Genomic DNA, 72089 nt, shown 5'->3' with positions numbered 1-72089 from the left:
TATCATATATACACACAGACACATATATATACATAGATATAAATATATAAAACATATATATATTTGTTTTTGCAACATATGATATATGATCCTGGATTTTCTTTTGCTATAATGTATATTATTGGGACAATTGGCAAAATCTGACTTAGGTCTATAGATTTCAGAAATGTACCCATGTTAATTTAATGCCCTAATTCTGACCTTAGTTATATAAAAGAATGGCCTTGGGTTTAAGAAATATATATTCAGTATTTGGGGCAATGGGGCATCACATCTGCAGCTTACTCTCAAATGGTTCAAAAAAAAAAAGACATATATTTGGAGATAAAAGGATAAAGAAATATGGTAAGTTTAAGAGTTAGGGAATCTGGGTGAAGAATACATGGGATTGGGGCGCCTGGGTGGCTCAGTGGGTTGAACCGCTGCCTTCAGCTCAGGTCATGATCTCAGGGTCCTTGAATGGAGTCCCGCATCGGGCTCTCTGCTCAGCGGGGAGCCTGCTTCCCTCTCTCTCTCTGCCTGCCTCTCCATCTACTTGTGATTTCTCTCTGTCAAATAAATAAATAAAATATTTTAAAAAAATGATACATGGGATTTCTTTCATTTTATATAAAGTCTAATTTTTTTCTGGAAACATGATCTCATCTGATGGCCATATTCCTTAGTCATTTCCTATTTGCATATTCTAATAAATCTAATGCATATTCTAATAAAATCAACTGCTTTCTATTCCCCACTTCTCAAAATATCCATCCCTGCTCTGACCACTCCATGAACTTGTATTCAAGTTCATTGAACGTCTCTCAGTTCCATTCCGGGGTACAGCGTTCTCTGGTTCCTTGTGTGGATGAGGCTCAGGGTTTCTATGGGCAGAGTGGTCCTGAAGGGGAGCCCCTGGGCGCCCCGAGTCAGACCAGTGGGTGGAGTTTCAAGGAACAGGTCACCCGTGGAGCTGCCTTAGGATAGCTACTGAAGCCCCAGGGGGAACCCCTAAGGCTACGACACTGCACAGGGTCAATCTGTCATGTTCCTGATGTATGATCCATATTTCTGTCCAACTCCTAAGGGAGCCACATGAGTTTTGGGGGGTTTTTTGTTTTTTTGTTTTTTTGTTTGTTTTTTGAGGCACTGCTGTGAGTGAGGCCACATGGGAGAACAGAAGCTATAGGAGATGGGAGACAAGGAAAGTAACTGTGAGGCATTGTTGTACCAGTGGAAAGGAAATACAGAGAGAAGATTAGTATGATCAGTGCTCTGGTCAGTGCGGACCTTATCAGGGCCACAGTATAAAGCATGGCTTCTAAAGAAAGCAATGTACCGAAGTTACAGGGTCCCTAGCACAGAAATGAGGCATCCAGCTTTCCGGATGTTGTCACAGGCAGGATGATTCTGATCCAGCCAGGATGATATATTTAGGTAGGATGTCTGGCAAAGAGACAGGCTCGGTTGACTTACTGCCTCTATGATTCATTTCCTGGACGGGGCAAGTGAAAAGCAGCAGAATATGACTCCACCAGCTGAGGATATAAAACATGATCTGTATGGCTCATTAAACCTCTGAGGGGTTTTTGTTCTTTTTTCTTGTTCTGGTTATTGTTGGGCATCGCTTCTTTTTTTTTTTTTTTTTCTTTTTTGAGAGGGGGATGATCCCTTCTGTTCTTTGAAAAAAGCTAAAGATCTCAATTGTGGTTAAAAACTTTTTTTTTGGTCTTTCCTAGAAGTTTATATTATTTCAGAAGGTTAGAGCTGAGGTTGGAGACATTTTTGTGTGGCTTGCTGAATGAAAAGCCTGTTTTTGAGTCAGAACACTGTAGGCTGAACACTCACATTGTGTGGAAGGGGTGTAGGAGGCAACACAACAGACCCTGGGTGTGAGGAACAAGCAAAGATTGTGTGGCTTCCCAGCTGGGTTCGCCCCGGTGGAGAAGAGCAGATGCAGCCCACAGAGTGAGCCCCATGGGTCCCACTCCCTCAGCACAATGCCACTCTGCCTCTCATTTGGCTTGAAATCCTTGCCTGATAAGCTTGCCTTGGGCATGGAGGAGTCCCTGCCCTACAAAGCCTCCCTTAGGAGGAGAGGAGACAATGTCGCTCTCTTCCTCTTCCATGTTGGCTTTCCTGCCAGATGTCAGGCCCTGAGGGAAGAGAAGAAGACAGCTAATGTCCACAGAGAGGAGGCCCTGTGTGCTGTCTGTGTAGACCTCGCTTGGGTGGTGGGCAGGGAGCTGGAGGAAAAGGAAGGTATCAGGGGCACAAGACAGTACTGAAAAGATGGAAGGGGGGTGGTGGGACAAGGGTGTGTGTGCTCTCTGTCTGAAGCACCCATGTCCCAGCCCACTATCATGGCGGCCATGTCTTTCAAACAAACGGACTGACAAAGACCTCCCTAGGCCTCTAGCAGGGGAAAGAGCAGCCCCTCAGGCCTCTTCCCCCTGACTCTATCCCCTAAAAACAGACAGGAAGCAGCGTGCTCCAAGGCATGAACCCTAGCTGACTGGTCATCAGGCCAATGGCACTACTGCCAGGAGGTGGCTCCCACAGGCACAAAGTACCACTTGACTCCAGGTTATTTTAAGTAGACTGACATGCTGACAGCAGGCCTCCAGCTAATGAGAAAGTAGCAGGATTTCTCCAGGTCTTCATCCCACAGTTAGAAATTAGTCCTGAAAATAAAGGTAATTTTGGAAATAAGGGGCCTGTTTTCCATAAGGTGATACTTTAGAAGCAGGTAGAACAAATCATTCAGGTAATATTTGTTTCCGTAGGAAAGTGGTTGGGGGTGGCTCCCAGAGCTAAGACATTTATTCTCAGCCAGAGTGGGAGGGCAGCTGGGATGGGGGCCACGCTGGGGACTGGCCCTCCCTCACTGTCAGCCTGGGGGTGCCCCTCCCCCACAGAGGGGGAAGCTTCCCACTGCCCAGGGCAGCCCCAGGCCAACTGGGAGGCTTAGGAAGACTCCTCAGAGAAGGGACACATATACTGTGGGTGACGCTGGCTTCCCTGCCCTGGCCCCCTCCTGTAGCAATGTCACCTGTTCAGGTAGCCCGGAACCTCATGCTTCCTCTGCCCCCAAAACTCTTCATCTTCCAAGGGCCTTATTGACTATTCATCTCTCAAAACAAAATTAAAGCAATGTGCCCTCTCTTCCAGGAAAAATTTCTGTTTAGGTTTTCTGTCTAGACTTTATATCCAATGCTTCATTGAAATGTTAGGAGAAACTACACGGACATGCACAAACACACACATACGCACACACACACGTGATTACCATAAGCTCAAGACTCTTTCTAGGACTTAGAACTTACCCTGGCTAATCTGAGCTGTGCCTCTCTTCCACTGGGCTGCTTAGAGGACCCCACTCTGGATCTTCTCCAGCTGTGCATGAGAAATTAGAATGTGGGGCCAAGGGACGGACCCAGTGAGCGCCCCCCTCCTTCACAACCAGTCCATGAGCTGGGAACCCACGGTCCCCATATTTTCCCCCTACTTCCAGGGTCTGCATCATCTTCCTCTGAGAGGTAGATCATGTCACTTCGTGCACCCTTGCCCAAGGGGTAGCCAAAGGACAGCTATTGGCACAAAGTGAGCTTGAGAATATGGACTAGGGTATCTCATGGCATGCACCTAGTGTCCCCTGCCACCATGTTACTGTGCAGCACTCCTGAGAATCCAAGATGGCTATATGTAAACTTGACCTTTGGGTGGTTGCACATTAGTTGTTAAAGTAAAGGGATAAATGATATTTTATTTAATGGTTTGTTAGCTTGGTTTGGAACATTTAAATATGTACACATACCGTATGAGCTCCTGTATGTGTTCTTGTTCCAGGCTGGATGTGGTAGAGGAGGGTCGGATGTTGGGTGTGTTCTCTACATTCCAAAATCACAACAGAAGGAAACTTCAGGGTACGAAGGGAAGTAGAAGGGAGACAGAGTAAAGGCAGTTTATTTCTGCTTTGAATATATACATTTAAAATGTAGCATTGCATCAGGTTGGTTTTAAGGAAAAGATGGAAAGAAATATTCATGAAAAGAAATCATTTTTCTTTTCAAAATTGGAGTGTGTAGAATGCTGTTGTGCCCGAAAGTAAGAAAGTGCTAAAGAGAGAGAGAGATGCAGAAATGTCAAAAAGACATAAGAGCTTCTTGAAGGGGCTCTCACTGGCCAAATCTTGGTCAATCTGAACATCAAAATAAATAATAAGAGTAATAGATTATAATTCATTGAGTAAAATAGGAATCCCCGAGCCCATACTGACATAAATAAGTAACTGAATAAATATGGGGGGGGGGGGTTTCCAAATAGTAGAAAGCAAACTAAATGTGGAAGGAGTTGGAAATTTATCACTTGGCAGGGCATCTGAGGTGGCTCAGTCCGTTAGGCCTCTGACTCTTGGTTTCATTCAGCTCAGGTCATGATCCCATGGGTCGTGAGATCAAGCCCTGCATCCAGGGAGCCTGCTTAAGATTCTTTCCCCTTCCAAACCCTCCTACACTGTTGGTGGAAATGCAAGCTGGTGCGACCACTCTGAAAGACAGCTTGGAGGTTCCTCAAAATGTTGAAAATAGAACTACCCTATGACCAAGCAATTGCACTACTGGGTATTTACCCTAAAGATACTAACGTAGTCATCCAGAGGGGCATGTGCACCCGAATATTTATAGCAGCAATGTCTACAATAGCCAAACTACGGAAAGAACCTAGATGTCCATCAACAGATGAGTGGATAAAGAAGATGTGGTATATATAAACAATGGAATACTATGCAGCCATCAAAAGAAATGAAATCTTGCCATTTGCTACGACGTGGATGGAACTAGAGGGTATCATGCTTAGTGAAATAAGTCAATCAGAGAAAGACAACTATCATATGTTCTCCCTGATATGAGGAAGTGGAGATGCAACATGGGGCGTAGGAGAAGAATGAATGAAACAAGATGGGATCAGGAGGGAGACAAACCATAAGTGACTCTTAATCTCACAAAACAAACTGAGGGTTGCTGGGGGGAGGGGGTTTGGGAGAGGGTGGGTGGGGTTATGGATATTGGGGAGGGTATGTGTTATGGCGAATGCTGTGAAGTGTGTAAACCTGGCGATTCACAGACCTGTACCCCTGGGGCTATTATATATATATATTATATATATATAGTATATACTATATATATATATTTATATAATATATATATTTAAATATATTATATATATAAAATAAATTATATGTTTATAAAAATTTTAAAAATAAAATTAAAAAAAGATTTTTTCCCCTTCCCTCTCCACATCCCCCTGCTTTCCCCTCTAGTTCTTCCTGCCTTGAATAAATAAATGAAATCTTTTAAGAAATGAAATGATCACTTGGCAAACATTATAGTAGTGATCAAGTCAAGAATCATGAATGAGAGTTAAAGCTAATATGCAAAAGTCTGATGAGGAGAAGGGTACTTACAACCTCAGGTGTACCTTGACAAAGCACTTAGTAATCACAAAGGGAAAATGTAGTGACTTCACACTGGAGATAACTGGCAGGCCAGGTGATCAGAGTTAACATCCCCAGAAGGGAACAGACCGACACCATTTGCTTCCTAATATGACCTGCTAAGGAGTCAACATTCCTTCTGTGGGGCTCCACCAAAAACATATAATCGCAATTTGATCATGAAGAAATCTCTGACAAACCCCAAGTGAGAGACCATCTACAATGCAGCTGGTCTGGTTTGTACTCTTCGAAGTTATAAAGGTCATAAATGTCACAAGGGACAGAGATAGACTACAGACTCAAGAGACATGACAAGTAAATGTAAGTGTGGCCATGGATTGGATTGGAGACCAGGTGTCTCTACATAAATGACCTTACTGGTTCCTTCTGGGGGTGACGTATGAATGAGGTCCATTCATTACAGTATCAATATAAATATCTAGATTTTTATCATAGTACTGTTTATGTAAGAATATCCTTGTTCCTGCACGGCAATATTTAGAAATCATGGGGTATCACTTGTGCAATGCACTCTTAAATGGTTCTGGGAAAAATATGTGTGTGTGTGTGTGTGTGTGTGTGTGTGTGTGTGTGTGTCTGTATTATATATCTGTGTATAGATATGCATGAGAGAGTGAAAATGACAAAGAAACTGTTAAGAGTCTGGGCAAAGGGTTGTATGAGTTCATCCACTTCCCTTATCTCTGTCCATTACCATCCCTGACCCCCCGCCATTTCCACACAGAGAAGCCAGCCCTTGCCAGTCTCTGTGATGGGGAACCAACACTCTGCGGGACTCTCCCTTCCCTGCTTCTGCCTGATCTGCTGAAGACCACAGAGATCCAGTAAGGTTTGCTATTGACCTTCCTGAACATGGAGAAAAGAAGTCCAGGACCAGGGAGCCAAACAACAGACATGGGTGTAATCATGAAAATTCAGCTCCAAATTATAAAACTCTCTAATGACACCTCACTTCTTAGACTCAACATTTTATGTAGATTCTTCCATTTTTTTTTATCATAATCAAACAAAATTATGTACCATAATGACAGTAAACCTCTGCCCTTTGTGGCATGCCTAATAATTTCCCCTTTATCTGAATGTAATTAAGATAAAGTGATGATACCTCCAAATCAAATCACTGGCATTAACACTTCCAATTTTTTGTTTCCAGTCATTTTTGTACTATAAGGACAAAAATGAAATCTGTACAACAATGCCGTGGAGGGAAAGATGGTGATGTTGCTGAAACTTGACTGTTGACTGATGGGCAACTTGATCATGTGATGGCCCAAAATGTTCATTTATTGGCTGATGGCATGCAAACATGGTTTAAGGCCCAGTGAACAAGGCATGAAAAGGTGGGTTTAACAAAAACTGGAACTTACAAAGGAAAATGTCCCATATAAATTGCTAATAGGTAAAAATGAGAAGAGCACTTATTAAGCTACAGAAATGTATTGTGATGCTGACATGAGGCTAACAGACAGGTTCCCTCCTCTGTGCTCCCAACCCACCCTCAAAATCTGTACATCTTATACCATGTGAGTTACCGTGATTATTAATTAACATGCATAAACATGCACGGGCACACACATACACATGCATGCATACCATCACCCCTGTCAGACTCTCAATTCCTTAAGAAAAGTGATCATATTTTATCCTTTTTTTGGGGGGGGGACCAGCTTCTAACACAGTGCCAAGTTCAGGCATAGATGTTGAACACAGAATTGTGGGATTCATGAATGTGGAAATCAGTCATCCTATAGATCATACCTGGGACCAGATCATCGTTGCCACTGCTTATCTTGAGTCATTTTTCCAACGTTTACAAATAATTCACCTTGTCCCTATTTATCTACCATATATACAGATTTGGGGACTGAAAGGGCCAATGTGTCACAACCCTAGATATACTTATAATTTCCAGACTAAACTAAAGGGAGATTTATTGATGCGTCGCAAATAAAGAAACTCTTGATGTATTTCATAACTAAGTGGGATCAAGAAGTCCCAAAAACCAAGCCAAAATGCAAGTTCAAGGTATTTTGGGCTGAACTTGGTAAGGAAGCATTTACCTAATCTAGATAAGATAAGACCCCTTAGGTATAGATGTCTTAATTATGACAAAGAGAAAAAGAGAGTGATTTTTTTCAACACTAATGAGAACAAAAATTTCAAAAACAATTTATAATAAGCTTAAGATTCTCCATCTAAAGAACTAGAGCAAATCATCTAATTCTATAGCCGGAAGCTACTCTCCAAATGTCTCCATTTTACAAATGAGGAAATCTCAGATACTGTGTCAGTGAGTGGGTTTTACTTACTGGTGGGTGGGGGACCAATAAATCATACAGCCTGAAGAAGAATCAGGCACCACGAGGTAGAAGAAGATGAATGTGTTACTAGCAGCGTAGTGTCCCTTACTGCTCACAACACACACACCGTCTTCAGATTGTTTGACCTAGCCCTGGCCATTGTGAGCAGCGAACAGGACACATGGCAGAAGACCTCTGGGGGCCCAACAGGGAATTTTTCCTATCTATTGTATGAGAAGCTATGAAATTATTTATGGCTAGGACAGATAAAGGAAGCAGCAAGGAGCCATTTCAACTGACCTCTTCTCCAACCACGGGAGGTAAGTAGGGCTTTCACATTTCAGAGTCGTGAAAGCGTGACCAAACACATGCTGGGGGAATTTCTTCAGTTCAGCCTTGGTCATCTTTCGAAACCCCAGAACCACATCAGCCCAGAATGGCACTTCCTCCGTAGGAACGCTCCGAAATATTTGCCAACTGAAACACATAAGTGGAAAAATTTCCTGAAATTTTGTGAAATATGTTTCCTGTGAACCTCCACATGACATTATTTAAAGCATTTTAAAAAACACACTTCCTGGGGCACCTGGGTGGTTCAGTAGGCTCTGGTCATGATCCCAGGGTCCTGGGATCAAGCCTTGCTTCGGGCTCCCTGCTCAGCAGGGAGTCTGTTTCTCCTTCTACCCCTCTCCCCTGCTTGTGCTCTCTCTCAAATAAATAAATAAAATATTTAAAAATAAATACATAAATATAAAAACACACTTCCTATCCCCCTAAAAAGAAAAATATCTACTCTTCCATTCTCTTGGGTTCGGATAATTTAGCAGCTATGTTTGAAATGTTCATGACTGGGCGGGGGGGATAAGATGTTTAAAAAAGCTGTGTTTTAAAAATTGGACTTAACTCTTTTTTTCTAAAACCTCCTCTCAGACTTTCTTTATTGACTTGTGACTATGCACTTTTGAGGAAAGGTTTTGGTATCTTGTAGTACATTTTATGTAAGTTGCAAGCATCCATCAGAAGCTTAAAGGTTGCCCTCCATTCTGAACAAAATATCTAAATTGGAGCGAGCCATCATGGGTGAACAGGAGGCTGAGTGTGAATTATGGGGTAAGTTGTGGGTCATCCCCTCATGCTGAGTCATCAGGAGGAGCCCAGTTACCATCGGGCCACCAGCACAGCCAGGGTGGATGAGGCCAGAATGATACTGGTTGTTAACAAGCTGGCAAGAATGCTACTAAGAGATGCTAGGCACGTGTTTGGATTTGCAAGTCTTGGTTTGTTTTCATCAATAGATATAAGGGTTGTAAATCATGGCTATTCTAAAATAGCAAGGAAAATCGCTTGAGTGCTATACATAGTAGCTCATGATGTGATCATTCACACACCAGAATCCATACGTCTCTAAGTAGTTCATTTAAAGAGGCGCCCAGGGAAGGTGTGAACGCTGTTTGCTGCAGGGCTCCATGCTGGGCCTTCTTGCTGTCTCATTCTGCACACTCTCCCTCGGCTAGATGGCCCCTTCCATATCTTCACCATCATCTACATGCCAGACGCTCAGGGGGCTACAGCTCCAGCCCTCTCTTCTCTCCTGAGCTCCACAACCAGACCGAGACCCATGTTGACTTTCTCTCTCCCCCCATGCACATGCCATCAACTGCCAAGTCTCAAGTCCCATCAACTCTCTTTCTCAGCATTTCTCAAATCCATCTACTCTCTGTCCCCACGGTCAACACCTAAAGGGTTGTACCACCGTCTCTCTTTCCACACTACAGGAGGGATAGTTTTCACACATAAACATGATAAAAATTTCAATGTGTAAAATCTCAATGGCTTCCCATTACCCTGGTGGTTTTTCAGTTCCTTCAACACACCACAGTTGTCCTAGACTCAGGTCTATGTGAATGCTCTTCCTTCTACCTGCAATGACGCCCCTTGTGATCCTGACCCTGTCTCTGCCCCCTCCTTTCACTTCTGCAGTGTCACCAGACTAACCTACACTCATCCAGATGGTCTCTGTTGAAACCTCACTGTGTTCCAGGTGGCTTCTCAAACTTCCTGGAGCAAGTTTATTCTCCAGTGATACACTTCCATAGGACCCTATATTCTTCCCTTGGTAACTCGGGTCTTATTTGCAATTAGTTAGACTTAGGACAGACCATAAGCTATAGGAGGGCAGGACTGTGTCTTTTTTTTTCTCAACATTCATTCAACATACATTTATTGAGCATTTACTATATGCCAAGCAGTGTGTATTAAATGGCTCCTTATTCTATCACTAATACTGAAGAGAGTGCTATACTGGTGAATGCTGAATAGAGTGTTTTGAAGAAATACATAGATGAATAATGAATGAGGCTACACACTTATGCTAAAGATGCTCTGGACATCATTTGTGCCCTTATCTCTTCACTTGACTCATTCAAATCTGTGTTGTTGTTGTTGGTTTGTGGTTTTTTTTTTGTTTTTTTTTTTTTTGGTAAGCAAGTGTAACAAGATCACTCATGTGAGAGAAATAAATAACTCTCTTTTAGACCAGGTAGAGGTACATTCTTCTTAATACCATCGACGGTGACAAAATCTCAGTCTTGAAAGGACATTTGCATTTTAGACGCTACTGTTTTCAAAAATTACTTAGAGACAAAGTTTGTGAGTTAAATATGTCACATGGGTTTTGGACAAAAACAAATTGTGGCCATAAATCAAGGAGAACAATTTTTCTATGTGATTCATCAGCTGGATTTGGAGTTACAGTATCAATTCATCTTCAGGAGGTCGAAAGGAAGTAAAAGTTGCTGCTTGTTTCGACTGTGGGAAATCAGGGGCATCGACGCCAGTCATGATGGTGAGGGGGGGCAAGAAGAGGAAAAGGGCAGAAATCGGCCTGAAGCGGGGGTGTTCACCAGCAGAGAATGTCAGCGACAGCCTGATCCCCAAGGAGGAGAGAGGGCAGGCTTTTCTAAACTTCACAAAAGATGCAGCAGTTTTGAGAACTTAGTAAAAAGCAAGCATCCCTCTGCTCTTCAGGAAGCTATGGGGTATTACTGTGTTATCACATAGGACATCACAGAGGACATATGTGTTATGTCATAAATTAAAGACATAGAAGTGAAAGAATGGTTAGTGATCTCTTTTTAAGAAGCTATAGCAAGATGTTATCATACTCTAGGTGCTAATCCACACTAGAAATGCCAAATGGAATTTTTTTAAGTTGCTCATGTAATTATGCATGTCTCCTGAATTATGCATATCCTGAAGATATTGAGAATCAAATAGAGGGGCACCTGGGTGGCTCAGTCGGTTAAGTGTACGACTCTTGGTTTCAGCTCAGGTCATGATCTCAGGGTCATGAGATCAAGTCCTGCATCTGGCTCCATGCTGGGTGTGGAGGCGGCTTAAGATTCTCTCTCTCACACTCTCTCTCTGCCCCTCCCCAACCCACCCAACACTGTTCAGGTACTCTCTCTCTCTAAAAAAAAAAAGAAAGAAAGAAAGAAAGAATCAAATAAAAATGTCCTAACCATTTCAAAAATATGCCTCCTAAATGCCACTTTATTTTTTTTTTTTTTAGATTTTATTTATTTATTTGACAGAGATCACAAGTAGGCAGAGAGGCAGGCAGAGAGAGAGAGAGAGGAGGAAGCAGGCTCCCTGCTGAGCAGAGAGCCCAATGCGGGACTCGATCCCAGGACCCTGAGATCATGACCTGAGCCGAAGGCAGCGGCTTAACCCACTGAGCCACCCAGGCGCCCCTAAATGCCACTTTAAAAGATAACTTTAGTTACCAACAATATTTCCTTTTTTGGGACATCTCATTCTCCAATATCACACCTGTTGGCTTTCCATCAGCCACATGATCCCCACATAGCCCAAGTTCGGTATTTACTTGCTATAAGTTTTGTTTTTGTTTTTAAGATTTTATTTATTTATTTGACAGAGAGAAACACAGCGAGAGAGAGAACACAGCAAAGGGAGTGGGAGAGTGAGAGGCAGGTTCCCCGTGGAGCAGGGAGCCCAATGTGGGACTCGATCCCAGGACTCTGGGATCATGACCCGAGCCAAAGGAAGACGCCCAATGACTGAGCCACCCAGGCACCCCAAGTTTTTTAAGCCATATTTGAAAATCACTGCATAATCCCTGAGGAAACCCAAAGTAGTATTTGTGACAAGAAACTGTAACGGTTGTTTAAAAGTATAATACTATAGTAATACTCAGTTGGTTAGGCGACCAGCTCTTGACTTCAGCTCAGGGGCATGGGATCGGGTCTGGCATTCAGCTCTGTGCTCAGTGCAGAGTCTACTTGGGATCCCATCTCTTCTTCTGCCTCTGTCCCTCCTCCTGCTCAGTCATTCACCCTCTCTCACTCTAAAAATAAATTTTAAAAATCTACTTTTTAGAAGTCTAATACTATATATACTAATATATGATATATGATTAATGTACTAATAACTTGTCTTTCTTGAGTTCTTGGGAGTAAAGCCTAGAATGTTCTTCAAAATCCTCCCACATCCAGTTCAGTCCTCCTCTCAGCAGATGCTCAACAATATTTCAAGATGAATTCTCAAGTCCACTAAGATCATTCTAAATTTTAAAATAACTTCAAATTTCCTCTCTTACCCAGATACCAGGTGAACACCAGCATCTTCAGCTTCTGCAGAATTGGCAATTGCAAAGAGGTGGTCAAAGGTCTCTCTAAACCACTGCTTCTGCTTGGCAATGGGTGCGTCTGTAACCACGGGGGAAAGCAAAGCAGAACAGAAAGGAAGTGGTGATGATGACCATGCTCCCAACTAGCCCCTTCCTAGACACTGGGAGAAAATACAGAGGCAGGGAGGAACATTTAGATAAGGCACCACATTGGGGTCGAGAATCCATTAGCAACCAGAGTATTGAATGTTGACACCAGCTGTTGACTCCTGTTCATGTAAAGATTAATCATCAGAGGGTGAATTGGCTGATCAGAACAAAATCTGACATAGGAGCCATCTGGAAGGTGGTCTTTGGCCCTAGATATATTCCAGACCTTGACAGGTCCATAGCCAATCTGAGCAGAAGTTAGTTCAGGCTGAGGGAGGTATACCCAGATGGCCACACAGTTGAGACAATAGAAGAAAGAACCTAGAACCTCTTTCCTGGGGTCTAAAAACATGGTGGGTAATAAGGGAAAAATCTGTGGGGCCCAAGGCAACCAGAACAGAGAACAGACTACACATCAATAGGAAGCCCAGGGTCCTTACCCTCTGATGCAAGGAGACAAGGTCAGCATTATGGAGCTGAGCTCCTCAGGAAGGACTTGCTGCAGTTCCATCCTAGGCTGCCATTCCTCCATCCCCCTCCACTCCCTGGAACCACATGATAGTTTAGGGTAGCATTCCCCAGGTCAGTAGGGCATGCAGGGAGCACACGAGGCACCACCTCCCTGGCAGAGTCCTATGGATCAGTGCTCCCTGTCAGCCAGGCATCGTCCCTGCCAGAACACAAGAGACTGGACCCAGATACTAACAGAGAAGAAATAAGGGTTATGGTTCAAGCCCCCAAATAATAGGGTCCAGTGTAGGCATAGAGAGCGAGCACAGTCTGGGGGTGCTGACAAATCCAAACGGGGTGAAGAATTGGGACATCTGATCCCTAGGGAAGGTTATGAGGGAGAATCCAAGGTCAGGCTAGGGTCTGAGGAACAATAATCCTGAGGGGCCGCGACGGTAGGAGCCACAGGGGAGGCCAGGGAACTGAGGCAGAGAGGACGCTGGGTAGGCTCTGCTTGGAGAGATGTCCCTAGAGTTCACGGTAGAGATGAAAAGGCCTGCAGAGCCATCTTGCTCCCCCAAAGTCTCCAGGTCAATGCGGCCATCTCAGGTAGCAGAGTTTTATAACAATTCTCTTGTCAGAGTGCCAATAAATATGTCTTTAATAGTAGATCGGTGCTGTCGTCTTTAAACACAGCCCATGTGAACTCAACACGGTCTTCCAAAGCGGCAGCCTGGGCCACTGGCTTGGAAATAAGAGAGGAATCATAAGCTGTAAAAAGAGCTAAACTAGGCCTCGCACAAATTATACCCCAACAGTCCAAGCCGGTGTCTGGGGCTGTATTGAAACGCATCCCCTTGATCCCATTTCAATCCTTAACAACAAAACAGTGGCTGCACCTCACATGCTACAGGAGTCATCCCCAGAGAATGGACGATTGCAATTCAGCGGCGGACAATGCAGGCCAGCCTGGCGGTCTAAGTCACGTTCAAGGGCTGGTAAAAGAAAACTGCAGCTGGAGCAGTGGTAGTAATGGCGATCATTGCTACAGCACTTCCAGGCGCTGTTCTAACCAATTTCCATGTAGGAACTCATTAATCCCCCAGCAGCCGATGGTTCCTAGATGGAACTGACATTTATGAGCACAGAAGTATTGCTGGGGCTGGTCTGAAAGAAGCCCAAAGAGAAGACTGAGGTCCTTATCCGAAGCACCAGGGAGAAGCGCCCTCTGATCCAGGGGCCCCCAACCACCCAGCCAAGGGGTGAGCTCAGTCCTCCACGGCCCGCGTGGACTCTTAGATGAGCCTCCTCTACCGATGATTCCATGACTCCCATTCAACCTTCTGACAGCTCGCCCAGGCCTGGTGCAAGCCAAGGGGCTCCTGGACAATGGACACAAGAACTCTGGTGACAGGAAAGGTGCTCAGAAAGTGTGAACTCGCATTCTGCAAAGCACTCCAGGTTCCTGAGCGTATTCCCACACACGTGTAACTCTGATTTTACAAAAAATAAATAAATAAACGCTAAAATTAAAGGAGGGTAGAAATGAGGAAGTGGAGATGGTGAGTATAAGCGTCATTGGCTGCAAAATGATTTTGGTTTCTATTTAATGCTGTTTCCCTTCTTCTATTTCATGTGCAGAACACAGAATGGAACGGATATGTGAATGTGTTTAAAAAAAAATCAAGGCATCTGTAGGCCTGAATACATACAACGGACTGTTTGTATACTGGCTAAGAAGCGAGGTAGTTTTAGGGGCAGTTGGGTGGCTCAGCCCTTGAGTGTCTGCCTTTGGCACAGGTCATGATCCCAGGGTCCTGGGATTGAGCCCTGCCTCCGGCTTTCTGCTCAGTGGGAGGACTTCTTCTTCCTCTCCTACTCCCCTTGCTTGTGTTTCCTCTCTCGCTGTCTCTCTGTCAAATAAATAAATTGAAGAAGAGGAAGAGAAACAAGAACTGGGGATAGTTTTAGTCCCATTACAAATAAGCCTCGGAGTTACCAGCTGTGGTAGTCATGAGTGCTCTTCTCCAAATACTTCTGGCTGGCTCCTTTCTGGGAGCCTTAGAGAATTGGACTTTCTGGCCACCTTCAGAGAGGTGGGGGCAGGTGACTAGTGCTGGCCAATGACCTGTCATCAGAAGGGATGAAAGTTGCTTCCTGTCCAGAGCCTTTCGTTGCTAGGGTGAGACCCTGCCCACCCCGCAAAACTGTCTCCCCCCCCAGACACAGGTCCTGATGACATCCAAGACAGCAGCTACCCAGCCCCTTAGGTCCCAAGGTGATGAGCAGAGCCCTTGTTGATGCTCAGTAGACACAGTCTGAGCCAGAGACGAAGCTTTGTTTTTTAAGCTGCTAAGACTTGGAGGCTATGTTTGTCTTGCAGTGTAACTCAAGCATTCCTAACAGAGGAACCAATAAGATGTTAAAATTGAGCATTATAGGGACATGCACATCCAGTGGTCCTAGTCCACAGAATTCCACTCAGAGCCTCCTAACGTCTATCATATCTGACAGAGGAGCTAAAATCCCTCTCTTACCTGCATCGACATGAGGGATAAGCATGCCGGCTGCCACATCGCTCGTGGTATCAGGAGAGAACTTGTCTGACAGGACTGTAAGGGAGCATCCCGGGACCAGCTTGGAAACGCACAGGGCGGTAGAGAGCCCCACCACGCCTGCCCCCACAACTGCGATCCGTACTGGGTCCATGGGCCTGGGAGGAGAGAGTGTGAGCTAGAAAGCTCGGTTAAGTGTTCTTCCGTCCAGTTCAAAGCCTGGCCCTGATGACTCCTTCCTTAGGTCCACAGTTTCTCCAAATAAGGTCTTTCCCATCAGCAGTTCTCATGGGTTAAAGAGAGCCCCTCCATAAGCTCTTTCTGGTAGATGTTGGGGTATTGGGCAACAAGGTCTCGATGGAGTTTTAGACATCAGCCTGAAGTGGCCTTTAGAGCACACGACAGGTAAATGGGTTTGCATCTGGGGGCAGATTTCTACTCACTCGGCTCCTTTCCTAAGCCGCTTCTCCTGTGGGCACAGCCTAGGGAAGGCTGGTCAGGTTTGCAAGGTAGCCAAGAAGAGTGGAGATACCCTCTCTACTCCCAGAAACCTCCTGAGGAGTGGCCACTGAGAGGACAGGACCCACCCATGGGGCAACTTTAGAACTCAGCTCTTTACAAACTGGTTTTTAGTTACAACGACAAGACAAAAGTCTGAACAACTGAAACTCACTCTTTCCCCCACCTGCCCCTCTAACTGGAAACCAATGCTCGTCTCCCTTCCCTGCCTCTGCCACTGCTTTCCCACCGGCCGCCCGTGTCACCCCGCCCCCCAACCCCTGTGCCTGAAACCCCACCCTCTGAGAGCAGACTTTCTCGAAAAGGAGCCTGGATTTGTTGGGGGGGGGGGCGTGGGCAACCCATGTCTTCCTACCTCCTAGCCTCAACTCCCTCATCAGCAAACCAGGTCATGTGAATTCTTTATTAGCTCCTTTGGGTTGGAAAAAAGAAAGACCCACAGAGGTTATCGCACAAAGGCAGCTCTGGCATGGAAATGCAGGAGGCGGACCTCCAGGAGCCTGAGGCAGGTACCCAGCGTGGGAACAAAAGGGTGGTTGAGGGCCCGACACCCACCCCCTCCTCACCGTTGAGCAGCAGGAGCCCACTGAGCCTCTCCCGGCTGTCAGCCTCCCCAACCACTGCTGCTCTCCTGCTTGTCTTTCTACTCTCGTTCCCCACCCCCTCTCTCTGTAGGTCTTGGGCTGAAACTCCAGAGAGAGAAAATGTGGTGATTCCAGGTGCTCACTGTCATCGTTATCCACGTTCTAGCACCAGGGGAGCTCACTGGGCTAAGCCGGCCTAGAAACGTGCCTCTTGGCACATCTGCCCTTTCCTGTCCAGTCAGCAGTAGGCAGGGCATCAGTTCCCGTGGTTCAAATCATGGCCACCTGCCCATAAAATTCACCTTTCCCCGGGAGGGCGTTGGGCAGTTCTCCCGTGAGTGGGGCCAACATGGCGGGGCTCAGCTGTCGGTGGTTTCCTCCAGTTCTGACGGGCTCTGGCTCCAGGATCATATAAGGTCCTCCAGTGAGGTTTAAGGTGTGCTTTTTCTATTTCTCAAGCAGTACATGCATTTCCTCAACCATTAGTTAATCTGCTTCCTCCCCAACAGGCGGGCTAGCTGAGAAGGAACAGGATTGCCAGGACAGAGGGAAGGGTCTGGGACAAGGGAGAGACCAGTGGAGGCGGGGCAAGCTGGAAGAGGATAGCCCCACTCATGTCCCCGGGGGGGTAGAAGGCACCCGCATATGCCCTTGCTGACTTTCCTTTTTTGCATGCTCCCCTGCCCAGCAAGTTTCTCAAAATAGCTCTAATAAATTAAGTTGAGAGGGAAAGTAACGTGGCTGAGAACAGCCAGCTGCCAGAGAGGAGAAATTGAGCCAGCCAGGTGGGTACATCCTGGCCCAATGACTTGAGAATCACAGTCACCTGATCCGATTAAGACAGTCCCAAACCCCCAGAGCGCGTAACAGAATGACCCTCGAGCTGCAAACGGAAGGATTCGAGTACCTGTCTGTGAGAAAGCGGTCTGGGAGTCTGCAGAAGGCCCTGGCACCAACACTTGTTTTCCCAGTGAGTGGTTGGTCTAGTGCCCTGAGAGACAGAGGGAAAGTAAAACTGCTTCCCATTGGGGAGTTTATTAAGGACATTCCCTCTAATCTTCCTCTCCATTGGCCCATAACCCCCCCCCCCACCCCCGTGTCTCTGTAACTTATTTCCCTGGAGAAAGGAGGGATTAACTTCATTCTGTAAGCTCCCCGGAACTGAGGCTCTGCCGAACCCCTGGGGGCTGGTCCACCCTCAGCAGCTCTCCTCTTTCTAGTTTACAAACCCCTCTGTCTTGCCACCAGTCTGGGACTTCTCCAGCTGATTTGTAGGCATGGTAAATAACAGGTGAACCTGTCCAACTTCCAGCAAGTTCTGGCCAGAAGCCACACTGGTTGCCTCATTTGTTTCTTCTGGGTCAGCGGGTTGGGGCAGGAGTGGGGGTAGGGTGAGGGTAGAATAATGTTGTGGATCATCTAAGAAGATGACCCGATTGCAGTTGGAAAAATTACTCAGGAGATAATCGAGGATAAAAACCAAATGATTCTTTAGCCCACAGATTCAAGTATTTGTTGAGTGTCCACCATGTGGTAGGCACTTGACAGTCAAGAAGTTGTTGACCGGGAAGCAGTCAGACGAACCAAAGTACTAATAATATCATAACTAATATGTATTTAGCATTAATCATGGGTTACGTGCACGTACGACACCATATAGCACAACTACCCACCGAGGTAGTGAGATACTATGATTATCCCCATTCTATACATGGGTAAGTTGAGGCTCTAAGAGCATAAGGAAGAGCCCAATTTCTCCTACATAGCAAAGCCCAGTCTGAGTGTCAGACTCCAAGGCTCAAGGTCTTAATCAAAGTGCACACTTGGGCATCGAGACCTGTCTGCTTTACCTGAACAAGTCACCTAATTTCTAAGTTTCAATGTCCCCCTTTGAAAATTGGGAGTGAGCTAATTCTTCTTACAAGTTATTGTAAGCATCTGCTGAGTTAAAATCTGTAACATTCTTTGTGAGTGTGGCATATGTATTTTATTGAGCACTTGCTATAAAATTAATGAACATGCATGGAGCACTCACTCTGTCCGAAGCACGCTGCAGGGACTACAAGAGATTTAAGGATTTCTAAACTGATGTTTTCTCCCTCAAGAAAGGAAACGAGGGAGAGTAAGACAGTCCTCTGATATGTAGCGGTTACTGTAGGTGCTGTGGGGGCTCAGAGAGAAGGAAGCGTGGTGGACCCACATGGCCAGTCCAGGAGGGACGATGGGAAATGAGGAAGGTTTCAAAGAATCAGAGGGATGTGGATGGACAAAGAAGAGGAGGGAGAGAATTATCTAGAGGGAGGAAAGGGCGAGCAAAGTCACAGAGGCAGGACGTTTGAAGAGAGCTGAGGAAACAACGTGTGTGTCCATGGGGAGGTGTGCGAGAGCAGAGTGTGACGTCTGGTCAAGATGGAGGCCACCATTTTCAAAGCAATGGCAGCCATGGAAGATACCTGAGAAGGCTTCTTAATCCCCGCCCAGGGCAGGACTCCATTTTCCTCTGAAGGCAAGAAGAGGAAACATTTAGAAATGAAACCAGGAACACAAGCTGTTGTGTGTAAAGGGCTAATCCGTCTTCTATTCTTTTGCTCCACAGAACTCTAGCCATGTTGCTTGAAAGAGGGGTCATTTAGAAAACTGAAAGGAGGGGCGCCTGGGTGGCTCAGTGGGTTAAAGCCTCTGCCTTCGACTCAGGTCATGATTCCAGAGTCCTGGGATTGAGCCCCACATCAGGCTCTCCTCTCAGCAAGGAGCCTGCTTCCCCGCCCCGCCCCCTCTCTGTGCCTGCCTCTCTGCCTACTTGTGATCTCTCTCTGTCAAATAAATAAATAAAATCTTTAAAAAAAAAAAAAAGAAATAAAGAAGGAAAACTGATTTAGGTGTCATTGAGGTGGGAGTTAAAAGTGGCATCAGGGGTCCTCTAGTTGGGCATCTTGTGTTATCATTTTATGGGCAAGTGGCTGAGGTCGAAAAAGCTGAAGGGACCCCCTGAGATTGCAGGTGAGCTCAGTGTCACCCTCCTCCCCAATGATTTTTCAGAGACTTTTCACTGCAGGCTCTGGAAGTCCCTAGAGCCTCCCCTGTGCTCCGTATTGGAGGCTTCCCGAGTCCCCCAGCGCCGCCTGCTCTGCTCTCCGTGGGCATCAGTGCCTTGGGATGTGTCAACCTTGTGAGTGTGTTTGTCCGCCAGTAAATAAAGAGCCTCAAACCAACAGAACTTGAATGTTTCAGGATGCTGTTAAGGAAGCAAGGCTCTGGGAGACGGGGATTCAGCCACAGAGGCTACAAACCGGGGTAAGGAAACAGGAGAGGAGGGAGCGTGGAGTGACTTGAGTGTCTGATATATTGGCCAGCCCTGACTCGAGACACGGGAGCAGGGCAGAATCTACCATTGAACCCTTTCTTCTTTGTAAAATAATTTGGCTTTCAAGATTCACTTACTGGAACATCCGTGAAAATCTCCTCATGGAGTAGGCGAGCGTAGGGAGAAGCAAGGAATGGACAAGGAGGATGAATTTACTTGGGGAACTAGCAGTTGTCAGTAAATACTGGTGCAACGTGGACTTTAGAGATAAAACAAGCAGCTGTTACTGGCTTCTGGCAAATTCAGATAATTCATCTCTGTTGGGGGAAGTTACCATGGACTCTGGCTTCCATAGTCAGCTGAAACAATCTCGAATAAGAAACTGTTCCTCTTCACCATCTATAGGAATTTATGAAGTGCCCCCTCTGGATATGTCATTTTAGAGAATGAACCCTTTGTGTTTGGCTTGCTTTCGAGAAGTATTTGATCGACGTTAAGAGAAAGGCCACAGAATACATCCAGAGTAGATTTTCAATATGAGCTTCCCTAACAGCCCAGCGACGGGAGGCAGGACAGGCTCAGCTTTTGTGGGGGCTGAAGTTTTTACAGTTTTGTTTGTTTGTTTGTTTTGAAGCTTATACAGTTTTTAGAGTCCTCTATAAGATAAAAATCTATAAAATCGTGAGAGAAGAAGTGCCTCTGGTCATTTTGATATCATCTGACAGAGAGGAAATATAACAGAAGGAAAGAGACAGTGGTCTTAACTGATGGCAGTGAACTTATCTTACTTTTGCAAAATTTACAGAATTTTACAAAAACGTCTGGCCGAATGAACCCATCATTGAGGTCTCTCACAGGAACCTGTGTGAGGGAGGGAAGCCAATCTGAAGTTCATGCTCTGGTGGCTTCGCAAGAGGCACTCCCTACAGCGGTCATGGGCCAAAACCAGTCGCAGGGGCAGGACACCTGCCACGCTTCCTGACAGAGCAATGGAATCATCTATGGAGTGGAGAGAGACAGCGCTTCCAGCATCAGAAGTGAATCACAGTAGATATGTGATGTAGATGTAGTAGCTGATCTTCCCGGTCCCATGAGGGACATCTTATTACCATTCTAAATTTTTCCATGAGAAGGCTGAGATGAAGAGAGGTTGATTTGCCCAAGTGATAGGACCTTTGTCCCGCCACTAGCCTCCACCACTTCTCACAATAACTGCCTGTCGAAGTCAGCTGGACGCACAGACCTCCGTTGAACAGATCTGGTGACAAGGTCACCTGCCTCAAGGTCACCTACTTGTGTGTGGCTGGTTCTCTGAGCTTTCCCGTGCTGTGGTAAGGTACTCCTTGAAATACTTACAACTAGAGACAGACCTGACATGCCAGGACTCCGTTCCAACTATTAAAGATATCTAACATCACTGTTTTTCAGGTATAAAATCAGAAGGCTGTGCATATGGAGAAATGCTGGAGGAACAAAGTATGTTTGGCTTCCTGTATGACTCATATTTGTAATCGTTATGATGAAAAGCCCAAATTTTCTCCCCAAACAGCTTTTTATCCCCCTACTGATTTAAAAACACTTTTTATCAAGGTTATGGAATATAACAACATACCAAAACCAATTACCTTCCTTGATGCCAGTAATAAGCAGTAGAAAATATATGAGAAACTCAGCACTGCTAGTAATAAATATATTTACCGAAGAATAAGTAGGACAAGAAATGTGCATGATTTGTGGAGACAATCACACTTCATTGAAAGACATTAGAGATAACCCAAGTTGGGGCACTTGGATGGGTCAGTCATTAAGCGTCTGCTTCCACTCAGGTCATGATCCCAGGGTCCTGAGATAGAGCCCCACATCAGGCTCCCTGCTCAGCAGGGAAGCCTGCTTCTCTCTCTCCCACTCCCCTTGCTTGTGTTCCCTCTCTCTCTGTGTCTCTCTGTCAAATAAATAAATAAATAAATCCCAAGTAGAGGTAGACATAACTCATGATATTGGATGGAAGAGTCAATACTAGGAATAAGGTATATTTTCCCTAAATTAATCTAAAAATTCAATTCAATTCAAGTTGAAACCATGCCAGGCAGTTTCCATAGTGTCAGTAGGAGTGTGGGCTCCTGGGTCCCTGGTCAGTGGCAGAAATGTGATATCTGCATGAGCAGTGGAAGCCGAGGGTATAGGTGTGGGGGCTCCAGCCCAGTGAGGACAGTGTCTTCTGGCCTCTAGCTAACTTCTTCTCCATTTTGTTCCACCAGCCCTCCCCACGCTTTTGTAACTAATTCCCTGTATTAAATTTTTCTTTGCCTGAAATAGCTCAGAGGGTTCCTGTTTTGCTGACTGGGCTCTTGCTAATACAGAAATACCTACATGAGTGATAGACTGAACGTGTTTAGGGTCTGACAAGACAGAAAGAACAGGGCTCTCCAGATGGGATTAGTGCCCTTCCGAGACACCAGAGCATTCTCGTTCTCCCGGCAGAGATACACGGAGGAGGTCATGTGAACACACAGCAAGACCCTGGCTGCCCACAAGCCAAAAGAAGAGGTCTCAGGATAAAGTCTACCTTGCAGGCATCCTGATCCTGGACTTCAAGCTTCCAGAACGTGAGAACTAAGTGTAATGTGGTGGAAGCTGCCCAGACTATGGTATCTTGTAATGGCCGCCTGAGCAAACCAAGAGTAAAAAGAAAAGTCAAGACAGTATCAAAGATTAACCAAGAGGAAAAACCTATATACCCATAGAAAAACAGGCTGAGGATAAAGGAAAAAAAGAAAAAGCAACACAGTAAGAGGTGAGAAGAAGGATAAAGAAATAGCTCCCTCTCATATCCTCATTGTTTTGTTTTCTTTCACAAAGGGAGAGAGGTTTAGGAGGTTACGTTTTATTTGCCAAGTGAAGAACTGAGGACTTACCCAGGGAATGGAATTAATATAAAAAGCCAAAATAATTCAAATCAAATCCCTTTTTCCCTCTTACTAATTTTTTTTTTGTTTTTTATTTTTAAAAAGATTTTATTTATTTGAGAGAGTGACAAAGAGCGGAAAGGGAGCACAAAGGGTGGGGAGAGGCAGAGATAGAGGGAGAGGGAGAACCAGGACCCAAGCTCCCCACTGAGCAGGGAGCCCGATGGTGGGAGGGGGCTCAATCCCAGGACCCCCATGATCATGACCTGAGTCAAACACCTAACCGACTGAGCCACCCAGGCGCCCAGTAATGCTTTCTAAACAATAGCATCTATGTAGTTGTTTTAATCCTTTTATTTATTTTTTTAAGGAAATATCAAGTTTAATTTAAGGGGGAAAAAAACCCCAGAAATTGTCTGAGGAAACAACAAAACAAATTAATTCCCTGAAAAAAAAAGTTCTACATCTTGGTGATCATATTTATTGAAAGGGTTGCAAAAAAAAATTAAAGCACCCGTTAGCTTAAGAATTTTTGAGCTATCTGCAAATCAACTCATTTCAGGAAGAATCCTTGGTTATTTCTTACTATCAACATTTATGCAGGTTTCTCTTTTGAATGTCTTCTACATTTAAAGAGGCAGTCATACAAAAACTCCTATATTCCAAACACGATAAATTCTTTGTTTTAGCTGTGAATGGAGGGGCAACTAGTACAACACCATCTCCCTGGACAAAAAGCATCAGAATATTCCATTTTGCTGATTTATAGATCTCTTTGTATGTTTCCTCCTCAATTTCTATGGTAGTCACAGTTTCTTCCACATCTCCCAATATCATATTTAAATGCTGATCATAAGCATGTAATCTGCCTCAAAGCTCTCTGTCATTTCTCATTTTCACATAAATTCGCTCATCTAGGCTGATGAGATCCAAGGGCTCTTCTACGGTGTTGGTTGGTTGTTGCTGGTCCACGTCGTCTGCCATGCTTCAAACCCTGCACCCTTTCCCCTTAATCCTCCTTCTACTTGCTTCTGCTGCTAACGTCACCAATTCTAATATATTAGACATAGGCATAGCCAACGGCTAATTTTCAAGAGCATAGAAAAAATTAATGATGAAGCAATAGGAAAGAGAAATCCCAAACCTATGGCAGACTTGTCTGAAATGTGTTCCTCTAACAGGTATTATTTTTTTCTGTTGAAATATTAAGGATATTAAACTGAACATACATGCAAAATATGGTGTTAGGTGAAGCTAGGGAAACAAAATTTAGTACTTAAAAAACAGAAGAGTGAAATCTTCCTGCAAAAAAGATTTTTCAAGGCAAAAATACTTTTTTTTTTTTTTTACATTGATAACATCCAAATGGTACTTAAAGTCAATTTCCTGGATGATCAGTAAACAAAAATTTTGCAATGCACTATAATGCCACAGATTCTCTGTACTGTGCAGGAGACTTAGAGAATTTGGCAAATTTAGGAAAGATAAGAATGTCAAACTAGAAAACTTGCACCTGGCCCCAAGCAGACAGCTGTCCTTTAACTAGACCTGTCACAAAACACATCTGTCTGCTCATTCAAGCCCTCTTGCCTCAGGGTGCTGAGAAGCCAGACACCTTTTTCTGTAGCTATTGTTTTTATGCTTAAGTTAGGAAGACAACATTTTTTGACAGGGCATTTTTTTAAAAGATTTATTTGAGAGAGAGAGAATCTCAAGCAGACTCCCCATTGAGTGTGGAACCCAAAGTGGGGCTCAATCCCACGACCCTGAGGTCATGACCTGAGCTGCAACAAAGAGTCAGAAGCTTAACGGACTGCACCACTCAGGTGCGCCCAGGGCATTTCTGAATAAAATCTGAATTTAGAGCTATGCTTCTCCTAAGAGGAGAAGGAATATCAGAAATAGAATCTTCTAGGGGCTTTGTCGAAACCTCCCATGCCCTCTCTTCCCAGTCCCCAGGGGGCAGGGGGAACCTGGTCCTGTGGGAGGGTGTGACATTCCCTCAGGCCCACATGGCTGGAGGCAGGGGGACGGTTGAGAATCAGTAACTTATAAGAACAGGGAGAAGTATTTTATTGCAGTGATAAAGCAGTGTAAAAAAAAAATGAGAATTCTCATCTTGGTTTTATTTCTTTTACTTTTACAAAACAATTGTTTTAAGATTTTCTTACAAAAAAATTTTTAAAAGACATACAAATGACATTGGGGAGATGAGAATAATACTCCTCCTAATACAAAGTCATTAAAGTAAACAAGAGTTCAGGTACCAGACAGCACAAGGCACATTTATTCACCAAGACCAGAAGCTCCTGAGTCAATGACTTCTACTTTTTCCAACACAGTATTACTGGCTGCGGGAAATAATTTGCCTGAACTCTCTTTTTCTCTCTCCTGTTCGGCAGCCTCCTCCCAAGTCGTCGCCAGAGGCCTCCCCATGGTTTCTGGAAGCATTAGCGACAGCATGCCACTGACGAACGCCAAAATCCCAACAACCAGCTAGAAGGAATTAAAAGAACAATAGTAAGTGACATATCAAGAAAGAAATGTACCCTTCAGAGAGAACAGTAGTTTCTGAACCTTTTACAGAGGGCAATAGCATTAAACTGGAGGCAGCAGTTGTCATTTTTACTCCCCGGGGAAACTTTGGTTACTTATGCCCTCCGCAGAGTTGGTCCAGTCACTGGTTCGTTCATTCGACCACCATGGAGACCTACTCAGCAAATCCCAGTTAATGTCTACATTAGTGCCCTTGCAGGCACTGTGTCCTAGGAGCTGCACGGAGAAAAAAGTCCCTGTCCCATCTTCTCTGATCCTAGAGAAACCCAGCAATTGAACCTTGGGTTGGGACTTCATGGCCAGAGACTGTCTTAGTCAAAGTTGTCCCTGCCCCCCAAAACGGTACATGATCAATATTCAATAGATGACGCAGAATGAATGAATGAATGAATGAATGAATCCACAAATGAATGTTTCAATGAACCCAAACCTACAGAATTTAGAGAGAACCAAACAAAGGCAAATGGAAACTAACTGCTACTTTGGGGGGTAGGGGTCCATGTGATTTCCTAAAAAAATTCAGTATTTCTTTACTTTCCAAATTTTCACACCCAAAAGGCAAGCTTTTAGATTAGTACCAAGGTGGTTTGCCTTTAAAAAAGCAAATCCCGGAAAACAACGTGGAGGTTCCTCAAAATGTTGAAAATAGAACTACCCTATGACCCAGCAATTGCACTACTGGGTATTTACCCTAAAGATACAAACGTAGTGATCCGAAGGGGCACATGCACCCGAATGTTTATAGCAGCAATGTCTACAATAGCCAAACTATGGAAAGAACCTAGATGTCCATCAACAGATGAATGGATAAAGAAGATGTGGTATATATACACAATGGAATACTATGCAGCCATCAAAAGATGTGAAATCTTGCCATTTGCGACAACGTGGATGGAACTAGAGCGTATCATGCTTAGCGAAATAAGTCAAGCGGAGAAAGACAACTATCATATGATCTCCCTGATATGAGGAAGTGGAGATGCAACATGGGGGCTTAAGGGGGTAGGAGAAGAATAAATGAAACAAGATGGGATTGGGAGGAAGACAAACCATAAGTGACTTCGTCTCACAAAACAAACTGAGGGTTGCTGGGGGGAAGGGGGTTGGGAGAAGGGGGTGGGATTATGGACATTGGGGAGGGTATGTGCTTTGGTGAGTGCTGTGAAGTGTGTAAACCTGGCGATTCACAGACCTGTACCCCTGGGGATAAAAATATATGTTTTTAAAAAATAAATTAAAAAAAAATGCAAATCCCATTATACCCACTTTACCTCAATTTAAGAAAGAGTAAATCGCATTAAGATTTTAAAAGACTGCCTATCTATTCTCAGTTGATCCTTATGGAGATCCTGGGTGGATTCTAGAACTAAATCTCTACACAGTCTGTAAAAATGGGTCTCATCCTTACATAATTTAAATGCCTCCAGCCAAAATTACTGCCTGGGACAATCCCATAAAAATAAAAGTAGGCACGGATTTCCTGACAGGTCTGCGTCCTTAGAGGAGACACCCACAGCGCACAGAGCCTCGGTGGCGTGAGGCAAGGCCCCATCAATAACACGCAGGACCCGGGAAGGAGGATTTTTATTTTGTTTTGCAGAACGCTGATAACCTAATTCTTCGAAGTCCTTGAGCAAGCCTAGAAGCAATCACAGAATTTAACGTGACTTTCCGAAGGACGCTTTAAGGTATTTTCTGGTGCCTCCAGACATAGCAGGGAAACCCACTGGGTAAGTCTAAAAAGAGTCACTGGAAGATCCAAGCCAGGACTGGATTTTTCTTTTGTGGCTTGGCCGTGAGAAGGATCGCCAGGCAGGACCCAAACCCCATAACCTGTCACCCCCTCCTCTTTCTCACGTAAGACCTGGTCTCCTGCCCCCCCCCCCCCCACCGCCAGCTCCCTCCGCCCCCTCAGGCATCCTCATCACAAGCCCCCATCACTTGTTCCTCATCTCTCCCTCCCGCTTCACCCTCTCCAGACCCCACTGCCCCCTACCTCGGATGGATGGGGGAGGGGGGACTGGTGGGGGTGGGGGAGGGTTCCTCCATCAACAGCCTCCCTCTTCTTTGCATGTTTTCAACCCTTTCCTTTCTCCCAGTTACTTTCCTTCAGTAAAAATAACCGTTCTCAAGCCTCTTATAATCTCTGTGCCCGCCCCGCCTGGGAACTTGCTCCTGCTACCCGTGTGGTCTTGGTTACTTAAATTTCCTGCTCCTCAGTTTCCTCATCTGTAAAATGGAAATAAGAGTAGTACCTGCCTCAAAGAAGGGTTGAATGAATTAAATTAAAGGACCCATCTAAGGCGCATTAAAACAGTGCCTGCCCCCAGTCAGCAGTCCATAAATGGGATCATGTCATTCAAAGAAGCCAGAGAGGCCCCCAGCCTTGGCCCCCACCACCCGAGCCCCTCGGTCTGCTCACCTCCCCTCACCTCTTCATAAACTGACTCCCACACCCGCTCCTCTGGCTGACCTGTGGGGGCTTCCAACCCATCACACACAATTCCAGTGCACTGTCCTTCCCCATGTCAACCTGGCCCTCCTACTCGGTTCCCTCCCGCCACCAAGAATGGCTCTGGCATCCCTCCACCCCCTACCTCCAGCACACCCAACTGCTCACCATGTCCTGTGGATGTGACTTTTTCATCCCACTGTCTCTAAGTCACCCTTAGCACAAACGCAGTTCCCTTCCGACCTCCTTTGAGATCCCTGCCTGTATTTCTAGAGGCTCTCCTGACTTCCATAACCCACCCTGGTGTTAGCAATAAGCATGACCCCAAACCCAAACTCGTCATGTTCTATTTCCTCTGTAAGCCTTTGCCTTCCTGTTCCCCCCACCTAGAATTCCCTTCTCTCTTTCTCCTCTGGCTGACTTCTACTGGCCCTTCCGGACATAGATTGGAGGACCCCTCCTCCAGGAAGCCTCCCCTCGGGCCCTCGCCTGGGTTGGTAGCCCTCTCCTATAACCCATGACCCTGGCATTCCCCATGTTCAGCCCTCATCTCTGGGGCTCGGGAGGGTTTGTTCTTCTGCCTTCCCCAGGCACTGGACAGACAGACATCTCTCAGGACCGAGGCTGTTTCTTTCATCTCTGCTCCGTAGCACCTGACAAGGAGGCTAGTTCAAATACAACATTCAACAAATCTTTGCCAAACTAACTGAAGAATACAAAACTGATAGAAATTAGTGTCCCCTTATTTCTTAGACTATTAGAAAACAACGGTCTATAATAAAAGCATCAGAACAGGTGATTTTCACGTGCTTCTTTTTGGAAGAGAAAACACAAACTCATCTTCTAGATCAGCATTTCCATTCCTCCAAAGCAAAATATTGGCTCCCTAGGCACTTTGATACCCATAAAGAAGCTTAATGACATATTTTATAATTTATTTTCTAACTCATTAAAAACAACCAGCAAGGGCATCTGGGTGGCTCAGTGGGTTAAAGTCTCTGCCTTCAGCTCAGGTCATGATCCCAGGATCCTGGGATTGAGCCTGACATGGGGCTCTCTGCTCAGCAGGGAGCCTGCTTCCCCCTCTCTCTCTGCCTGCCTCTCTGCCTACTTGTGATCTAATAAATAAATAAAATCTTAAAAAAAAAAAAAAAAACCAGCAACAGCTGTTGCATCCAAAAGAAGCATATTCAGACTATCTCTGCAAGGAACACAAGACCCTCCTGACAGAGGTTGTCTTGGGGAAAGAGGACTGGGCACTGAGGGTCAGGGAGGGACTTGATTTCTTTGCATTCCCTTCTGCACTGCTTGTTTAACCTGTGTGAAAAGCAGGGTATTTGGGTTTGAATCCAAGCTCTGTCACCCCAATGACCTTGAGCTACCAATTACTTTCCAAACATCAGTCTCCTCATTTTTAAAATGCGGATAGCAACAAACAGTATCTGTAATCTATGAAGACCCAAAGGGGTCTTCTTGTTTTTGTTTTTGTTTTTGTTTTGCATAACAAGTGCTATTTAAGTACCTGGTAAACAAAATTTAAAGTCCCTTTTGACTCCATAGCCCCTGACTGACTATTACGGATGTTCTTTCTTTCTTTCTTTCTTTCTTTCTTTCGAATCTTTATCTGGTCTTAGTATTTTTAGAGCAGTTTGCTTTCATACATGTATGTATCTTCTGTGTGTTTCAGCTTATTGGTTTCAAAAATGCCTTTTCTGCTTTTACCTCCTATTTATTTAATGAGGAGCACAGAGTGCTAGCACAAAGAAGATGCTTCTAGAAAAGTCCATGCCCGGGACGCCTGGGTGGCTCAGTTGGTTAAGCAGCTGCCTTCAGCTCAGGTCATGATCCCAGGGTCCTGGGATCGAGTCCCACATCAGGCTCCTTGCTCAGCAGGGAGCCTGCTTCTCCCTCTGCCTCTGCCTGCCATTCTGTCTGCCTGTGCTCGCTCTCTCTCTCTCTCTGATAAATAAATAAAATCTTTAAAAAAAAAAAAAAAAAAAAAAGAAAAGTCCATGCCCTAAAAAGGATGGTGGGCTCTCCAAAACACTTCTCTATGCAGGACAGATAGCAAGTATCATTTCTCAACCTCAGAGTCAGCCCCTGAGAGATGCTGGCATCCCAACACCACAATTAAGCAAACTTGACGAGTGCCCGTAACTGGGACATGAGAGATATCCAGGCTAAGCCAGTGATTCCCAAAGTGTAGGTGCACACCACCTCTGTGAGCAAGGTGATTTTGGGTGCACCACATACTTTGTTCAATGGTTCAATGGTAATGGTCCCGTTACTTTGTTTTGGAAAAACATACGACTAGCCTAACACCCAGGCTTTTGCTAGTGATATTGCTGAAGACAAAGCTAATTTTAAAAAGCCAGTCTATTTGATTTAAAATACCAGTTAAGGGATAACATGAGTGGCACACAGAGAGAGGGAAATGCTTTGCTGGATACAGTCCCGGGGATCCATGCTTTGCTGGATACAGTCCCAGGGATCCAAAGTGCCCTGTCCAGCCAGAGTCCAGCGGTCTAACCAGGGGGACAAAAACACACGCACAGACCATAAAGCTGGACTTTGGCTCCCTGTGGGCGCGGAAAGCAGCGCACGTGTAATGCTACGCAGACCAGAGGAAGGGAGACGGGGGGTCGTGGGATCCAGGTGTCTTCCTCAGAGAAGGGGGGTTTGCTCTGCTTCTTCAAGGATACGGGCAAGTTTAGCAAGGGGAGATGGGAGGGGGTCCCATCTGCAGGGGGTCCATCTGGAAAGGAATCAATACCCAGCAGAGCTCAGATTTTTCTCCACCCCTGAAGGTGATGTGGCAGTCAGGAGTTGCTGTGGTGTGGCAGACTCTTCTGACGGGGCGGGGGAAGCACAGGGGGAGGATCTGGGAGGCAGACGGCGGAGGCCATTGAACTGGAAGCAGGCAAGCTGGGGTGGTTTCGAGAAGGAGGGTGAAGGTTTGGTGTCATGGATGGGGACACGAGGGGGATAGAAGAACAGGACCATTGAAATGCTGACGCTCAAGCGTCCTGCTGGAGGCTGCTGCCTTCTCCCCCAAAGTGGGGGTCAGAGGAGAAGGGCATGAAGGCACGGACCTGTCCTGTCCGGGAAAACCTGACTCTGTTGTGAGACACCCTGGAGACCAGGCAAAGGATGGGTTTGCAGCGCAGAAGGGAAGTCTGAATGGCAAAGAGGTTTTCCACACTGGGGAGGATAGCCCGGATGGCTCTCAGAGAATGAGTCCATTTAAGGCGAAACCAGAAAATGAATGAGGAGCACTGAAGATGAGAGGGGCCAGCCTAGAGGGAGCTGTGGCAAGTAAGTTCAAGAGAGGAAGGGGGAGAGCCAGAGACCCAGGGCCCTCCCCTAAGTTTCACAGCGCCCCAGGCCACCTCCAACCCCCACTCCCAAGCCCTCCCTGCCCCCCTAAGCCCTCACCCCACTTGTCTCCCATCTTCCTCCTGAGCAGAAGCCTCCCCCGTGAAGAACTTGTCCAGTTTCAGGTAAGCTGAAAACCAGACCCCTAAAGCTCTCCATCAGGCACCACAGGACCCTCCAAGCAGCAGGCAGCCTCCAGAATTCACCTTGACCTTGGCCAGGCAGGCACCTGGTGGGAACCCAGAGGCAAGGGCCGGGTGGGCCCCAGGCCCCGGGAGGACAGAGAACAGAGCTCTCCCTACACAGCTTCAGGAGATGGCTGGGGAGAGGTCCATCCACCGCAAACACAAATGCAATTATGGGCTCATCGGAGGCAATCATGGAATATAAAACAGCAACCACCACTCTCCTTCCCGACTCGTGAGCTATTAACAAGGTTTCTATAAATCTCCAGAACTGCATTATAAACTGGCTTCCAAGAAGTAAAAATACAGAAGGCAATTAGCTCCCCTACCCCTCCCTCTGCTGGCCCAGCGAGGTTCTCTAAACTGATGCACACCTGCGGGAGGAAGGTCCAAGCGTTGGAGAGATAAGCCCAGAACGGGGCCACGATGCTTCCCAAACGGCTCACCATGCTGCCGCTTCCCACCGCCAGAGACCTGCAAACAGAAGGAGCATTAGGACAGCAGCAGGAAGTGCAGATGGGTGCTCGGAGGGCGTACCTCCTGCAGCATGCCCCCCCCCACGCCCCGCCACCACCACCTGCCCTGCCCTGCCACACTTCTAGCAGAGAACAAATATAATAAAACTTCAGCTCGGCCTAATATACTGGAAAATAATTTTACACTAAAGTTTCGAGAATCACTTGGGATTTAGATCCACATTCTGTGAAACAGTGGTATATACAGGCATTCAGCAGATAATTCAAGACCCTTCAAGACCCCAAAAAATATAATAATAAAAATAACCCATTCTTCCTTTGCTATGCAGATGAGGCCCTTATGTGTATTCATTCAGTCTAACATTGAGAATAACATTGGTCTTCTAGAGCAGGAATTTGGTTGGGGCAGGGAACGGACAGGAATGAGGAAGAACAGATTTATATCTGTGGAATATTCTATTTTAATTGTTTAAAGTCAAGCAGTATCTTAATGTGCTCCTCTCTAAAAGCTATTTCAGGTAGCCTTATAGAATGGGTAGTAAGAAGGAAAGAATGTGTTTTTAATATGAGTAAGTATCTCTAATAAAGCCAAGAAGAAACGCCCCACACAGGAGAAAGCAAATCGGCCAAACAGCTTGATCCTGGACCTCGAGCCTCCAGATATGTGAGAAAATAGATTTCTGCTGTTTCAGGCACCCAACCTCTGGGGTTTTGTTAGGGAAGCCCTGAAAGTTAAGACAACGGACATCAGAACATCAAGAGACACACCCTGAGAAAATTAGCCTTGAATCATACAGAGAGTCGGTGTAAGTCAATTGTATTTGAGATTTAAAATGATTTTAGAATAATAGAGTGTGATTTCACAACAATTTCTTTAGTATCCTTGTTAATGAGGTATAGACAAAGCCTCAGATTTAAAATTTGCATCCTCGTCTGACTTTCCCATGTCTCAGAGCTCCAGTAACCGCTAAAGAAAGAAAGCATTTCTACTCAACGGTCAAATATAATGAAATGACATGTAAGCAAAGGACAACAAAAAAACAAAAGAAAAATAATTCTTACCTTACCACGGTCGGGTACAGCTCTGCTGTATAAAGATAAATAAGACCAAACGAGGCCCCTATGGCAAATTTTCCAGCCATAGTCACCACCACAGTATAAACAAAGTAACCCTGAAAAAACATGTATTAGCAAAATAGACCATCAGAGGTAACATTTTTAAAAGAAAAATGTGAAATCTTAAAAATTATTATTATTTATTATTACTATTATTTCTAATTACCCAATACTGTTCAGAACTATGTAAAGTTTCATTTCTCTGTTTGAATTTTTGTAATCTCTACTCATGGGCTCTGAAGGCTTTTCATCTTTCCAAAATTTAGAGAAAAGTTTAATTGCGCCTTCCCTCGGCCTTGGAGATGTCAAATGAACAAATGAGAAAAGCCGTTTGCAAAGACTGCTTGAGAGCAAGACACACCCAGATGGTACCTGTTCCGTAGTAATTGACCCACTCCTGGAGTTGAGCAGAGCAGAATGAATCAAAGAGCCATAAAAACAAACTGTGCCCTTTGCAACAGTAATTTTCTAGCTTATAAATTATCTTCAGAAAATAATCTGAGATGGATAACTGAATTATTAAAACAGATTCTTCTTTTTTTCTTTTCGTCGATGCGTTTCTCAACAGCGACCCTTCTCAACAGTGCCTCCAGCTCAGTTTCTGCGGTCCCTCTACTTCCAGCTGTGTTTTGCAAAGCCCTCCCCCGTTCCATCTTTGCTCTCCTCTCCTGTCTGCCAGCTGGATGTGGAGAACCAGGGGACCCCGGAGTTCATGTGTTGAGGATGGCGGTGCCTCGGCAACCTCAATCCATGAATGACCTGGTGAAGCCAAACACTCCCTCCCCTCCCAGCACCATGACCCACATCGGACTTTCTATGGGCAAGAATAAGTATCTGTTCTGCGAAGTCCCTGGAACTTGATGGAACTCGCCTCTAATGAAGCAACGAATGTCACCTTGTCATCCTGATCCCTGCGTGTTTGCTGGATGACTCTGTTGACAGTATCTATTGTAGACAGTGTTAACCGAATGAATTAATGTAACCTGGAAAACACTGATGGGTGCTGACACTGCCATTTGGGGAGAAACTTCATCAGAAGGAAGAAATTTGTGGTTAAATGTTAGTGCCCTGTTTCTAGAAATCCCCATCAGCTACTCTCCTGTTTTCCCTATTATCACAGGCATGTAACCATTATAGGACTCAGAGGTTTTGGGGTTCCCCTAAATCTTCACCAGCCAGCTCAAAGGCAGCTGCCATTAACTCAACTACTGTACCTGTAAACTACTTGAAAAGACAAAACCAAAAAAAGGTGTGAATGAGGTTCCCTCAAATTGGCAACAACCCCCTGGTCCTGCGTAGTTTGACGGCATTCGTGTTAGTTGTGTCAATCAGTGGGAAACTTCATTGTATAAAACATTTGATTCACCATCCTTCAGAATTAAGTGAAGTATTACTATAAAAAGTCACTGGTTAACTTAAAGAAAATTTCAAACAATATGCAAAACTTAAAAAGCCTTGCTCTAAATGGTGAGATATTATTGTAATCCTAGAGAAAATTATAGAAAGTATTTTTTAAAAGATTTTATTTATTCATTTGAGAGAGAGACAGAGAGAGCACAAGCAGGGGGAGAGGCAGAGGGAGAGGAAGAAGCAGACTCCCTACTGAGCAGGGAGCCGAAATTGGGGCTTGAGTCCAGGACCCTGGGATCATGACCTGAGCAGAAGGCAGACAACTGAGCCACCCAGGTGCCCCATAGAAGGTATTTTAAAGTACTGTTAGAATAACCATATTTTCCAAATCAAGAATGAAAACACAAGTTCTGATAACATTTTGCAGGGGGAAGAGGAGGAGCACTTCTGGATGCAAGAATTATTCTGGGGGTGGCGGGTAGAGCCTGGGCGGCTCAGTCTTCCCAGCGTCCTGGGATCGAGCCCCGCATCGGGCTCCCTCCTGGGCAGGAAACCTTCTTCTCCCTCTCCTTCTCCCCCTGCTCGTGTTCCCTCTCTCGCTGTGTGTGTCTCTCCCTCAAATAAATAAATAAATAAAATCTTTTTAAAAAGAGAGTTCTTCTAGGGGATGGTGTTCGCCCGACCATAGAAATGGGAAAGTGGTCTCCGTAGTTTCTGGCAGTGTTTCTCAGTAGGAAACTACATTTTTTTTGAGAACGAGCTCCTTGAGGGATTTAGGCACACTTGAAAGTGAACACCACTAGGTGCCTGCAATGAAAAGCAAGACTGTTTAAATGGAAACAGTCCTGAATATAAAACTCATTATATCCTTCAGATGTCTCTATTGGCTTCCTCCCTCCTCTGGGTTCTAATCAGCTGCTACCTTCTCTGAGAAGCACACCATCCTCGATCACCCTGGATAAAATAAACACATATGTCACACCCACAAACACACACACACACACACACACACACACACACACTCCACCCCTCATCCCCTTTTGGTTTTCTTCACACTTGTAGAAACTTGATTCACTGTGTGTCTTCAGCCCCTAGGACAACATAATAGATACACATTTGTTCAATGAATGAATGTTTACGACAACAATCATCACTGGAAGACGTGATCAACTTCCCTCATTCAGGACCACTGTGTTTACAAAAAACAATACTGGTCATCCGTGGGAACTGGGATTATGGGCTTTTTTTTTGGAAACATTTTTTTCCAAAAAAAAAATTTTTTTTTTAACATGAACATGTATTACTTACATCACAGAGAAAGAATGGTTTTTTTTTTTTAATTTTTAAATATTATGTATCTTCTCTGTCCATGTGTCTGAATGGACCTTCGTCTTACTGCCATGGTATAACTAACTGTGCCTTCAATAAAACATAAAAATAACTCACCTTGGGGATCACCATAATCATACCACAGAACAGTGCTCCGGAGATCAGAGAGCAGACCAGAACGTTTCTTCTCCCTATCCTGTCCATCCCCCAGCCTATGAAGATGTAGGCAGGAATTTCCACTGCACCTGTCATCGAGTGAAAGAGCTCTCTATAAGCCATGACAACAACCACACCAAGGGGACCTCGTCTTCTAACCCACCACCCAAAAGGAATGATCAGCTCTCTTCCCATTACCAGGGGCCCCTAAGGGCTACCCAATGCCCGCCCTGCAAGCCCAATCCCTTTGAAACTCCCTGGCATGAAGAGGATGTGTCCTCGGAAGGGCACTAACACCCCCACAGTCCTCCTGGCACTTATCGCCTGTCCTGGGGATCTCGCCCCCCACTAGGCTGTAAGTTCCCCGGTACACAACATGGGACCCAGAGGCCAGGCCCATTGGATGACTACATGAGTAAATTCATAGACAACATTGATAATTTCTGATCTTTGGTTTTTCACGCTTGGCAGAACGAGGGAAAATTCTAGATCAGTAACTTCCAAGTTAGGAACTAAAGCAGAGAATTCACTGTCGGCTAGGTACACAAACCAAAGAGAACACACGAAGGATTTTTAAATCTGAAAGTAAACATCTAGACATCTAACATGAATCCCCGATGGCCTCTTTTTACTGCCCTACCTTGAAGGTGAAGGCTGGAGCTCTGAGTCCATAACTGACTGGAAAGCCCTTCTCTTGAAAAGCCAAAGTTTGAACCTGAGATCCAGAGCCTAAAAGCTCTATGCCTACCAGCCAGAACGAAACAGGGCGCAAGCAGAACCCTTTGGCCAAACTGAGCAACCCCAGCGATCTCCTTTAGGAAAACTGCCATTGTCTACCAGGCCAGATCTTCCATGTAATTCAGTCTTGGGGTTCTCCCCTCCCTCTGCAGTTTGCCTAATCTCAGGATGGGCCCCGCCCCCACTGCTCAGGCGTGACAGGCCCTTGTTCACACAACTGCAGAACACTGCAAGCACATGGAGGGGCAGGTCAGCCTCTCTGTCTCCCACAGCTTCTGAACACACCTCGGGGGGTGCGGGGAGGGGGGTAGATACCTACACTTCGGGTGAACATTCTCAGTAGTACATCAGAAATTTACACAGCCGCCACTGCTCAAAAGAAATAAAAAAATAAAAAAAGTGGCTCAGGCAAAGACAAAAAAGAACATTCCGAGCTGCCTTTGAGGCTCCTTTCCATCGACATGGAAATAGTCAGCTCTGAAGGAAATGCTCCCTTCCACAGACCTGCAGTGGCAAAGTCCATGCTTTTAGGCCAGATCCGGGTGTACATCTCTTACTCTACTCTCCTTTTTTTTAAATTATTTTTAAGAGTTTATCAGGCACTTTTCAAGGTCAAATAAGATAATGACCCACAAAAGAGCCACATGGGAGTAAGACCAGCTTCGGGTCCCCTCTTTACAACCGGGAGTAAATGCTTTGAGCCAGATGAGTAAGGGACAGCTCAGGGACCGGAAGCAAGGTCTTCAGCAGCCAAAGCTCCTTTCCTGCAGCCTCCCTCCCCCCACTGCCTCCCTCTGTGCCTCAGGCCAGGGTGCCCGGCCACCAACCAACTTCCCAGGGTCTAGAAAGCAGAGCTGCAACTGTGAAATGGCTGAAGGGACATTTAAAGTATCCTACAACCGGTTTTTCTTGAGTTGCTGCTTCAAGATACTGACACCACCTCTAGTTTTTGGTGTGACCGTGTCTGGAATAGACATGTACAAGCAATGAGGCCCAAGCCTCCTGGGATTCGGACAATCGGCCATTACTTTCTTCCATCTATAATACAGAATCTCCCCATTCATCCGGACCCAGTTCTGCTCCTATCCCCACATGACCCCACGGGTATGTCTTGAAGCTGGACTGAAATCCCCACCAGCCCCAACCCATCTCCAGAGATAGAAACTCGTTCCAAAATGTCACAGCACAGAAATGCTGCCTAGAAGCACCTGCTGGCAAGAGAACTTCCGGGAAGGGTAAAAACATGAAAAATACAAGATAGTAGAGAATAGAAAACCATGTATATTTATCTTAGAAACATTTTTATATTTATGAGATGTCCCAGTTTCTTGGGAATTTATATCTCCATTAAAACAAAGAAACTGTATCATAGAGAACTAAGATTCCAACTTCCCTAAGCTTCCCCAAGTCACACATACGCCCCCACCCCCTGCCCCACCAGTCCTCCTGCCCCTTGCTACTCTGCTCGAGGAATTCTGCATCATTTCTCGAGCTGACATATAGAATGGGTTTTGAAGCCAACACGGACTCTGTCTGCAAGCTTGTTGGTTTCCCCAAAAAGAGAAGACTTAAAATGACTCCCCTGGTAATTCCTGCTGAGCTATAATAAATAAAAACAGATGTTTTTATGTCATCAGAGTCCCTTAATGAGAAGGGATGCTGTCTTTGTGTAAAAATGTAAGAGCGAGATTTTTCTGAGGATAATAATAAATGCAGGCAGCCTTCATGAAAATGACCAGGAGTTAAGACTAGATGGACACGTATCGACTTCTAAAGTTTCTCTCATGTCTGGTGTGATTTTGGTTGACCCTCGGAGTCGTGCCTCAAGACGTCATGATATCTGGGGCCATTTTAACCTGCTACTGAAATAAAGAGGCATGAAAATGAAATTATAGTTGCGTGTATTTAAGTGACCTTACAGACTACAATTTCTAAATTAAGGACTTTTGAAGGTAGAAAGATACCAGAAGAGCTCCAAAATATATTAAATTTAAAAATGAAAGCCACTTGCAAAGAACAGTAGTTAGTGAATGATCTCTTCATCTGCACAAATGTATGAAATGCATAAAGAGGTCTAAAAGGGTACAAGCCAGATATTACAGACATCACCTCTCACAGAGAGTTCTGAGATGGGGATGGGCTTATGGGAAGGAAGCAAGCAAGGAGTAGAGGCAGAAGAGGAAGGAGGGACTCAATTCTTTGCTGGCATTGTTCTAAAAGAGAAATATAGGCGCGCCTGGGTGGCTCAGTGGGTTAAAGCCTCTGCCTTCGGCTCAGGTCATGGTCCCAGGGTCCTGGGATCGGGCATCAGGCTCTCTGCTCAGTGGGGAGCCTGCTTCCTCCTCTCTCTCTTTCTCTCTCTGCCTGCCTCTTCGCCTACTTGTGATCTCTCTCTCTCTCTCTCTCTCTCTCTCTCTCTGTCAAATAAATAAATAAAATCTTTAAAAGAGAAATATATACCTGTACTCCAGCATAATAACACTAAAAGAGACCATAATAAATAGTTGGCAATATTGTTCCTAGTACAGAAAAGACAATAAAAACATACTAAAAACATGGTGGAAACATCAATTCATTGCCACACTTAAATATACTTTAACTACTTACCCATGAGGAAGAGGTTTAAATATTCATTGCCTCCTAAATTAACAGAATTCAAGGAGAAGAAGTAGAATCCCAAACACCCAGTGAACCAAATCAGCCAAACAATAAGCGTCCTTGTTCCAACATTCCAGTCAGAAAACAGATCTATCAGGCTGTGCTTCTTAACTTCAGAGGGTTCATTACCAACAGGACCATTTAGATCCAGTGACAAAAGTTCTGACAGTTTACAGGAGCTCGCCCTATTCCACTTGGCCATCGTATCAACTACTCTCTGTGCTTCTTCATATCTTCCCTGTGAGAGAAGCCAAAAAGGTGTCTCTGGGAGTATCCAACAGCACAGGACAAAGGGGACAGTCACTGTGGAGAGGATTATCTGATAGATCCACCAGGTCCTGACAAAGTAGGCTGTCAAAGCCACCACCATTGTTCCAATGGCAAAAAAGGAATGCATCTGGATGCATGCCCACGTCCGAGACTTCATGCCAATAAATTCCATCACATAGACAAACACCACCACGAGATAGCCACTTCCAGACTGAAAAACAAAGCAGGGAGGGTGGTCCAGATTTAAGGTCACATTTATTAACTGCTAAGGGGTCTGATCTCTCTGCATATCACACATGGGCAAGAAGGAAAATGACAGAAATTGTTTTCTGAGACCCTTCCCACATTTGTAAAATGGTGGTTAAGTCAATCCATCTTTCTTTAAATGATTCTTCCCACCCACCCCCCACCCTCACCCCCGCAAAAGACCAACTCGAGAGGCTACGTATCATAGAGATGACAGGATATGTATGATATATGTTAGACTCTGCCTTGGGTTTCATGTAAGGATTCCTCTGTAGCGTGCATTTATTTCTCGGTTAATATAACTGTAAGCATGCATACCAATTACTCTACATACAAGAGGTCCTTATTATTAAACCCTAAACTGTTAAATGGGAGCAAAAAATTTGACAACTAATGTGAAGAAAAAGATTTGGTTGAAACTTTAACAAGCAACAAAAGAGAAAATAAACTGGGCTTCATGAAAATTAGAATTCCGTGCGTCAAAGGAGGCTACCAACAGAGTGAAAAGACAACTTATGGAATGACATATCTACAAATCATGTATCTGGTAAGAAATTAATCACCAGCGTATATAGAAGACTCCTAAAATTCAACAACAAAACAAGCAATCCAATTCAAAATGAGCAAAGAAATTTGGATTATTCCAAAAAGATATATGAATGGCCAATAAGCACATGAAAAGTTGTTCAACATCACTAACCATTACGGAAATGTAAATCAAAACCACATTGAGATACCACCTCATAACCATTAGGAAGGCTATTAATTAAAAAAAAAAAAAAAAAAAAAAACAGAAAATAACAAGTGTTGAATAACGATATGGAGAAATTGGAACTCTTGTGCACTACTGGTGGGAATATAAAATAATACAGTCCTTATGGGAAACTGCATGGGGATTCCCCCCCAAAAAACTAAAAATAGAATTACCATATGACCCAGCAGTCCCACTCTGGATATATACCCAAAATAATTGAAAGCTAGGTCTCAAAGAAATATTTGTATACCCATGTTTGTATCAGCATTATTACAATGGCTAAAATGTGGAAGCAACAAAAACATCCATGGACAGATGGACAGACAAGCAAAATGTGGTCTATCTAGATAATGGACTATTATTAAGCCTTAAAATCGAAGGAAATTCTGACACATGTTACAACAGGCTTTAAGGACATTATACTAAGCGAAATAAGCCAATCACAAAAAAATACAATACTGTATGATTCCACTTGTATGAGGTACACAGTGTAGCTGAAATCATAGAGGTAGAATGCAGAATGTGGTTGCTCAGGGCTGAGGCGAGGAGGAAATGAGAGTTAGTGTTTAATGGGTATAGGGTTCCGGTTTTGCAAGATGAAAAGTGTTCTGGAGATGGATAGTGATTATGGCTGCACAACAATATGAATGTGCTTAGTATCACTGAAATGTATACTTCAAGGTAGCTAAGATGGTAAATTTTACGTTATGTGTATTTCACCACAATTTTTAAAATTGGGGGAAATAATTTTATTTTGAAAACAAGCCTATCTTTAACAAAATTTAGACTATAATGGCAATAGGTGATCATTCTTGGAATAAACAAAGAATAAATCAAATGATGGATTTTTTTTGTGTGCGGGGGGGCAGGGTGGATGATGAGGGGATTAGAATTTTTCCTTCCAGAGTATTTCACATTTGACTTCTATAACGCAAATCAGAAAGTTAATTTTTACAAAATTATTTAAGAGCCAAAGGCCTCTCTTAATCCTTTGATATTCAAATCATAATCTTTTGAAGGCTCATCATGTCATTATCCTTGTGGATGTTAATTTCTTCAAAAGTTAACTGGTCTAGCTCTGCCACATCCCAACAGGCCAAGGGATTTTGGTAGGATGATTTGGTTTTCCCCATTGCTCTCAAAGACATTTGTAATCAAACATCTTTTGTAAGACCGGCAATTTCTCCTTGCATCAGAGAGTCAGAAAGAGGCTAACCTACAAGCAATTTCCTGGGCCAGAGAGGCTGACACTAGCAGTAAGCAGGGATATGCGTGGTGGGGCCTCTCCTGCATGAATGCTTGGTTTAATATTTTTGTGACAACAGCTTCCATTTCTTCATATAACCTTGTAATTGCAAGACTCAGATAGCGAACCCTGATCATGAGGACTCCCACATCCAAAAATCTAGTTGTTTGGTAACTGCTGCTGTTACAGTACACAAAGATGGTGATTACTGTCAAATACTATGGGTTTCCCCCAGTAAGTTAAGAGGTAACACCAGTGCCCAGCAGGGGTTTTTTTCCATATTAATTCTGAGTCCACTCCCACTTCTTATTGGTTACTTCTGTCACTGGCTTCAGACAATCCATACATCTATGTAATCCCAAGACACTCTTTGGATCCATTCACACCCGTCACCTCCACTGATAACACTCTGCTCTTCCCATCTCCCTGGACACCACCCTCCTCCCCCAATAGAGCAGGCAGAGTAGCCACTTGGCCCCACCTGAGCCCATTCAGGACATTCCCATTGCCTCTAGGAAATGACACAAACTCTTGATCATCCTCTGAGGCCCTGGCTAATCATTCCCAACACCTTCAGCCTCATCAAGGTATTTTATCTCCTCTCTATTCTCCAGACATCTGGACCTTCAATTCCTTCTCATCTTAGGGCCTTCTTACTGCTGCCTCTGCCTGGAACATTCTCTTACCCATCCCTCAGAACTAAAAAGCCCATGACTCTCTAGACTCTCCACCTTCCCAGCTTAAGACCCCCCACTGTCATGCCTCCATTGTCAACATTATATCTTCCAGGATGGCCCATGAGTGTCTCACCTTCCTACTACTCTCTAGGGTCATTGAAACAGTCCGGTCCAGTTTACTGGGCGGGCAGATTCTAATAAATGTGTTGACTAAAGGAGTCTGTCTGCATCTTCCCTACTCAGAATTCAACCCAACTACATTTCTCATGAAAATCAAAGAAGAAATTTAAGGCTACATTTACAAATGCATTCAACGAGTGGCTGTTTCATTTTCTCAGTTCCGGAAATAAACACATGGTTTTTGCAAGACTGAAACAGCTATTTTCAGAATGCATCCTCTTAAGCCTTCCAAAAGAGGACCTTCACAATCTCTCCATACCTGTGCTTCCACTGAGCCATCATTCCCACCAAAGTTCTCATCAAATCTCACTCTGCAAGCCCAGAGCCATCCCCTTTCATTCTGTCCTTAATGGACACAGACTGCAGGTTGTTAACTTTTGTGTTAAAAACTCTTTACATTCCTAAATATATATAAGTAATTTTTAAAAGGGGCTATGTGGGGCACCTGGGTGGCTCAGTGGGTTAAAGCCTCTGCCTTTGGTTCAGTTCATAATCCCAGGGTCCTGGGATCGAGCCCCACATCAGGCTCTTGCTCTGCAGGGAGCCTGCTTCCTCCTCTCTCTCTCTGCCTGCCTCTCTGCTTACTTGTGATCTCTGTCTGTCAAATAAATAAATAAAATCTTTTTTAAAAATTCAATTAAATTAAAAAATAAAAGGGGCTACGCCTCCAATTCTCCTAAATTTTTTTTCTTTTTATGCATCATCCCCATCCTTGGGCATGCATGTGGCTTCCTAGGAACCCTGTCCAGCCATTAGGGAAGACTCCAAAACTGAATGCACCCGCCTGCTTTGTGAGGGCCAGGACCCCTCCGGAGATCACAGTCCTTGGCCTCTCCCTGGAATCTTGGCTCATACGCCCCGGTGAGAGGGGATGCTTGCCTGTCCCTGAGTTTAGCAAGGTCACAATCTCCTCCCACAGTAGAAACTTCACTCCATTCTCCTTGACCGGTGACCTCCCACAGGACTCACTGCTTCTGTCATTTGGCCATTTGAACCCTGTCTGGATGCCTCACCAAGTGTGGGGCTGCTTTGTCACTGGCTGATCCACTTCCGGTAACAGTCCCCCCCAGAAGGACGGCATATGCTGTGTCAGGCGCCCTACCATGCATTTAACTTTAATCTCACTGACTCCTGAAAACAACTCAGTGAAGCAGGTAGTATTTTCTACAGTTTACAGCTTAGAAACTAAGGCCCAAAGAGTGTTTGTCCAAGGCCACACAGTGAAAAAGCCAAAATTTGACCAAGTTGATGTGCAAACTCATGCCTGTTTCTGTATATTTCCCTGTTCCTTGTAACAGAAGAGCCTGAGGGCCTTCTAGTGTTCATTCCTACCACACATTCCTACAAAAGACTTTCTTAACAGTACACCTTAAGCATCTGTTTGGCTCCTGCATTCGGGGCCTGACTCGACCAATAGAATCGCTCAGAAATGAAATAATGCCTCAGTGATTGTGGAATGTGGATCATGTGCCAGGCGTGCAGTCAGACAAGAAGTCTGCCTAGTAAGCAACCACTTTTCATGTTGATGAATTTAGCTGTAAACACAGGGCGTTACTATTGCACAGAAAAAGGTCCCACTGGAGTGAACAAAGACAAGTCCTTACTCTCTCTCTCACCACATTCTAACTGACCCAAACTGAGACAGGCTCGAGATGAAAATACAGCAGGAGAATTAACGAGATGTTTTTTGTTTGTTTGTTTGTTTGTTTTAAAAAGCACACAAACAACTCACCATAGCAAGAAGAAAGCGTGTGATCATGAAACTGTAAAAATCAGATGAGAACGCCACAGCGACACCAAAGAAAAATATTCCAGTGCTTGTGATCCACAAGACAAAACGCCTTCCTATCCTGAAAAATAAGAATCGCACAGCGGGAAAACCAAGGTATGGTTAGTAACAGTTCAAGCATCCTCTCCAATTCACGAAAGGTGAGTACTACCTATGTATTTAATAGCTTCTGTACTGGGGCGCCTGGGGTGCTCAGTTGTTAAGCGTCTGCCTTCGGCTCAGGCCATGAACCCAGGGTCTTAGGATGAGCCCACTGGGCTCCCTGCACAATGGGAAGCCTGCTTCTCCCTCTCCCTCTCCTGATGCTTGTGTTCCCTCTCATGCTGTCTCTCTCTCTGTCAAATAAATAAATACAATCTTTAAAACAAAACAAAAACAGAGGTCTTGCTACATTCTGCTCCTGGAACAAGGTGCTTAGTTGCCACATATTTTCCTAACAGAGAGGGGGCATTTCTTTGTCTAAAAAGCAAACAAACAAATTGCATTCCTGATGGATTTTTTAAAACTGAGATATAATTCGCAGACCATGAAATTCAACCTTTTTTTTTAAAGGCTACACTACAGTGGCTTGTAGTATATTTACAAAGTTGCACCACACTCATAACGAATTACTTCCAGGACATTTTCATCACTGCAAAAAGATACTGTGCACCCAGGAGCCATCATTCTGCCTTTTCTGCTCCCTCCGGTTCCTGGCAACCACAGTTCCGTCTCTAGAGATTTGCCTGTTCTGGAGATTTTATACGAAGAGAGTCACAGAACATATGACCTGCTGCGTCTGGCTTCTATCACTTAGCATTGCGTCTTCAAGTCTCGTCTTGGAACATCTGTGGCTGTGGTGTGTATGCTGTCTGTACCTGGGTGCTGAAAGTGTACAGCAGCACCTCCTTCCTTTTTGGATCTAAGTAACACTCCGACATACGGCTATTCCACATTTGTTTGCGTAGTCATCACTTGATGTAAATTTGGATTGTTTCTACTTTTTGGCTCTTGAAAATAATGCTGCCATGAACACCTTGTAAGCAAAATTTTGTGTGAATTTATGTTTTCAGTTCTCTTGGGTGTATACCTAGGAGTGGAATGGCTGGGTCATACGGTAACTCAATATTTAACCATTTGGACGAACTGCCAAACTGTTTTCCCAAGTGGCTGCCCCATTTTTATAATCTTGCTCACAACGTATGTGGGGACCAATTTCTCTACATCCTTGGCAGCACTTTTCTGTTGTTGCCTGTCTTTTTGAGGATGGGCATCCTAGTGAATGTGCAAGGGTATCTCATTGTGGTTTTGATTTACATTTCCTTAATGATTAATGATGGTGAACATTTTCTTATGTGCTTATTGGCCATTTGTATACATTCCTTAAAGAAATATCTATCCAAATCCTTTTCCCATTTTTGAATTGGGTTCTTTGTCTTTTCATTGTTGACTCATAAGAGTTCTTTATATATTCAGGATACTGAACCCTTATTAGATATGTGGTTCTCGAAGATTTTCTCCCGTGAGTTATCCCTGAGAGATCATTTCAAGGCAAAAGAACATAGCTTTGAGATTCCAACCAAGACATCTGCCTGGTAAGGCAGAGGATATGGAAGCAAATTTTAAAAAACCATCCTCTGCACACCATCAGTCTTCTATGATCCCACACATACTAGCAGGGATGGTTGGCCCTACACACCCACATTCTCCAAACTCATCTGAGCCCTGAATGCCATTTCATATGTTTTACCCATCCCCCATCAACCCCATCTACCACCCACAATGTCTCTACCACCCCTCCCCTGCACAGAACAGAGACCATCAGAGAAAGCCCCACGATTTCCTGCTCTGTCCACTTGCCAACACATCCTATGTCTGGACTCCGTTCTCTCTTCCTCCCTCTGCTCTAGAGACACACACCCTTTCCTCTCCAAATACCAGTCTTTGTATTGGATCATGCCTCTTCCTACCTCCCCTGAGAACTTCCTCTAACAAATACTTCGTTTACCTCTCTCTTTCTCTCTCCTCTGACTCCTTCCTTTCAGTTTAAGTCTTTTCCAGCCAACGACAAGAACCTTCTCTGGACCCCTTCCCTCTTTTAGCCACATCGCATCCTGCCTTTCTTCCACTGATGGCTTCTCCCTAAGAAATCCCTACTTCCTCAACTCCTACGTTTCCTTAGCCACTGACCGCCAGGTCACCACTGACTGGCTTTCCTGAGATCGCTCTCCAGTCCCCACAGACCTCCAGGCTGCCTCCCTCAGTCTTCACATGCTTCTCTCTCGTGTCACTGACCCTCTTGCTCCTGAAGGCCCCCTCCCTGTATCAGTTTGCAGAACTCCCCTTCCCACATTTGCCGTGAGGGCCCACCTGCCTCAATGCTGGCATTTCCTCAAGTCCCCTCCTGCATGCGCACTGCCCTTTCTTGTCATCCGCTGGCCTGGCTCGGATTCCTAAAGACACAAGATTAACTTCCTCCTGGCCTTCTGCTCCTACTGGTTCTTCTCCATTTGCATGTCCTGCACAGCTGCCACCTTTTATTATTGCTGGTGGTGCTGTTTCAATTCTCCCTTTTTTTCTCAATCTAGGGATCGGACATGCTCATTGGAAAACATACTCAAACATGTTTCCCTTTCGTCTAAAGTGGCTCTTTCCCTCATGTTTCCTGAATTGGTTGGTATTCTCCCCAAATCCTCTTCCTCCTGCATAGTGGTCACCAAATTATGTCAGTTTAAAAATGCCTCCTTGGGTCACTAGGGTGGCTCAGTCGATTTAAGCATCTGCCTTCAGCTTGGGTCAAGATACTGGGGTCCTGAGATCGAGTCCCACGTCGGGCTCCTTACTCAGTGGGGAGACTGCTCCTCCCTCTGCCTGCTGCTCCCCCTGATTGTGCTTTCTCTCACTCTTTCTCTTTCAAATAAATAAGTAAAATCTTTAAAAAAAAAAAATGCCTCCTCAATATGTGTCCATCTTACCCTCTCTGTCTCCCCTGCCTTCACCATTTCCTACCTCTTTCATTCCAAAGGCCTCCCAACTAGCCCTCCTAATGTCGAACGAGCGCACTCCCCAATCACACTTCCCAGAAATAAAAACAAAGCTGGGTGTAGTTTGGCTTCACTACCTTTAGCCATCCTTTCCTTCTGCCAAATGGGCCTCCCCACAATTCCCTGAATGTGCTAGGCTATCTTGTGACATAAAATTGGGTTTCCTCCCCCTTAGAAAGCATTCCCAGTGAGTATCTAAAACCCAGGTCAAACATGCAGGCTTTTCTGACCATCACCTGGGGTCTTGCAGTAGAAATGAAGAGACAATGTACTGTAGTAATCAGGTGTTCAGGCCTGGGTTCAAATCCCAGCTCCACTGCTTACCCTCCAAATAAACTTTCTGTGCCTCCTTTTCTACACCAGTACTTAAAATAGGGCCAATACTGCCTACCTCCCAGACTTCTTTAAATAATTAAATGAGATAATACACAAGACATTTAAAATAGCACCTAGTGCATAGTAAACGGTGTGTAATGGAGTTGTTATTTTAAAAGCATTTGTCACATTTCATTGAAATTATCTACTTAAAAGTCTTTCTCCTCTATAATGATGGAATCAGATCTTATTTCCTTGCCTTTTTATTACATCATGCATACAAAAGAATGCCTACAAAAACGTATGTACAATTTGGAGAATAATAAAGACTCAAACATCTATGATTTCACAACCCAAAGTAAGAAAGGGACCATTGCCACCTTCCCAATAGCTTCTCACATCTCTCTTGGTGTTTCCAAACCCAACTCCTTGCCCCCTTTTTGGAGGGACCATTATCCTAATTTCAGCAACCATTAATTCCTTGTTTTCCATTCCATTTTACCATGTTTATAGACAGCCCAAAACAAGACAGGTTACTTTTGCTAGGTTTTGAACTTTCTATCATCAAACAGTACTGTACATATTATTTTATGTCTCGCTTCTTTCACTCAATACCATTTTTGGAGATTCCTCTCTGTTGTTTGAGTGATGTTTCATCCATTGCATGGCCGCACAACCCAGAGCAAGAAATACTGCCATACGTGTGTCTACAACATGGCTGAAGCATATCTGGGTTCCTTGCATGGCCAGGCTGGTAGCAACAATGCTTTAAGAGACTTCTGACGCACATACCCATGTGGACGTGTGCAGGGGCATCTCCAAGGCCCAACCCCTAGGACATGTGAGTTGTGCACATCTCCAAATTTTCTGTATAATGAGAAACGATTCTTCAAAGTTTTCCTGATTTGCAGTCTTAATTTGCATTCACACCAGCAGGGCGAGAGATCCTATTACCCATTATCCTCACCAACACTTGGCATTACAAGACTTTCTACTTTTGACAATTGGTCAAAAATAAACAGTATGTTATAGATCATTGACACCTTTTTCATCTTTCCATTAGCTGTCTGGATTTTCTCTTTTATTAAGTGACTTCAAATCTTTTTCCCAGTTTTCTATTGGGTTTGTCTATCTTTTTCCTATTGATATAAAGTCCTCTAAGTATTCTGGATTCTAATCTTTTAGTTATATGTAAAGCAAATATTCTCTCTCTTTTTCTCTCTAGCTTGTCTTAAATTCTAGTGAAGTCAAATTTATTCGTTTTTTCCTTCATGGTTAGCGCTTTTTGCATCTTAAAAAAAATCTTCCCTTCCTTTAATTAGATTCTGAAAATGTTCTCCCCTATTATCTTTCTAAAGTTATATAGTTTTTCCTTTCACATATGGAACTTTAACCCTGGATTTTAATCCTTCTGCTGTTTGTACTGTAAGGTGTGAGGAAGGGACACCAGTTCTATTTTTTTCTATATGGCTATACAGTGTCCCAGCACCACTTATTATTCTTTTTCCTGCTGATGTGTGATGCCTCATTTGTTCCATAGTTATATCTATAATTGCACTACTCTGTTTGGGGTCCCCTAAGGAACTATCAACTGTTTGTCTAATGATATATCTATTTATCTCAATAATTTGATTCTTGATATCTGTCATTTTCTCTATAAAGAGTTTATATACTTTTTGATTTACCAAAAAAAGATTTATCCAAACAAGATTTATCCATATATATTTTATATTTTTAAGTTTTTACAATGGCATTTTTTAAACTTTTTTTTTAATTGAAGCATAGTTGACATCTGTTACATTAGTTTCAAGTGTACAACATAGTGATTCAACAACTCTATATATTATGCTCTGCTCATCGCAAGGGTAGCTACCACCTGTCCCCACACAAGGCCATTTATTATATTCCCTGTGCTGTACCTTTTGTCCCCATGACTTACTCATTCCATAACTGGAAGCCTGTATCTCCCACTCGTTCATTTCACCCACCGCCAGCACTGTCTCCCCTCTGGCAACCAACAGTTTGTTTTCTGTATTTATGGGTCTGGTCCTGCTTTTTGTTTATTTGTTTGTTCATCTGTTTTGTTTTTTAGATTCCACATGTAAGTGAAGTCATAAGATATTTGACCTTCTGTGACTTATTTCACTTGGCACGATGCCCTCCAGGTCCATCCATGTTGCTGCAAATGGCTGGAATATTATTCACCCATGTAACATTATATATATTACATATATTATAAGTTCTATTATTACATTTTATTATAATTAATATTACTTTTATTAATATTTATTATTTTATTTTATATTATTAGTTATATATTTATTGTATATTTATATTTATTATATAGTACATATTTATACTTATATAATAATTATATAATTATTAATGTTAGGTCATATTATGCATTCTGTGTTATTAGCATATTGATACATTTTATTTCAATTTATTAACATATAATATATTGATAAATAAAATATATTCTATTAATATACTATTTATATATCACAACTTTTTTATCCCTTCTTCTATTAATGGACATTTAAGTTGCCTCCATATCTTGACTATTATAAATAGTGCTACAGTAAACATAAGAATACATATATCTTTTCAAATTAGTGTTTCCTTTTTCTTTGGGTAAATAGTCCATGATAGAATTACTGGATCATATGATATTCCTATTTTTAATTTATTGAGAAACTTCCATACTATTTTTTCACAATGATTGCACCAATTTATATTCCCACCAATAGTGCACAAGGGTGCCTTTTCTCCACAACTTCACCAACACTTGTTATTTCTTGTTTTTTTTTTTTAATTTATTTTAGCCATTCTGACAGGTGTAAGGTGGTATCTCATTGTGGTTCTGATTTGCATTTAGTGATGTTGAGCATCTTCTCATGTCTGTTGGCCATCTGCACATCTTCTGCCTATTTCTTTTTCTTCTGCCCATTTTTTAATCAGATTGTTTTTCTGATGTTGAGTTGTATAAGTTCTTTGTAGCTTTTGAATACTAACCCCTTATGTATATATCATTTGCACATATCTTCTCCCATTCCATAGGCTACCTTTTCATTCTGTTGATGGTTTCCTTCACTATGCAAAAGCTTTTATTCTTGGGTAGCCCTGATAGTTTATTTTTGTTTTTTATTTCCCTCTCCTGAGGAGATATCGCTAGAAAAATGTTGCTAAGGCCAATGTCAAAGAGATTACTGCCTATGTTTTCTTCTATGCATTTCATGGTTTCTGGTCTCATATTCAGGTTTTTTAAGTCGTTTTGAACTTATTTTTGTGTATGATGTAAGAAGGTAGTCCAGTTCCATTTTTTTGCATGCAGCTGTTCAGTTTTCCCCACACTATTTATTGAAAAAAATGTCTTTTCCCCATCAATATTCTTGCCTCCTTTGTTATAGATTAATTGACTGTGTAAGTATGACTTCATTTCTGGACTCTGCAATGGCATTTAAAAATTGTTCTATTTACTACTAGTAGATATAAACATAATTAATTTATATGTATTGATAACATATCGAGCAACCTCATTAAATGTTCATTAATTCTAACTTCATCCGCTGGATTTTCTTCATACACAATTATATGCTAAAAATAATGTCTTTTTTTCTTCTTTCTGATTAGGCATTTCTCTCTCCTTCTGTTTCTCCCTCTTTTTTCCTTCACTGTTTTGCTTTATAGTACTAGAATCTCCAGCACAAAACTAGGCAGAAGCAGTGTTTCATGTATCTTTGTAGGTTCCTGATTCCAAAGCAAAAGCTTTTGACATTTTACATTAAGATGTTCATGGTAGGTCTTTTTGTAGATACCTGTTATCAGGTTAAGGACATTCTTCTACTTTTAGTTTTGTCATGAATTAATTTTGAAATTTAACAAATTTTTTCCTGTATTTATTGAGTTGCAAATATGAGTTTTGTCCTCTACTCTGTTAATGTAGTAAATTCCATTGATTAGTTTCTAATACCAAGTATATTTTAGACCTTACCCCTCCACCATCATGAATTTTAATCTCTCATATTTTCCATCTGTCTCTCTGATGTTTATTATTAATAATTTTTTTCTGAGCTCTCATCCATTTTATTCATTCTTTCTTTACTTGTATATAACAGGTTGTCACAACTACCAGGAATTTGTCAGTCGCTTATTTTGGTCTGTATTTCTAGATGTTCGAGGTAGTTATTCTTCAATTTTATAACATTTTAAAAATACAATTTCCAGGGGGTGCCTAGCTGGCTCCGTTGGTGGAGCATGTGATTCTTGATCTTGAGGTCATGAGTTCAAGTACCATGTTGGGCAAAGAGTTTACTTTAAATAAATAAGTAAATAAATAAGTAAATTTAGTTAATTTTTCTCATTTTGTTAAAATACAATGTCCAGATTTTTATCAATAATTTTAAGTTTGTCATCTATTCCTTTAAGAGCAGTGAACATAGTGGATTTTTGACCTACCCCTGACAATTCTAGTATTTGAAGTCCTTGTGCAGAAGGGCTGCTTTTGCTGCCTACTGCTTCTGCTGACTCTCACTCATGGTGCCTTCTGATCATGTGTTTTGGCTTTGACTGACCCCATTTCCAACACCTTCCACACAACTACCAGGAAGGCAGTTACAGAAGATTCTTAATCACAGAAACATAACTTCAGCCACCAAATAATAACTACACTCCACTTCCCTAATTTCATTGTTCAAATAGCACCTCACAGGATGTGAGTGAGAGGTGGGGAGACCTGGGCACTCCTCCCTTTAGGCTTCCATAGACTCTGCCTCCATTGGCTTTCACTTCTAGTATGGCCCCAGCTACAACAAAGCCCTATACTTTTATTCTGGACACATCTGTTGGCCCCATTAGACTAGTTCACACCAAAGCAGGGACTTTGACCTAAGCTACTGCCTTCAGGTTCCCGGGACCCAGCACATGCCTGTAGAATTCACAACTACGGGACCAAATAAATTCATTTCTGTATATTAGCCCATGTACTTAAAGCGTAGTCCATGTCCATAGGGAGGAGCTTTGCTTTATTTAAATGTTATGTATCCATTTGTATGTGTGTTTTTTTAAAGAAAATATGGCTAGTGTATCAAATCCACAATTTCACAGATAGTACTGCTTAGAACCAGGCTGTATCTATTAAAAAGCAGGTATATTTAAACACACACACACACACACACACACACACATCCACACACACACACACACACATATATATTTTATATATATATATATATATATAATATATATTCAAGTAATAACAAGTATTTATTGAGTTGCTATATTTCCAGGTAATTTTTCTGCATTAATTTTACAATAACCCTTTGAAGTGAGTGCTATTATTTTCATCACCAGCTTACAAACTAGTTTCTGAAACACAGGTCATACAATTTTCCCAGGGCTCATGGCTAATAAAGTACAACCAGGATCTGAACCCAGGTCAGCTATCATCAGAACACATGCTCTAACTACTAGGTTTTTTGTGTATCCCTAAATAACAGATCAGCAAAGAGGTAGGTATCTAGATAGGAGGTGTGAATATGACTAAAATTTTCAACATAATTTCCTGACCTCTAAGAAAACCAGAAAGGAAAATAAGCCTTACATTGATGCAACAAACTTAAATACTTCATATTACCTGTCAGAAAAGTGGCCAAAAATCATCGCTCCCAGCAGGACTCCCACCATAAATACGGGCTGGACCATCCTTGCATACCATTCTCGGTTACAGACCAGATCCCACTGAGTCACCACGGTGCTGTCCCACTTGCTCTTGTCATAGATGTAGCCATCCAAACAAGGAGAGCTACTCTTCTGGCCATTATAATCAGAGTTCAAAGCAAAATTGCCATCCCTCCGGAATCGGTGACAACTTGTCAGTTCCCAGACCTCACCATTCTGCAGCTGCACTATAATCTGATCTTTATGGCCTGTGAAAAACAGGATCCAGATGTCCTCCAATCTCCAAATAGAGATATTGCCGAAAAGAACCTGACTCACGTTGCCTGGAGGCCTGCAAGTATGGTAGGGGGACACTGTCAGGAACACAGATGCCAAGTAGTGGATACCACAAGAGATGTTCTGGAAGGCACATATAAAATAAAGGAATTTCTGAAATCTGTAAAGAGAAAAAAAGCAAGTTACTATATCTGGCCTACAGGTTCAAAAAGACTATAAGTAAATACGAAAGGTATTCATCACATTTAGCTTAATATATATACAGATGGATAAATACAGAAATAATTAGATGTTTCCATACATATATGTGTTATTTGTTATCATATATACATAACTCTGTTAGGTGAACCCACAAGTAATGACATTGAGATGGGGAACTAAAGGGACCCCCATGAAAAACTACTTTTCCTGTTTCTAGTCTTCCTAGGACCTACACCCCACCCTTACACATGCCTTACAGAACAGATAATGCATGTCCTCCTTATAAAGGCCAAGGAGTTCATGATTTCTTTGGAGACTTCCAGTATAGTAGATAGCATCTAAGGAGTGACCACGTGGAGTCATAAAGAATGTTTTCCAAGACCACGAACTCATCAAGACCCCTGGCTGCAAGGCATAAGTGACTTATGGGGGACAACTAAACACTCATCTTTGTTCCCAGATACCTGAGAAGATGCTGCACCAGACCATTCCCAATAAAAACCCCAGACTCCAAGCAAAGATGAAACTCATTCTCCTTTCCTTTCCAACTTTCCCAGAGACTCTGTCTATATCTGATTTCTCTATGTCTTCAATAAACCTTGCTCTCATTTCCTCTTGGCTCACATTTGATTTCTAACCTGTGCAAAGCCAAGGACTCTCCTGGTTGATCCTGCAGGACATCCTCTGGGCTCTCAAACCTGGCCAATCCGCATCAACATCCCAATAGCAGCACACACACCCAGTGCCCAGAATTTGTTTTCTAAAAACCATTTCCTCATTAAAAGGAGCCAGGAAAAAAAATGGCTGATTTGAGGACAGAACAGGAAAAATTAAAAGTATGGCTAAAGCATCTTACAGAATCAGAAAGTAAAGAGACATGTAAAAATACAAAAGGGGGCATGTCACAGGGACACAGGAATCAATCAAAAAGCTCACAATTTGAGCAATGAAATAAATAGCACGGTATATCCCAAGGTGTAAAATAAATCTACAAGTCTATGATGCTTTGTTTAATTTTATGTGTCAGCAAGAATGGGCTAAGCCCAGATACCCGGTAAACATTATTTCTGGATGTGTCTGTGAGATTAACATTTGAATGGGTAGATGGAGTAAAGGAGATTACTCCCACTGGTGGGTGGGCATGCTGACCCCACTGAGGGCCTGACTACAGCAAAAGGTGGAGGAAGGGCAAATTCATTCTCTCTGCTGGGGCCGAGACATCCATCTTCTCCTATCCTTGAACATTGGAATTCCTGGTTCTCAGGGTTTTGGACTCAGACCCAAACAGGGAAAGTGAAGGACTCCATAAAAACCTGCCTTTTGCTCCTTTTCCTGCTTCTATTACTTTTTTTTTTTTTTAAGATTTTATTCATTTATTTGACAGAGGGAGAGAGATCACAAGTAGGCACAGAGGCAGGCGGGGGCGGGGGGATGCAGGCTCCCAGCTGAGCAGAAAGCCCAATGCGGGGCTTCATCCCAGGACCCTGATATACCTGAGCCAAAGGCAGAGGCCCAACCCATTGAGCCACCCAGGCGCCCCCTTGCTTCTATTCTTGCTAGGGCCTACTTTATACATGCCTCAGAAGGCAAACAGTAGGTCCTCCTTGTAAGGAACACAGAGTTAATGGTTTCTTTAGAATAGATAATATCCAAGGAAGAACCAGGTGAGAATGACCAACCGGATGAAGTTGTTACAGGCATATTTCAGATCACCAGTGCTAGACATCCATCTCAACGCCAAGGTCCCTCCCTCTAAGGAATAACACCTGGGCTTTCGTCTCCGTACTAACTTGTTCCTGGATGCCTAAGAGGACATGTACACGAGACCACGAGACTCAGTAAAAACCCTCGAACCCTGACCAAAGACAAGATTTCCTCCTTTCCTTTCTGAGTCTCCCAGAAGTTCTGTCTATACTCTCTCTATACTTTCAATAAACTCTGCTTTATCCTCCCACTGGCTCAGATTTCTATCTTGTGCACAGTCAGGGACTCTCTTGGCTGGTCCTGCGGGATTCCTGGGTCCTCAGACCCAGCCTGGTAGCAACTAGACCACGACTTACATCATCAGCCCCCCGATTTTCAGGCCTTCAGTTGGACCTCACAAGTACAACACCGGCTATCCTGGATCCCAGCCTCCAGACAGCACATTGTGTGACTCCATAACTGTGTAAGCCAATTCCTATAATACATCTCTCATCTGTATCTCTCTATATATCCTATTTGTCCTGTTTCTCTAGGGGACCTTGATGAATACAGATTTTGGTACCAAACATAGTTCTAACAGAACAAAATTTAAAGAATGAACTTTCTGGGGACAACCTGGGTAGCTAAGTTGGTTAAGCAACTGCCTTTGGCTCAGGTCATGATCCTGGAGACCTGGGATTGAGTCCTGGATCAAGCTCCCTGCTCTGCAGGGAGTCTGCTTTTCCCTTTGCCTCTCCCCCTTCTCATGCCCTCTCTCTCTCTCTCTTTTTCAACTAACTAAATAAATAAATACATAAATAAATATTTTATATGAAATTTACTATCTTAGATGCCTCCTATGACTGGAGTCATGCCATAGTTATTCTTTTTGTGTCTGGCTTATTTTACTCAGCAAAATGTCCTCAAGGTTCATCCATATTTCTGTGTATTGCAGAATTTCCTTCTTTCTCTTAAGGCTGAATAGTATTCCACTGTAGGGTACACACCACATTTTCCTTACCCACTATTTGTGGATACACATAGAGATTGTTTCCACATCTTAGCCATTGTGACTAGGGCTGCCCATGGGATACCCAGAACCATGGAAGGGCTAATATCTCTTTGAGATCCTGTTTTCAATTCTTTTAATCATATACCCAGAAGTGGGATTGCTGGATCATATGGTGGTTCTATTTTTTAATTTTTTGTGGAACCTCCATACTGTTTTCCTAGGCAGCTACACTAGTTTGCATTCCCACTGGCAGCACACAAGTGTTCCAACTTCTCCACATCCTCACCAACACGTGTTGTCCTTTGTTTGCTTGTTTGTTTGTTTTTTAATAATAGCCACCCTGACAGGTATAAGGTGATATCTCATTGTGCTTTTGATTTGCATTTCCCTGGTGACTAATGATAAAGGAAGCTTTTTCATACACCTACTGACTATTTGCATATTTTCCTTGGAGAAGTGTCTATTCAAGTCATAGGCCCATATTTTTTAATCAGGTTATTAATTATTTGGTTAGAAGTTGTATCCATTCCTTATTTTTTGGAAATTTGCTCCCTATCAGATATATGGTTTGGAAATATTTTCTCCCATTTTGTAGGTGGCCTTTTTATTCTGTTGACTGGTTGCTTTGTTGTGAGAAAGCTTTTTGGTTTGATGTAGCCCCATTGGTTTATATTTGGTTTTTGTTGCCTGTGCTTTTGATGTCATACCTATGAAATCAGTGCCAACATCATTGTCAGGAAGCTTTCCCGTCTTCTACTAGGAGCTTTACTGCTTCAGGTCTCATGCTTAAGTCTTTAAACACGGCCTTCTCTCTCCCAGCTTGCACCAATGGCGCAACTCACAGGAGTTCCTAAAGTCAGAGGATGGAGTAAAAGACTTGGGCCTGATTTTACAGATGGTTCCACACCATATGCAGGCACTGCCCGAAATTGGACAGCTGAAGTATGATAGCCCCTCCCTGGTACAGGCCTGAAGAACAGTCGTGAAGGAAAACCCTTCCAGTGAACAGAACTTTGAGCAATGCACCTAGTTACACTTTGCTTGGAAGGAGAAATAGCCAGACATGTGATCATATATCAACACGTAAGCTGTGGCGGATGGTTTAGCTGGATGGTCAGAACTTGGAGGGCACACGATCAAAAAATGGGCGTCAAATAAATTTGAAGAGGAGGTATGTGGGCAGATCTCTAGGAAGAGGGGAGAAATGTGAAGATATTGGTGTCCCATGTGAATGCTCACCAAAAGGATTATTAAAATCCTCCTCAAGCAGATAGCATGATCCATCCTGCTGGCCTCTTTCCCAAGCCATCCTGTCATTGTCCATTGGGCTCATGAACAAAGTGGTTATGGAGGCAGGGACACAGGTCATGCACAGGCTCTGCATCTCGGTGAGCTGATCTGGCTCAGACACCATGAGGACCACATGTGCCAGCAGCAGAGACCAACACTGAGCCCCAGTATGGCACTGCTGCTGGGGTGAGTGTCTGCTTACTGTGCGAAACCATGTGGGCAGCACTTCGTCCTGACTAGAACAGACACTGGTTATAGACTTGCCTTCCCTGCACAATGCTTCGGCCAAAACTACAATACTTACAGAATGCTCTATCCACCACTGGGGTATCTCACGTAGCATTGCTTATGATGAAGAAATTCACTTCACAGCAGAAGAAATACGGCAGCGGGCCCCTGCTGATACCACTTACTGATCTTACCACGTTCCCTACTACCCTGAAGCAGCTGATTTGAAAGAATGGTGGACTAGCCTTTTGAAGACTCAATTACAAAGCCAGCTGGGTGGCCACAGCATGCAGGGCTAAGACGAGATTCTCTAGAAAGCTGTGTATGCTCTGAATCAAGCTCCGATATATGGTGCTATTTCTCGCACTCATGAGTCTAGGAATCAAGGGGTGGAAATGGGAGTTATACCACTCACTGTCACACCTAAGGACCCGTTAACAAAATTGTTGCTTCCTGTTCCCACATCCTTATGCTCTGCTAGCCAAAGATCTTAGCTCCAGAGTGATGAATGTTTCCACCAGGAGACACAACAATGATGCCACTGAACTGGAAACAAAGACTGCTGCCGTCAGAGCACATCGATGCTAAATGGCGCTGTTGACATATGTGATCTTCCGCTTCCCGTCTACTTCTCAGAGCTGCCCACCCACCTGGTCCTAGAGCTCCCCCTCCCTGGAAGGCACTTCCGACCATCCTTTAGCTCCCTTGTTCTCAAACTTTTTGTTCCCAGGAGGCCTTATATTCTTAGAAATCTTGAGGATCCCAAGGGCCTTATCTTTATGTGAGTTGCCAGTATGTATTAAAAATTAAAATGGAGAACACTTTAAATATTTATTCATCCGCTCAAACCTATTAATAAGCCCATTTCATGTTAACATTAAAGAACATACAGCTATAGTTTTCAAAACAAAATGAAACAAAATTAGTAAGAAGAATGGTGGCATTTTGCATTTAAAGCTTATAAAAATGGGGCACCTGGCTGGCTTAGTCAGTGGAGCGTGTGACTCTGGATCTTGGGGTTGTGAGTCTGAGCCCCACATTGGGTGTGGAAGTTGCTTAAAAATAAAATCTTCAACACCCCCCTACACACACACACCACTTAGATTAAAAGAAGACCCCTAGTTTCTCCAGTCAGTGGCTGCATTCCATCTGATACATTTTTACACTTCAGCTAGCCTCTGGAAGTCTATTGTATCTTCATGAAAAATGAGAGTAAAGATGGCAACTAATGTCTCTGTGTTACCATGGCAGCGGTTTGGACCTTGCAGACCCCGAGATGGCACAGGGCACATTGTGAGAACTGCTGGCCTTGCCTATTCCCCCTGCGGTATTTTCGCTCCACTCTTCTCATCCCCCACGAACGAAACACCTGTCATTCATTTACTCATGTTCTCTCCCATTGCTTTCTTTCTCTTCTCTGGCCACGACAGACAGCTTAAGTGCACTCCTGTTCTTTATGTTGAGTTTTTAGAGAACACCAGGTGAACGTTTTCTATTTCTCTACCAAATCAATAACAATAAAAGGCCCATAATAGGTTGAAAGAAAGTCCCATAAAGGTAGAAACTGTAATGCAGCCACTTTCGAATCTCCTATAGCACCTTGCCTGGTGTGTAGTGTGGTGTCTGTAGAATGTCCCAGCATCCCTCAGGGTTCAAGTAAACAGCACTGAGGTTAATGTGTCCTCAATGCTTCTGGTAAAGAGAGGTGCTCAAGAGGCCAGTGTATAAAGAATTTTGAGAAAGTCTTTTTTTAGCTGGGTTCTTCATCAGCATAAAAAAAAAAAGAGTGTGTGTATGTGTGTGCAGAGATGTATAAAATGAACATATATGGATATATAATATTTATATACTAAATTAACACCTTGTGCATATTGAAATAAAAATTAACATATATATTTACTTGTATACACGTTCATATGTAAAATGGGTGTTTTCTGTGGTACTCCAAAAGATCATCTTGGCCCACCACGTGGTGAACACCCCACTCTGAAGGCTATCACAAGCTGGCAAGGCTAAGCAAAGTCGCAGAAGTGGTGATGTGAAGTCAGCAAGAAGGCAACCCCCCAAGTCCTCAGGGACGACTGCCAAGATGGTACGTGGCATCCTCACTTCTCATAGAACCCCACATAGATTTAAAAAAAAAAAAAAAGTAAGATGGAATCAACTTAGTGGGTTGTAGCTATCAGGACGCCACATGCCGGAGCTGGCCACAGTTTCAAAATTCAACTCTGGATCTGGCACTGGCCCCGGCAGCTAGTTCAGAAGAGAAAAACACAAAGCTAAAGGTAAGCCAGAATCAAGTGACTTTTTTCTAGTAGCAGAAAGGGAGGGAGAACACACAGATACTCTTCTCGGGGTCTCTGGGGGATGGGCAACCAAGAGAAGAGCCTAGAGCCCCAAAGCTTGAGTCCTTGGGGCTAGAGGGGAGCCAACTCTGTTTTTCCAGAAAACGTGCCCCTGCTCAAAGAAAGACTATCAGAAATCTGCCTCACCGAGTCCACACAGAGGGACTGGATAGGAACAGCAGGCTGGAAAGACAAGCCTGACCTGTTGAGACTCAAAAGATCCCGAGAGGCTAAGACCATAGCTTGAAAGGGTCATGTGGGAGCCCCTCAGCCCTCCAGGTCACTAACCCCGAGGCTCAGGTTCCTAGATGTCACGTAGAGTCCTAGGGTCAAGGCTCTGCCCTTGGCCTGCACACACTGAGCTACCTATGAGCACCTGGCAATGCTGGTGGGTCACCGGCTCCCAGGCAACAGGCTGATGAATTCAGGAGGTTTTTCTTCCCTCCCTGGCAATCTCTCAGGAAGCATTTCCCAGCCTGTTAAGGATGATCACTAGCTAGAAGGGGCCTATTCGAGAATCCCATCTGAGTGGTTCTGTTTCTGTCAGGCAGATTCTAGATGGGTCTGTTCTTGCACAGCAGAGGTTTCTCGTTTCCCTCCCTGCCCCTGTTTATACCTGTAGCTCGCTATGTGCGTAACACTTTACTCGGCCTTGTCCTGGTCACTGGGTGTTGGCTCACACACTTTAGCACCTGGGCTGGTACCTAAATAGTTTCATCCCCTAGAACGCTTCCACCATTGAAAAGCTCACATTCCACTGACCGTCACCTCCCCCTTCCCAGCGCCTCTAGTCCTTCCCGTTGACCCCATTCCCAGCACCAACCAGGTGCCCAGTCTTCGGAACCCACCACCTTCTCTAGTTCATTGCTGCCTTCCTGGTTTGAACTCCTTCCCCTGGCAGCCTGAACCCCACAGTCAACACTCGAACTCCCTACACACACACACACACACACACACACCCCACACACCCTGGCAGGCCTCTGAAGTTAGGATTTGTCTTCTCCCACCCGTAGTGACTGTATTTCAGGAGGTCTGAGGTAGGATCCAGAACTCTATATAAGATTGAAAAGTTTCCCAAGAGATCTTGATATGGATGAGAAACACTACCCTAGGAAATCAAATTCTCTGGCTGAACAACCTGTTGATCCAAGGTTTGACATCCGAAATACTTAATAACTGTTGTGGAGCCACTGGAACTCTCACAAACAGCCTGTGAGGCATAATGTGTTATAACTACTTTGCGATTCTGTTTGGCAGCTGACCACAGGCACACTCAGCAACAGAGTGATTCCTCTCCCCAGTATGCACCCAACAGAATGCGGGTACAAACTCCTGCCTTTACAACACGCCTTCTGTTCTGCAAAGTGACCTCCCTAATATCTGAACTCCTTAGCATGCCATAAAAAAACGTTCTTGGGGATGATTGTGAACTTATGTCTCCCCTTCCTTCCCTCACCCTCATACTACTCCTTAAAAGATGTAGACAAGACAAGCTACATGTGATAAGCCCAACCTGGAGACAATCTAGATGTCTAACAGCAGATGAATAAATCATGGAATATTCATGCCACAACACAGTGTCCACCAGTGGAAATCAACAAAGTACTGTGACATACAATATGGGTGAATCTCCCATATATGATGTTGAACAAAAGAAGCCAGACCTAAAGTACCTGATTTTTTACTCTATTTATATAAAATTTGGAAACAGGTGAAACTAGGGGTACCTGGGTGCCTCAGCTGGTTAAGTATCTGCCTTCAGCTCAGGTCATGAACCCAGGGTTCTGGGGTTGAGCCTCACATCAGGCTCCCTGCCTCTCCCTCTCCATCTGTGCTCACACACACTCACTCTCTCTCTCTCTCTCTCAAATAAATAAATAAAATCTTTAGAATCAGGCAAAACTCACCTATGGCAGCAGATATGAGGACAGTAGTGAGTGGGGGTGGGGGAGTGCTTGGGAGAGGGTGTGAGAATGGGTGGTCTGGCGGTGCTACTTCATGGTAATTCATCAGGTTGTAGATAACAGTGTATACTTTTCTGTGTATATGTAATATATCAACGTAAACATTTTATATCTACAAGCCCCAGACAGCGGGAAAAGGAGTCACCAACGCCCTGCTGAGGCATGATTAGAATGGGTACCAAGTCACACCCAGTCTGTCCATCTGGTGCCTACCAGATGGATTTCAGCCCTGAATGGCCACCCAATCCATGCTGACAAGGAGGGATCTTGTTGCCTCCTTGTTGGATTATTTATCCAAATGCCTAGTAAATGTCTCAATCCAGAAATCCCATGCGGAACTCAGAACACCCTCAAATAGATCCCAGCCCCAAGCCTGCCCCAGCTGGAGCGTGTAACTGTTTCTGAGCTTCAGACACCATCATCTACACAAAGCAGAAATATGGGGCATGGGGTGGAAGGCCGAGAGGGCCTTCCCACTTCTCCTCCATAAGCAGGAGGTCCAGTCAATCCCACCTGTTAAAAACTGTCTAGTCCTGGGGCACCTAAGTGGCTCAGTGGGTTAAGCCTCTGCCTTAGGCTCAGGTCATGATCCCAGGGTCCTGGGATCAAGCCCCACATTAGGCTCTCTGCTCAGCAGGGAGCCTGCTTCCTCTTCTCTCTCTGTCTGCCTCTCTTCCTACTTCTGATCTCTCTCTGTGTCAAATAAATAAATAAAATCTTAAAAAAAAAAAAACAAAGAAAAAACAAAAAACAAACTGTATAGTCCTCCCTGTTCACATCCCCCCACTCCCCCGCCTCAGTCTAGACCCTCCTTATCTCCCCTGGGCTCTGCCCAAACTCCCACCCTTCCAAGGCACCTTCCATTCTGCAAGGTGACCTTCCTAACACCTGAACTCCATAGCATGCCACACAAACACGTTCTTGGGGATGATTGTGAGCTTACCTCTCCCCTTCCTTCTCTCAGCCTCATACTTCCTGCCTCCCCAGCACAGCCCACTTCCTAACCCAGAAATAATAAACCACCTAGGAGTCTCTGAACAGTCCAAGCTAGTTCACATAACTACATATTCTACGTGCCAGAAAGATACAGAGTATCCTTTCAATTCAAACTTCCCTTTCCCTGTTGCAAGAAGAACTTCTTAGGCATCTAGCATTGTGACATATCACTAGCACCCTTACAAAGACTGTTGTGCATCAGGTATTATCCATGGGCCCAACCTAAGGCCCCTGCAGGATAATACTAACAGATACAGCACACCACCATGTTCGCAGCTAGAGAGACACACTAATGGAAAAACAATCATACAGACACACACAATGGGCAGAAAATCCAGAAGCAAAGGAAAACAAAGATGACCAGAACCCCTAGAAAATGGACCTCTATAATTTGGGTGACAGGTGAAGAAATGACTGTCAGTCCTAGATTTATATTATTCTGTACAAAGAAGCCTAATGGGTGGCAGCCCAGTGTGGTTAAGAGTAGGCACTCCAGAGCCAGACTGCCAAGCTTTGAATCTTGTGTCTGTTACTTACAAACTCCTTAAGCTTACTCATTAAACTTTCTCTCCCTCAGTTTCCTTATCTGAAAAATGGGTTGTTCTGGGACTGAAGACAGTTAATACGGGTACAGCATTATGGCACACTGTCAGTGCATAGAAGAGCTAACTATGATGTTCCTAAGGCAAAGTCAAAAGGGAAGAACCTAAACAGCTTCAGATACTGAAAAAAAAAAAAAAAAAAAGCAAAACAAAACTACCTATGTCCACAGATGTAAATCAGCTATAGGCTCCACATTCCCACGCTGATATTTCAAATCCTTTCTCTCCTTAAATCGAGACATCCACGTTCTCCGTCTATTCCAACATAGATGCCTGCGTGTGAGTCCTCAGTTCCCTCTCACCCAGGCCAGAAGTCCAAATTTGTGCACCTTCAGTTATGGCTGCAGGACAAGACCTGGAATGGCTTTTTAATTCTTAAGTGCCCTGCTTTCCTCTCTTAAAGGTGATTAGGATTGTGCTTCCTCACCCTAGAAATGACTAATGAGAAATGAAAGATAATTAGGGTTCTCTACTTAACATTGTCACTAGGTTTCCTTAAAAGAAGGCTAATGACAAAACACAATGACTTCCCTTTCTATTTAAAAACAATAAGGAGTACAATTAAAGCAAATATCAGAGAAAACGGGGTGTCCTGTGCTCTGGTCACACTGTTTTTTGGGGGTATTTTTTGTTGGTTTTTTTTTTTTTTTTTTACCTTCTTCCATAAGCTTGTTACCCTTACCTTGCTACATGCTGTTTTTACAAGCCAACTGTTCCCACCAGGAAGAGGACCCAGGTAACAGTAACAGCCATGCCTTACTGAGAACGTCCTGAATGTTAAAACTTTGATGTACATGACTGTGGCCGGCTAAGAGTTGTCTCCCCCAATCCATTCTCCTCTTCTCCCACCATGCAGAGCTTCATCTGACCCATGTGGGTGAGGACAATGAGGGCAGATGCTTCAAGCACAGAGGGAGAGGCCCCATGCTGTGGATGACAGACCTGCCTCAGCCACTTGGGTCCCTGGATAATCCCACGGGACAGAACCTACCCTGAACAATTACTGGAGAGGGACAAACTTTCACCTGAGGGGTCTCTTTGGTAGCCAAACACCAACTGATATAATGACCCAAGTTAATCCCTAAAATACAGAGGGAGAGAATGGTATTAGTACCTCTTACCTCATAGGGCTACTACAAGGATGAATGAGAGGCTACCCGTGGAACCCTTGAAATAAATATCTAGAGTGCTATTATTATCCTCATTCTACAGATGAGGACATAGTTAGTAAAACGCTCACAACCAGAGAGTTAGCATGTGGTAGAGCCAGGCCTGGAATTCAGACATCCAACCCCAGAGCTGAGCTTGTAACCCCCCTGCTGTTCTGCTTCAAGAAAGATAAAACAAGATAATGTATAAAGACCCTGTAGAGCCCTGGAGTTGGTATCTGTTGTGCTCAGGAGAGCATCACAGTTGACAGCGTGGGCTGTGGAAGTTGATGGACATCCGGTGACATCCAACCCTACCCTCGGATTCCTAGATCCGAGAGGGAGGCACAAGGCCCAGCTTTCACCAGTGTAAAATGTGGGAAGCCACCAATCTCGGGGAGCTGTAGTGAAGACTGCAGGTAACAGGTGCAAAGAGGTTCTGACACAGCAGAACAGGAGGAAGCGGAAGACAACTGGGGCCTCTTGCCCCTCCGCCCACCGCTCAACCCCCTTTTGGGGGGCTGGACACAGAAGAATAACCAGCTTCTGTACAGCATCCAACTTGGAGAGAAGCACTGTGTCATCTCCTCACTACAAGCCCGGGAGGGAGGTGATTCCTGTTCTGGGGATAGGAAACTGAGGCACAGTATTCCCAGAATCATACTAGAAATAAGAGGCAGGCGAGGATTCGGACTCCGCTCCAATTTCCAATGGTCAAGCTGTATGGCCGCGGACCTGGCAGCCTCTCCTCCAGAAAACTTTCTGGGTCAGACAGAGGAGCGTTTCTCCATGAACGAGTGAATGAAATATTTTAATGTCTTAATTAATTTTACAAATGAAAGGAGGTTGTCAAGTGGCTCCATGTGGGAACCAGTGTAGGGTGTCTGTGGGTCCCTGGCAGCACCAGCCTCAGTTTCCCAGTCATTAAGGATGCAAACACTTTTCTCTGCAAGGGCATCAGACAAAGCATTGTGTGCAACCACCCGACACAATGTACGTGGCACTTGTTAGGTTTCTATAAATGGCAACAAAATCTAACTAACGGTTGTTCCTGGGGCACTCCCTGCCAGGCACAGAGGGAGACCCTATAGGGCCAAGCTGGACAGCCGCTCGTCTGGGAAAGTGAAAGAGGAGCCGGTTTGGCGGACCAGAGAAACCGGCCGCCAGGGACAGGCAGACACTCCTCTACTAGGGTGACCGGGCGTCTCCGGCGGGGCCTGGGGACTCCGGCTCCCGCTGAGGACGCGCGCCGGGTCCCACCTGTCGCAGCCGGCTGGCCGGCCGGGGCCCGCACTCACCACCCCCACGGCCAGCCCCGGGGCCCCTCTGCTCACTATAGAGGAGGTCCCGGCGCCAGAGTCCGAAAGGACAAGGCCAGGTCAGAGTCAGCAGTCTGGACGCGGGTCTTCCGACTTCCCCACGAGAGCAGGGGAACAGGTTTTCGGATCGCTAGCGCCGCGCGAGAACCCCACCGCAACGGAAAGAAACAGACCCCACCGGCGCCTCCTCCACGTGGCTCCCGCTCCCCTCAGCCAGTCGTCCCTCCTCCTCCCCACCCCCAGCTCCCTACCTGCCAAAGTGCCCCACGCGGTCAAAAATCGGCTCCAAATTGTGGGACCGCATGGTGCCGCCGTGCACTGCGCTCCCAAGTTGGACACTCTGAGCTCGCCGAGCGCCCAGGTCCGCAGGCACCGCGCCCCGCCCCGCCCCTCTCCGCCCCGCCCCAGCCAGCCGCGCCCCGGGGGGCCAGCCGGGCAGTCTGTGTCCCCCGCGCGCCACAGGGTGCGGGCAGAGCGCACGGGGCCGGGCTGGCTTCCTTGCTCCTCGGCGCCGGCTCTCCCCGTCGTGGCGGTCTAGTACCGGGACCGCTGTGATCCCAGGGGCACACCGTCGCACCCGCTTCCTCCCCGCCTCCCCGTCCGACCCTCCGCACACTCCCCATCCTACTGGTTGCCTCTCTTTCGAGGTCCACGCAGTGCCAAGGCAGGAAGACAGTCCAAGGCAGGAATGCGCAAGCCTGGGTTAGGTTGGGGGACTGCAAAGACCTAACATCTTTGAAAAGAGGCGCCTTCCAAGCTTGGCTTTCAAATTTGAGGGCGGAAGGGTGTACTGCAGAACTTGGCTTTTCTTTGAACTTTCTGGACTACACTCTTGACCAGGACAAACACCGCTTTCTCTGAGAAGAGCGCCAGGACAGAGTTTGAGCGCCAGGACAGAGTCCCCAAGAGCAGAGCCTGAAGAATGGACTGTGATGACCCCGAGAAGTGACAGGATTTGGCAGACCATATTCAAGCTTTTATGTTTCCCAAAGAGCAGAGGAACTCTCTGGGTAGAGACTCAAGCAGAATAGTAGCAATAAGAAACTTGTACTCAAACAGGATTTGAAAAATCCAGTTGGTTAAGTGGCTTAGGTCATGATCTCCCAGGATCAAGTCCTGCATCAGGTTCCCGGCTCAGCTGGGAATCTGCTTCTCCTTCTGACCTTCCCCCTCTTGTATTCTCTCTCTTTCAAATAAATAAATGAATAGATCTTTAAAAAAAAAAAAAAAAAAGGAGATCCAATTTTGGGTTTTTTCTATGCATATAAAAAATTGTCCCAGCCCCATTTATTGAATATGCTACCCTTTTTCTCTGCATTGCCACCTCAACATCTATAGTTTCTTTGTAGTGTGGGTTTGTTCTGGGCTCTCTGAATCTGTTCCATTGATCTATTTCCTTTTCCCTGTGCCCAAGTGTCTTTATTATTATAGTTTTATACAATCTGCTCTAATCAATCTTTTACTACTACTCCAAAAGAGCTCTACCCAAAGCACCATAATCTCCATGTTGCCAAATCCAATGGTCAATTCTCAGTCCTTATTTTATTTAATGCTCATTGTAAAGAAAAAATTTTAAAGGTATTTTTTAAAGGTATCATCATGACTCACATAAAAACATAAAATGAACAAGTCAGTAACTTCATTCATTAATTAGCAAGGGAATCAATAAGATATTATATTCTGTTCAAAGAAGAATTCAACAACCCTGCCATATAAACACAGTAAGAAATGCTACTACGAATCTACAAATAGATGCAGAAATGGTCTATCCACCAGGCAACTATATCTAACGAACTCTACCAATGCATCAATTACATTCCACTAAACACAATTCATTTCTATGGACAAGAATCATTTGCAATATTGTCATTTTCCTACAACTTACAGAGTCACAAAATAGTTCAAAAATAATGAAACATGAGGATAACCCCAAAGAGAATTCCACATTTGATCTTAGCCAAAAGGCCAAGAATGATCCAAAGAGTATTCAAAAAAAAAAAAAAATTTCCCATCTTAAAGTGTTTCACAATGTTCCCTGGTACCACAATATCAGTTTGTCTTTCTTAAAACATCTTTGGCACATGTACTTCCCCAGTCTCGTGATTTCCCTCTTATTTTCCTGCTTGCTATTATCTTAGTCACTTTGATCCTCCTCCTTTTCCCACTTTCTCTAAATGTTAGAGGGCCCCAGGGCTCTGAGCTCTTCTATTTTTACATTCTCTCTCCATAGCATAACGTAGTCCAAGAGTTGGCCAACTATAGTCCATGGGCCAAATCTGGTCTGCTACTGCTCTAGCAAATAAAGTTTTATTGGAACACAGTCATGCTCATTCCTTCATATATTGTCTGTGGCTTGCCTTCATACCACAATGCCAGACTTGAATAGTTGTGGCAGACTGTATGGTCTACAAAGCCTCAAATATTTACTATCTGGCCCTTAACAGAAAAAGCCTGCCAACCCATGTTCTACTCCTATGGCTTTCATAGATTAATGACTCCCAGATCCACATGTCCAAGCTGACCTCAGCGCAGAACTGCAGACCTCCAAATACCACCATCTTCTCCATACCTCGTCTGCAGGTCTAAAAGCCACCTCAAATTTACCATGGCCACCTTCACTCCCACTCATCTCGAGCATTTCCTATCTCAGTAAATAACACTTCTTGCAGCAGTTGCTTTGGGCCAAAACCCCTGGTATCTTCTTTCATTCCCCTCATGTTTTCACACTCCACACCCTTTTCCATTAGAAAATTCTGGTTGCTCTGCCTCGATGATAAAACCTGATTCTGAACACTTCTCTCTACCTCCACTGCTAACCTTCTTGTCCAAATCATCACCTCCAGCTGGATTATGCAACATCCTCCTAAGTGGTCTCCATGCTTCCCCCCTTGGCCCACAGAGCTCCTTATAACAATGCAGAGCAAGACACTCCCTTGCTTGGCAGCTTTCTGTCACTATTAGAATAAAACCCAAAGTCCTGGCATGGCCATGTCTGCTCATCTGATTCACTTCCCACCTTCTTCTCAACTACTCTGCTCCAGCCTCCTTGCTCATTCTAAACCACATCCCGGTCCCCACACTTTCACACTAACTGTCCCCTCTACTTGAAACTTTTTTTTTTCCACTTTGACTTTCTATTTATTTTTCACCTTAAAAATACACCCTCTTCCAAATAAAACATCCACAACAATAAAAACAAACCAATCATCCCCATCAACAATCTGGGTAGAACATTGTGGTATTTTAAGGTGTACAATTCACCTTATCACTGAAAGGCTAAACCCTTTGACCATCTTCATCCATTTCTCCCAACCCCACCCTCCCTGCTGGAAACCACCAATCTACTCTCTGTTTCGAAGAGTTCAGTTTCCTCTGCTTAACACTTAAGACTTCCCTGTCTCTGTGAGGTACAGAGCTCATTTTCTTACTTCAGTCACATCACTGTTCAAATGTTGAGTCTTCTAGAATTTCAAATGTTGAGTCTTCTGGAATATTTCTCTGCTTCTCCTACAGCATCAGTCCTCATCACTCTCTAGCCCCTTACTATGCTACCCTGCTTTATTTTTCTTCAACCTGAGATGTGTGTGTGTATATATATATACATATATATATACACATACACACACACACACACACACATATATACACATATAAAATATTATATCACTGCTATAAAATATGAACTCCACGAGGGCAAGGACTTTGGCATATAGTAGGTGCTCAGTAAGTATGTGTTGAGTGAATGAAAGAACATAATCCAAACAAAGATTAATGAAACAAAATTTAAGCAATTTCCTAAGAGCACCAGTTTCTTTACACATGAATGGAAGAAGACAAAGGGCTTAGCTCAAACCCTACTGACAGCTTAGGCAAGTCTTGGGATTTCCTAAAGAGGGGCCCGCTAACAAAACACATATCCTCTTAGAAATCCAGCGAGATCATTTTAACACAAATACAGGGCAGGTGTATTTCTTCAAGTAAGCAGAAAGGGGAAGGTAGAATAGGAAGCGGGGAGAGGCAGGGGCCCAAGAAAAAACAATGTTTGTGCATCCTTCTAAATCTAGATGCATTGGTTGTTGAATTGGGTGACTTGAAATCCCTGGCATGGAAATAAATATTCTGATGTCCTGTGGCCTCGTGGCTTCCAGGTCCCACCTCTCATCTCAACCGAGACTTTGCTCAAAGTTTCCTTGGAGCTATATCTAGGTCCCTAAGAGGTATCCACAAACTGGAGAGAGAAATCAATGAGCAAATGGTGATTAAGTTAACTGATGGGCAAAGAGTGACCCACAGTGTGCCCGGATGGCTCAGTCGGTTAGGCACCTGACTCTTGATTTTGGCTCCTGTCATGATCTTAAGCCCCGATCTCAGGCTCCTTGCTGGACGTGAAGCCTGTCTAAGATTCTCTCCCTCTCTCTCTGTTCCTCACCAACTCCCCTAAGCTTGTGTGGACATGTGCATGTATTCTTTCTCTTTTGCTCTCTCAAAAACAAAGGAGAAAAAAAGAAAAAAAAGACTGACCAAGAGTCTTACTTATAAAATGCTAAGTATGCATCCGATTATAAGATTAGTAATAAATGTATGAAAACAGATTTTCTGCCCAGGGCTAGGAAATCACCAACAGAGCAGGAAGGGGATTTGGTGTGGTGGGGGACAGGCAGCTGCCCACAGAGTTCCTGCCAGAGGAAGTTTGCAAGGCAATTCTCACAAGCTCTGTCCCACCTGTTCCTCCCCATGCTCTAGACAGACTGCCACATGCTATGGAACTGAAGTCCTTCCTCAGCAGAAGCCCAGCAGAGCAACCCCAAGAGGAAATTCCCAAGTAAAGCTTGCTTTGGCACCCTCTCATTTCCATGACCACACTTCCCTCCAACTTCAGGGACCCCACCGCCTCTGTCCCCAGGGACTCCACTGGGACTGGTCTCCAAGTGCCACTTCCACTCCCACTCCCACCTCATTCTGGGTCCCCCCACACGAAGCATCCCAGGGAGAAATTCCTCCTCTTCCTTTGTCAAAGTCCTACAGCCCAGGGAGCTCACTCACACCACTATACCTCTTCCCATGCCACTACTTTGGACTGGAAATCTGTCCCCACCTCACTGACTGGATAAATCCACTAATTCGTTTTTGTTTTTGTTTTTTAAGATTTTATGTATTTATTTGACACAGAGAGAGACAGCAAGAAAGGGAACACGAGCAGGGGGAGTGGGAGAGAAGCAGGCTTCCCACCGAGCAGAGAGCCCAAGGCAGGGCTCAATCTCAGGACCCTGGAATCGTGACCTGAGAGGAAGGCAGATGCTCAATGACTGAGCCACCCACGTGCCCCTAAATCCACTAATTCTTCAGGACCCAGCTCAGGTGCTGCTTCATGCCTTATTCTTGATGACAACCAAATGAAGTTCCAACACCTTTCTCCAGTTTAAAAAGGTGGAGTCAGAACCACCACTTCCCATCTATGTGATCTAGGGCAAGTTATTTCCCCTAAGTTTTCTTTTAACTGCTCTAAGTATTCTCTTGAAGGTTATAATAGTGCCTACCTGGTCAT

General features: G+C 44.2%; 2 protein-coding genes and 1 pseudogene across 6 annotated transcripts in view; all 3 read right to left on the bottom strand.

Moving 5' to 3' along the window:
• DDO (D-aspartate oxidase) overlaps positions 1 to 17712 on the bottom strand; it is a 21870-nt gene extending 4158 nt beyond the window's left edge. Inside the window, exons 1-4 of one of the 3 annotated variants that reach the window (XM_082731983.1) lie at positions 17608 to 17712; positions 15580 to 15755; positions 12413 to 12521; positions 8095 to 8271 (exon numbers count right to left, since the gene is read on the bottom strand). In XM_082731983.1, coding sequence (XP_082588109.1) covers positions 8095 to 8271; positions 12413 to 12521; positions 15580 to 15751 — 458 coding nt within the window. In that variant the 5' untranslated portion in view covers positions 15752 to 15755; positions 17608 to 17712. Of the gene's footprint in view, positions 1 to 8094; positions 8272 to 12412; positions 12522 to 15579; positions 15756 to 17607 lie in introns of those variants that run through there. The other 2 variants (XM_082731984.1, XM_082731985.1) reach the window with 2 other exon arrangements.
• A 5786-nt stretch (positions 17713 to 23498) lies between these two features.
• On the bottom strand, positions 23499 to 23894 carry LOC309864097 (U6 snRNA-associated Sm-like protein LSm3 pseudogene; annotated as a pseudogene). The gene has a single exon. The product of its transcript is annotated as a U6 snRNA-associated Sm-like protein LSm3 pseudogene (transcript).
• A 1121-nt stretch (positions 23895 to 25015) lies between these two features.
• On the bottom strand, positions 25016 to 66920 carry SLC22A16 (solute carrier family 22 member 16). Of its 2 annotated transcripts, XM_082731933.1 has the most exons (8): positions 66796 to 66920; positions 53437 to 53916; positions 44407 to 44524; positions 39251 to 39782; positions 35867 to 35994; positions 33017 to 33126; positions 31853 to 31952; positions 25016 to 25406 (listed from the first exon to the last, which is right to left on the bottom strand). In XM_082731933.1, the coding sequence occupies exons 1-8, from the start codon at positions 66846 to 66848 to the stop codon at positions 25197 to 25199; spliced, it is 1731 nt and encodes a 576-aa protein (XP_082588059.1). In that variant the 5' UTR covers positions 66849 to 66920; the 3' UTR covers positions 25016 to 25196. The 2 variants fall into 2 exon arrangements, with proteins under 2 accessions (XP_082588059.1, XP_082588060.1); XM_082731934.1 differs by lacking the exon at positions 35867 to 35994.
• Positions 66921 to 72089: the final 5169 nt, after the last annotated feature.

This window comes from Mustela nivalis (assembly GCF_964662115.1).
Source record: "Mustela nivalis genome assembly, chromosome: 5".
Lineage (NCBI taxonomy): Eukaryota > Metazoa > Chordata > Mammalia > Carnivora > Mustelidae > Mustela > Mustela nivalis.
The sequence above is the reverse complement of the archived record's forward strand: the minus strand, read 5'-3'. Positions and strand labels throughout refer to the sequence as shown.

Bases quoted from the DNA above. Each gene is read 5' to 3' on its own strand.
- SLC22A16 (XM_082731933.1), bottom strand. From the start codon at position 66,848: ATGCGGTCCCACAATTTGGAGCCGATTTTTGACCGCGTGGGGCACTTT. The intron at 33,127-35,866 runs GTGAGTTATTTT...ATGTTTTTTCAG, and splicing joins TGATTATGGTGATCCCCAAG to GGTTACTTTGTTTATACTGT. The intron at 25,407-31,852 runs GTGTGCATCAGT...AATTCCTTCTAG, and splicing joins CTTGGACCTTCCTCCCGCAG to CTGGTTGTTGGGATTTTGGC.